Below are 72,089 nucleotides of genomic sequence, written 5' to 3'. Positions count from 1 at the left end.
GGGACGTTTGAGTCGATTCATGTGAAGATACACAATGCTGCACTAGCTTTTAAGAAATGTGTCTTTTTTTCAGATCACTTCACTTCTTCACAGAATATCAGTTCTAACTATAACATTCAGCACATATTCGGCTCCTCTCTTTGACTTGTAGAACGAATCCTAACAGATACATCTTCTTAGGACTTAGGGCGTCTAGCACACAGACAGCCGCGGCGCGAAAGCCGCGCCCACAGGACACAGAACCCGCCGCGCCTCGCCCCGAGCTCCCGCCGAAGCGGCGCCCCACTCGCCACGCCACCAGCTCTGCTTTTCAACGTCCCCCCGACTAACGGGGGCTGCGCCGCTCCCGGAGGGACCGCCGGAGCGGGCACGGGCGCTGCGCCGGAGGGAGACACGGCTCCAGACCGCCAGCCTTCAGCGCACCTGCCCGCAGGGTCACACGCCTCCCGCCAGCTTCGCCAGCTCGGCGGGGGGGAACCGGAGACGAACGCCTCCGCTCCGCTCCGCGCCGCGCCGGCAAATCCCGCCCCCCCCGTTCCACCGGCACGGTCACCCCCGCCGCGGCCGCACTCACCTGCCGCCTCTTTCGCCGCTCCGCTCCCGCCAGGCGCTCGTGCTTTGGGCATGCGCGGTAGCGAGACCGCAGCACCCGCCCCTTGCCGCGTCCCGGTTGGCTGCCTAGGACACGTCAATCACCTCTCTCGCCGCCTAGCAGCGCTCGCGAGTCGGGCATGCGCAGTACGGAGACCTCAACGCCCGCCCCTCTGGCAACCTGATAGGCGGACAGAGTGGCGACTGACGTGCCTAGGCAGCCAACCAGCGCTCCGCCCCTCCAGCCCCAACCAGCCCTCCCGCGCCAGCAGCCGCGTTGCAAAGGGAACAATAAACCGCGCTCCCCTGCTTTCCGCTGAAAAGGGGGGCGGCTGGGTCCCCGCAGCAGAAAAAACCCTTCCGTCCTGCATTGCCCTTCGCCAGTACAACTGCACAGCTGGGAACTCGGCAACGTCAAGCGGCCGTCTGACAGACGCACACTCGGAACTTGACTAGGCTGGCGATTTTGGCTGGCTTACACACACAGACTTGCACTTCTCTGAGGAAACAAATTCTTTTTTAAGCACAGCCTCTCCTTGGGGAAGAAAAAACGCCCCCTCCGCGCTCCCAAACACTAGGCAGCCATGGGGAAACCACCAAAAGCCAAGACCGACAGCAGCAACGTCGAGTGCAATCTGGCTTCAATGATGATCACGCACTTAATGGCCTCTCCCAGGCCTACCAATGACTGCTCCTTTTCTGGAAGGACAAACTGAACGTCCTAAACTGAAGACTGCACGGAACACAGCTCCACTGGCAGCCCATTTGCCTCTTCTCCGGCTTCCACGGGGAATATCTTGTAGCGTCCTCCAACTCGCAAACGTTCTTCCTCAGTCCACGGCCCCAGATGCGGAATCTTCACAGGGGCACGAGGAAAGGCGCTCAGCAGCCGATCTACAAGAGAAACGAAACAGATCATGCCTTAACGCGAAAGAGCAACAGGACGTCACTGCGCAAGCTTCTCCCTGATCTACAGCTGAGAGCGAACACTTGTGTGCTTGTCGGAGAGATTGTGTCTTGCCTGTAAGTGTCTGGGAGTTTGGCGCAGGTCAGTGTGACTGGTTCGATAATCAACGTCTAGGATAGCTGCAGAGCGGTCCCTGTTGATGTGGGGACAGTGTGCCTGTAGGTCAGTCTGTGTTCCTAGCACCTGCTGTATCGATCCATCGTTCCATACGCGTGTGAGTCCATGTCTTTCTCTCCACAAGCATGTGGGCTGATTTCGTGCCACATGTGCATCTGTGCTAGTGTTGAGCTCAGCGGAGTGTGTCTCTGGACACTTGGTGTGCGTTTGCTGTGCCTGTTTGTAACACAGCACAGCCACGACTGCTCCGGTGAAGCGAGACCTGGGAAATCATCTAGGCAGAGTCAACAAAGGAAAACCGAAGAGGGATTGACGTGTGCTCGACAGAGACGGATTCCCTGCGCTGACATTTCTCAGTAACGCCAGAAGAAAGCTGAGCGGTAGATCGACCGGAGAAATGCTTAACTAGACAACATCTAACAAATGAACTGCATTGTGCGCGGCTTTCGGGATTGTGCCTGAAAAGTGCGAAAACCAGCAGAGCCTGTGCTCAAAAGCTGGTGGCTGTGTGACTGCATTGATGCACGTTCCCGTGTCTGGGAGACGGCTGTTTCACGTTGACACAAATGCATCTAGTCGAGTTTTTCTTCTGTGCGTGCACACGCGTTTCCGTTGTCTCTTCGGCACAGACGTAGCTCTCTGCATGCTGAACGACGTGGTAAAACGCATCTGCCTATATTTTGGTTAACAATCGAGGGTGCGTGTTCCGTCAGCGACATTTTAGCAGACGACTCCCAGGAGCCAGTTCTGAAAGCTCCGCACACCAGGACTGATTGTAGAACGAAGCAATTGCACCTATGCACGCAATCACATATTCTGACGGACGTCTTTTATGGCACAGCAGCACGAAGGTATTTGCGTTCAGGCACGTATCAGAAACAATGTGTGCACCGAGGATGTGTTGGTATTTTCTCCGTACGGCACGTTTCGTGGTAGCTTACTTGCCGATCGCAGGCTTAGCGGTTTCTATACACGACTCGGTATAGGAAGAGAAAGAGAGTGCATCGGAAAACTTGCCGTTTCTGCTCTGGAACCTGATTGCTACGCCTTCTGGTTGTCCACGTGAACACACACGATTCTCCACTGAAAACCAAGTAGAAACCTTTCTACAAACTCCCAGGTATGTGCACCCACCACCTCGTGCGCACGAACGCAGCTAGAGAAAAGCACCTACATTTTGACACACTGATGCTTAAGCAAACGCTTGGCCATACACATGCACACATCCGCAAGCGCGCTCACTCCCATCTTTGGACAGAAAGACATACGCGAAACGTGATGACATGCTTGAGAGTAAACAGGTGTGCGTTGATGGTTGGCGTAGTGCATCACGCATACGTGGCTGCACGAGGATATTCTTTTGGAGGGTACGTGCAGATACGTCCCTGTACTTGGACGACCGTGTGCGTGAAAGCGTGTGTCTCTACAAACGATTGTTCTGTCCACATGCGTGTGCCTTGATGCAGGCTCCATTCGTGCTTAAGCTGGAGTGAGTGCACAGTTGCGCCGTCTTTTGGCAAAGCTCTGAGTGTTGCACGACGTTGCCCAGTCCTGCATTTCTCACGCGGACAGATGCACGGGAGCTCTGCTAGTAAAGGAGCAAAGACAGTCGTAGGCAGAACTGAATGCTGCTCCGAGCTACTTCTCACCTATGGCAAATGCTTCACAGTGCGCGAGGAATAGCTTTCCGCAGCCGATGTACAAGAGAAACGAAACAGATCATGCCCTAATGCGAAAGAGCAACAGGGCATCACTGCGCAAGCTTCTCCCTGATCTACAGCTGAGAGCGAACACTTGTGTGCTTGTCGGAGAGATTGTGTCTTGCCTGTAAGTGTCTGGGAGTTTCGCGCAGGTCAGTGTGGCTAGTTCGATAATCAACGTCTAGGATAGCTGCAGAGCGGTCCCTGTTGGTGTGAGAACAGTGTGCCTGGAAGTCAGTCTGTGTTCCTGGCGCCTGCTGTATCGATCCGTCGCTCCACACGTGTGTGAGTCCATGTCTTTCTCTCCACAAGCATGTGTGCTGATTTCGTGCCACATGTGCATCTGTGCTAGTGTTGAGCTCAGCGGAGTGTGTCTCTGGACACTTGGTGTGCGTTTGCTGTGCCTGTTTGTAACACAGCACAGCCACGACTGCTCCGGTGAAGCGAGACCTGGGAAATCATCTAGGCAGAGTCAACAAAGGAAAACCGAAGAGGGATTGACGTGTGCTCGACAGAGACGGATTCCCTGCGCTGACATTTCTCAGTAACGCCAGAAGAAAGCTGAGCGGTAGATCGACCGGAGAAATGCTTCCCTAGACGACATTTAGCGAACGAACTGCATTGTGCGCGGCTTTCGGGATTGTGCCTGAAAAGTGCGAAAACCAGCAGAGCCTGTGCTCAAAAGCTGGTGGCTGTGTGACTGCATTGATGCACGTTCCCGTGTCTGGGAGTGTATAGACGGCTGTTTCACGTTGACACAAATGCATCTAGTCGAGTTTTTCTTCTGTGCGTGCACACGCGTTTCCGTTGTCTCTTCGGCACAGACGTAGCTCTCTGCATGCTGAACGACGTGGTAAAACGCGTCTGCCTATATTTTGGTTAACAATCGAGGGTGCGTGTTTCGTCAGCGACATTTCCGCAGACGACTCCCCAGAGCCAGTTCTGAAAGCTCCGCACACCAGGACTGATTGTAGAACGAAGCAATTGCACCTATGCACGCAATCACATATTCTGACGGACGTCTTTTATGGCACAGCAGCACGAAGGTATTTGCGTTCAGGCACGTATCAGAAACAATGTGTGGACGAGGATGTGTTGGTATTTTCTCCGTACGGCACGCTTCGTGGTAGCTTACTTGCCGATCGCAGTCTTAGCGGTTTCTATACACGACTCGGTATAGGGAGAGAAAGAGAGTGCATCGGAAAACTTGCCTTTTCTGCTCTGGAACCTGATTGCTATGCCTTCTGGTTGTCCACGTGAACACACACGATTCCCCACTGAAAACCAAGCAGAAACCTTTCTACAGGCTCCCAGGTATGTGCACCCACCACCTCGTGCGCACGAACGGAGCTAGAGAAAAGCACCTACATTTTGACACACTGATGCTTAAACAAACGCTTGGCCATACACATGCACACATCCGCAAGCGCGCCCACTCCCATCTATGGACTGAAAGACGTACGCGAAACGTGACGACATGCTTGAGAGTAAACAGGTGTGCGTTGATAGTTGGCGTACTGCATCACGCATACGTGGCTGCATGAGGATATTCTTTTGGAGGGTACGTGCAGATACGTCCCTGTACTTGGATGACCGTGTGCGTGAAAGCGTGTGTCTCTACAAACGATTGTCTGTCCACATGCGTGTGCCTTGATGCAGGCTCCATTCGTGCTTAAGCTGGAGTGAGTGCACAGCTGCGCCGTTTGTTAGCCAGGTTTCACGTGTGGCACGACGTTGCCGAGTCCTGCATTTCTCACGCGGACAGATTCAAGGGAGCTCTGTATAGACGGCTGTTTCATGTTCACACAAAGGCACCTGGTCGGGTGCATCCCAGATACAGCATCCCAGATTCAGCATCCCCGATACAGCTTCCCGGATACAGCATCCCAAATACAGCATCCTAGATACAGTATCCTAGATACGGCATCCTAGATACAGCATTAGAGATACAGTATCCCGGATACAACATCCCAGATACGCCATCCCAGATACAGCATCCCAGGTACAGCATCCCAGATACAGCATCCCAGATATAGCATCCCATATACAGCATCCCAGATACAGCATCCTAGGTACAGCGTAATAGATACAGCATCCCAGATACAACATGTCGAGCTGTGCTCCTCTCCCACACCAAGTGCTGATCGTGGGGCTCAGGGTGAGGGGGGGCAGCGAGGGGGGTCCGTGGACTGGAATAAGTTTTGTTTGGGGTTTTTCAAACGCCTCTGCTGACACGTCGTATAAAAACCGATTGCTGCAGTGCTAAGGAATGAACAAGAGGATGAGCAACAGACTGCAGAAACTGCTTGCGTTTTGGTTTATTGAAAAATTCGTATTGAACTCAAAAAGCAATACGATCTTGCAGTGGTCTTCTAATAGCTAGTGACAGCTTTTAATGTACTGGTTTGGAACTTTGAGATGAGATTGGAGATGAAGGGCTGTTCCATTGTGGAATATTGCAGGAGTAAATTTCAGGCATTTCAGCATGCCTGGCAGATCTGCAGCTTGATAAAGACCTCAGGCTGTTTGGTTTAATCAGACTTTTGTAGATCCCACCTTCACTGGTCAAAGCACCGGCTGCCAATGTGTTTTCTGGTGTTGTCACTTCTTTCTGACCAAAGACGGCAGAGGCAGCAGCTCTCCTGGTGGTGTCTGTTTTATTGAAACATGGGGATCTACAGGAACTTTAACCCGAAAGCTCAGGAAGCTGTGGTCCGTGGTCTATCTTTGTAATGTGTGTAGATTCTTCTGCAACGTTTGTGAGTGTGAACTGCTGTGCAGGTAGAAGGAAGAAAGATGTGTGAGCTAAAGCAGCAGGAAGGCTGCAGCCGTGTAAGCCGGGGGTGCAAGCGGCACGAAACGGGCTGCAGCGGCGGAGCTCTCGGTCCCGGGCCGTCCCGGGCAGGCGGCGGAGCCCTCGGCCCCGGGCCGTCCCGGGCAGGCGCAGCCCGAGCGCTCCCGGCCCCGCTGCCGCTGCCCCGCCGGGGCCGGGGCCGCGCTGCGGGCGGACAGCGCCGCTCTGCGGCCGGCGGCGGCTCCGGGCCGGGAGGGGGGGCGGGGCCCGGTGGCGGGCGCGGACGGGATTGGCTCCTGCGCCGGATGGGCGGGGCCACGCTGCGTAAGTGCGGGGGCGGAGGAGCGCGTGCCGCCGGTGCGGCGGCGGGAGGAGCGCGCGAGGAGCGGCGGGGCCGGCGGTGAGCGAGGGGCGGGCGGACACCGGGGAGACCGGCCGGGGCCGCCCCGGTCCCGGCTGAGGGGGGAGGCTGGAGGGGGAGGGACGGGCTGGTTTGGGCAGGAGCAAGGCGAGGGGCAGGCAGCCGCAACAGCGCGGCCCCGGGCCGGGCCGAGCAAGGGGCGAGGGGGAAACACGCGGGCGGCTGGGAGGGAAGGGAGCCCCGGGCTGAGCGCTGCGCGGGGCTCGGGCGGGGCCGTGGGGCGGAGGGGGGAGCCCGTGGTGCCACAGGACAGAGGGAGGAAGGCGAGCGGGAGGGGGCGGCGCCGGGGCGGTGCCAGGAGGCGCGAGGGGCGGGGGCGGTGCTGCCGCGGGGAGGGGCCGGGAACGGGGGGAGCGGCGGAGGAGCCTGAGGGCGGGACGGCGCGGAAGGAGCTTGGGCGGGAAAGGCTGAGGGACCTCAGGGAGGGGGTGACATCGGGGGGGCTTTGGCGGGAAAGGCTGAGGGACCTCAGGGAGGGGGTGACATCGGGGGGGGCTTTGGCGGGAACAGCTGAGGGACCTCAGGGAGAGGGTGACATCGGGGGAGCTTTGGCGGGAAAGGCTGAGGGACCTCAGGGAGGGGGTGACATCGGGGGGGGCTTTGGTGGGAAAGGCTGAGGGACCTCAGGGAGGGGGTGACATCGACGGGGCTTTGGCGGGAAAGGCTGAGGGACCTCAGGGAGGGGGTGACATCGGGGGGGCTTTGGCGGGAAAGGCTGAGGGACCTCAGGGAGGGGGTGACATCGGGGAGGCTTTGGCGGGAAAGGCTGAGGGACCTCAGGGAGGGGGTGACATCGGGCGGGCTTTGGCGGGAAAGGCTGAGGGAGCTCGGGGAGGAGATGGCGTCGGGGAGGCTGCAGGGGGCAATGCTGAGGTAGCTCAGGACGGGATGGCACTCAGGTCTGGTTTCAAAGGGAAATGCTGAGGTACCTTGAGGAATGGACGCTGGGCTGGGACCTATGAACACATCAGACTGGTTAAGAGAGTGTTCATGACAGAAATTTGTGCAGTGAAGTATTCCAGCAAAGAGCGGGAGAAGAGCCAAACTTAGATCAGGCCTCCTAGGACGCCTGCAGGTTTGGGGACAGGGATGACGAGGTTGTTAATCCGGTCCTAACTGTTTCTTTGTCTGTCCCTCTCTTGCAGCACCTGACTGAATGGAGGAGCAAGTGGACGGGAAGTTCCTGCGCCACACACAGATCACATTTATCGCTCTCGCCCTCAGAGACCCGGAGATCCAAACCGTTCGCATCGTGCCTTGAAGCAGCCTGTGCTCATGCGCTTCTCCCAGGGAGAAGGCGGAATGGCAGTGACTGGCCACGTTAAGCCACAGGGTGCACACCGTGCAGCTGTCAAGCCCAGCTCTGCGTTAGCTCACACCTGCGGTTTTGCGCCGCACACGCACATTTGAGTTGTCGCTGGTTGTTGCAGCGTTTGGCTTTGGTGAGGACAGCGTGTGTTTGTCAGCAGTTGGTGTAGGTGGGATCTGGAGGAGAAAGCGATATTTCCGTGCCAGAACTGGTTGGTGTTTGCATGGTATTGTGGCGGTTGTTCCCGCAGGCGATGAGTGCTGGAGCATTGTTGCAGGATGAGGGGATTTTGGAGGCTTGTCTGTGAGATGCACTAGAGGCAGCAGCTGAAAGCGAAAGGCTGAGATTTGGAGGGTTTGTGGGTGGGTTTTGGGCAGTTGTCAGCTGAAGAGTTGGCTGTTTGCAGGTGAGGTGTAGGGCAGAGGGTGAAGCTGACTTTGCCTGGGCGGCGCAACTGGCTGGGTGTGCAGAGCTGAGGAGAGCGGGCTGCTGCGGGTGACCCTAAAGCTGGAGAACCAGCCGGCAGCTCCAGACGCTCCCGCTGCCGGGCAGGGCCGTGCAGGCCAGTGCCCTGGGGCACAGCGACGTGACCCTCCGCAAGTACCAAAGAGCAGGTGAGGACCGTGGGCATTTGTACTGAGCTGTGACATCTCTAACCCGTGACACTGGGGTCCAGCCTGAGCAGGGCACGTGCGGAAGCTGTGCTGCAGGGAGGGCAGAGCTGAGGGGAAGGGCTGTGCCAGGGGCTGGTGCCAAGGCAAGGTGAGCGCGCTGTGGGGTGTGGGGAGGTGTCAGCCCCGGACTCAGCCCCTGTCTGACTGTAGTGCCCTTGGGCTGGTGTAGCTCAGTCCTCTGTGTGTTTCTCTTCAGGGGGAGCAGCATGCAAAGGAAAAGCAAGGAAGGAGGTGAACCCATGAGGAAGAGTGATGGATAAAGAGGGTTGGAGTGCACCTGCCAGTCAAGAGGGATCAAGAAAGAAGACACCGGTGGTGGAACCGCAGGTCAGGAGAGCTCAAGGAGGGAGAAAGGTGACTGTGGCCGTATGGGTTTTTCTAGCTCACACACCAATGAAAACAGTTTGGATAATAAAAGAAATGTATGCAAAACCAATAATTAAAGGCAGAGAATGTTTATATGCTATGTATGGGGTAGACCTGAAGGTATATTTCTTCCTACAACGAAGGAGAATTCGCAATACATGCTGCTGTCAGCAACGACCAGTAAGCGACAAGACTCTATTTACTGATGCCTCTGGTCGCTCACATAAAGTTGTAATTACATGGCTAAACTCAGATACCCAGTGCTGCAAACACAAGGTAGAAAAAGAGACCAAGAGTCAAACAAGTTCTTGAGCTGACAGCTGTTAGGATCGCTTTGAGGTGTTCTGTAACAAGCCTTTGAATGTTGTAAGTGGCTCATATTATGCGGCTGGCATACTTAACCGCCTGGAAGCTTCTTTTCTTAAGGAAGAGGATAATCCTCTTTTGATGGCTGAATTGAGAATGCTATGGTTTCTAATAAATCATAGACATCATAGGTATTATGCAATGCACACCCGCTCTCGCAGTGGCCCTTCCAGGACCACTTGCGGAAGGCAGTAGGAGGGCCGATGCACGAGCTGTGCCGCTCACTGTGCCTAAAGCCTTGGAGGAAGCTAAATGATCACATAAATTCTTTCACCAGAGTGCAAAGGCGTTAAAACGACAATTTCAAATGACAGTGGATCAGGCCAGGAGCGTTCTTATGTCCTGCCCTGATTGCCAACAGTTGGCACCCGCGCCATCCACAGAGGGTGTTAATCCAGGAGGGGTTACTGCCAATGAAGTACGGCCAGCGGATGTAACGCATTGTTCTGAATTGGGTAAATACGTACGTGTTTCTGTAGACGCTCATTCCAGATTTCTCGTTGCTGCTGCACGCGCTGGTGAAAGAGCACGAGACGTCTGTAACATTGGTTGGCATGTTTTGCTGTTTGAGGAGTTCCACGATCTGTAAAACCAGAGGAAAGCGGAACGCACACTCGATTAGAGGAGCGATCCCCCAGCGCGCTGTAATAGAAGTGCCTGCTTTTTAACACTTTCAAACCAGTGTTAAAGAGTCTGTTTGACGACTTTTCGGTATCATTTTTGGCGACAAGGATGGGATAATCTGCCTGACCTGCCGTGGATCCCAGGATCTCTGGGACCTTGTGCCGGCACCGGGGAATTCCTGGAAGGGACCACAGCTCCTCGGACCAGCTCGGGACGCGGGTAAAACCCCATCAATGAGATAAGGCACTTTCATTGTCTGGTTGCGTTGGCACGCTGCCTGCGCGAGACGTGGGTGACACCAGCGCGTTGGGTCTGCGCATTCGCGTCTGTGCATTTTGGTAAACTGGGTAACTTTAAAAAAGAAAGAAATAAAAAATTAAAGGGGAAAATGAGAAAACAATAAATTAAAGAGAAAAACGAGGGAACAGCAATTTGATAAAGGTACCTTTAATGATTTTGCTGTTTGTGCCTTAGCAATTGTATAATTGTTTCTGGCTTTAGTGGTTTGTTGTTGTTGTTACTTGTGTCTTGGGGGATTTTATAGTCCAGTACTTAGGGTTCACCAATTGTCTGTGATTGTGATTGTGAAGTAGGTAGTGGACAATCGGCAGGAGGATTCGTGAGAAATCCCCCCCAGGCTGTGTTTTCTGACATTGGAAAAGGATCGTTTGCTGTTCAACAGGACGTCAACCAGGGAGAATCTGATTGAGTATTGTAATTAATGGTGGCCACTGTAAATAATATTAATACGCTTCACAGGTCTAGGTGGGTATACTTTGAGATCTGTAGTATAGTAATGTGCTGCATGTAATATGTAGTAAGATATCTATTTTAAATCATATATTGCCTATTACATAAGGCATATTACACAATATATAATGTTACATATGCATTGTCTTTATCCTCTTCAGATCCATTTGTTTTGAAAAAGGATAATCAGGGAAAGAAATGCAAACCAGTAAAAGGTTTGTTGAAGAACAGCTATTGGTGTAGAATACATAGAGAACATGAGATCAAAATTGTCCCTCGGTCAGTCCAGGGTGGGATCCTGATATCCTTATATCGGGGCACAGGCTGCATTGGTATCGCCAGTGCATTTTATACGGGATTAGACACGCTGCGCCTAAAGCTGTAAATATGCCAAAACCTTCTGAGATTAAACAGGATTGTGAGGAGTCTCCCACTGAGTTTTTACACCGTCTTAAACCGACAGCTCAGAAATATATTAATATAGATCCTGACTTGGAGAACAGAGAAATAGAATTCTTAGTTGACTGGGAGCTCATTATTCTGTGTTAAACACTATGCAGGGAATATTAAGTAGCGATTCTGTAACAGTTATGGGTGCCAAAAAAATTGCAAAACACGGCCCTTTAACCCGCTGCTTAGAATGTTTGTATGTGGAGTCTGTACTTATTGATTGTGTACCATGTGTCTTCTCTTGTGCACAACGAATGGTTGAAAAAAGCTTTAATGGTGCAATGGCTGTGCAGTTACACGCTGCTGTGGCTGGAATTGTTAAACAAAGAAGGGGAGATGTGGCAGGGTTGTGACATCAGGCCCGTGAGAAATTGCAAGAGTCACAGTGTGAGAACAAGCGCTGGTGGAACAACACAAGCAGCAAGGACTGTGTGGGACATGAACCATCAGGGACAGAGGGATTGGTACATGAGGGACAGAGGGATTGATACGGGGTTGGTACATGAGGGACAGAGGGATTGATACGCGGTGGGTACATCAGGGACAGAGGGATTGATACAGGATCGGTACATCAAGGACAGAGGTCCGCGATGTTTCAAATGCAAACCTGAGTTTGTATTAAATGTCTCTCTGCATCTTAAAGAGAGTCTGTGCCTCATCTGCTACACCCCTTTATCTGTTTCCCAAATTACGATTTAGACTGTATTTACCGTTGTAAAAACAAAGCTTTCCCCCCCTTAATTTTTGTCACGTGTTGTAGTTAGAATTAATAGAGATATTGGAGCCCATCGTAGCTAAACTGGAAAAAGACAGCAGCCGTGTGTATTTTTAAATAAAGACTAAATCAAGTGTGCTAGCTCATTATCTTTAAGCGTTTTACTGTGATCACCTCTCTCCCAAGTTTTTGTGTCTGTTGTATCAAGGCCTGACACCCACGGCCACAGTGGATGAATCACCATGGGCACAACACCAGGAACCTGCCTGTTCGTGTCCAGGATATCCACTCCAGCAGACACGTTTTAATTGGTACTTGCATTATGGATTAGATGCAACAAAAATCCATACTTTCTTTTGTCCTTTGCTATAGAGGAGGGGATTGAACTTTTCTATAGCAGATTCAATCACTTGTTGTAAAGCAATGAAATAAATAACTTAGGCTTTTTCTATGGATAAACAACGTTTAATTCAATTCCTTAATTGTATTCCTTAAACACTTGTTCGTTAGACCATAAGCAAAACAGCGCTGGGTGTTAGTTCGTTAGTAGGCCCTTATTATGTGGTTGGTTAACCCTGAAAATGTTAGCTCCCTCTATCAATATAAGCTCATAAACAAGTTTCAAAATTTTTATGTAGAACTTACCCACCTTTTCCTTTTTGCAGGTTCAGAGCCCGAGCCTCATTTGGTTGTATCTGTAAACATCAAACGTCTCAGCACAAATCACAACTGCATTTCTCACAGACAGAAGTGCCTGATCTCCACAGCTTGCCTGGCAGTGCAGAGAGCAGGAAGTGCGGTGAGTCCTGGGCCTTTGGGGACATTTCACCCTGTTTTGTGTCCCAGTCCCTCCCTGCTCCCTCCTCTTTCCTGCTGTGCCCTTCTTCCTCTTCATCTCTTCTCCCTCTGGCCCTCTGCTGCTTCCTCACCTATTCCCCCACCCTTCTGAATCTCTGTGCAGGGTTTCTCGTATCTCCCTCTCCGTCTCCACCCCTCTGTGTTCTCATCATCCGCGGTTTCTCTTTGTCGTCATTCTTGTCTGTTGCTCTGTCCCACTCCGTGCCCCATCATTTCTCACTGTATCCCTCTGTCCTGCTCCCTGCGCCTATTCCTGCCCCTCTTCTTTTTTACTCCCTCTTCTTCTTGCTGCCCACCCCAGGATTTTTTCCCAATCTCTATCCTGCCCCAACCCTTATTGTTCTTTCTCTCTCCTGCTTCCTCTCTGTCTTTCTGCCTGTCTGCCCTTTCCCTGCTGCTTCTTTCTCCATCTCTGTCCAGATTACTGCCCCTTTTCCTTCTTGATGTCTTTCTGTCCTGTTTGTCTTTCTGTCTTCCTTGCCTGTTCCCAGCCCCATCCCCTCTCGCTGTATCTTCCCTGTCCAGCTGGCTCTGCCTTTTCTTTGTCTTCTCATCCTCTTTCCTGCTCCTCAGCCCTCTTTTCCTCTTCCTCCAGCTCATTGCTGCATGTTTTCCCTTTCCAGTCTCTTCATTTTGATCTAAACTTTGCTTTGTTTCTCAGTCCCTTTGTTCTCTTCCCTTCCTGTTGCCTCTCAGTGGGCAGTGACGACCTGGTTCAGAGACAGCACGGCGACCACATCCCAGGTCGCTCGGTCCATCAGCGCACAGACGCCACTGTGGTGGAAAGCAAATGGCGTTTCTTAACAAGGAACACAGCGTTATATACCTTAGGTTTGCAACGTCACGTCCATCTGCTTGCCTCACATACTCCTACCTACCTAGGGAGGGGCTACTATCTTTCTGTACAGCGCGAGATCTTCCGGCCTCCAGACCCTAACTACCTACAGGTATGCGTCACAACCCCCCCTGGACACCGTTTGTGTCACAAACGCCCCTGGACAGGGTGTGTCTCACAAACCCCATTGGACAGCATGTGTCACAACCCCCCCTGGAAACTGTGTGTGTCACAAACACCATTGGACAACGTGTATGTCACAAACGCCCCTAGATAGGGTGTGTGTCACAAACCCCATTGGAGAGGGTGTGTGTCACAAACCCCATTGGAGAGTGTATGTGTCACAAACCCCATTGGACAGCATGTGTGTCACAAACCCCATTGGACAGCATGTGTCACAAGCCCCCCTGGAAACTGTGTGTGTCCAAAATATCCCTGGACAGTGTGTGTGTCACGAACCCCCCTGGACAGTGTGTGTGTCACGAACCCCCCTGGACAGTGTGTGTGTCACAAACACCCTTAGACAGGGTGTGTGTCACAAACCCCATTGGAGACTGTGTCTCTCACAATCCCCATTGGACAGCGTGTGTCACAACCCCCCCTGGACAGCGTGTGTGTCACAAACTCCATTGGAAAGGGTGTGTGTCACAAACACCCCTGGACAGTGTGTGTGTCACAAACGCCCCTGGACAGGGTGTTTGTCACATACCCCATTGGACAGTGTACATGTCACAAACCCCATTGAACAATGTGAGAGTCACAAAGCCCATTTCACATGGCGTGTGTCACAAACCCCAGTGGACAGCGTGTGTGTCATAAACACCATTGGACAGGGTGTGTGTCACAAACACCCCTGAACAGAATGCGTGTCACAAACCCCATTGCAAAGTGTGTGTGTCACAAACCTCATTGGACAGCATGTATGTCACAAACCCCCTTGGACAGTGTGTGTGTCAAAAACACCCTTGGACAGCGTGTGTGTCACAAACCCCTTTGGACAGTGTGTGTGTAACAAACGTCCCTGGACAAGGTGTGTGTTACAAACCGCGGTGGAGTTATTGTGTGTCACAAACCCCATTGCACACCGTGTGTGTCACAAACCCCATTGCACACTGTGTGTGTCACAAACCCCATTGGACAGCCTGTGTGTCACAAACCCCATTGGACAGGGTGTGTGTCACAAACACCCCATTGTACAACGTCTGTGTCAGTAACGTCCCTGGACACGGTGTGTGTCACAAGTCCCATTGGACAGTGTGTGTGTCGAAAAACTGGTTGGACATGGTGTGTGTCCCAAACCCCCTTGGACAGTGTGTGTGTCAAAAACCCCATTGGACCTGGTGTGTGTCACAAACCCCCTTGGAAAGTGTGTGTGTCAAAAACCCCGTTGGACCTGGTGTGTGTCACAAACCCCCTTGGACCTGGTGTGTGTCAAAAACCCCCTTGGACAGTGTGTGTGTCAAAAACCCCCTTGGACAGCGTGTGTGTCACAAACCCCTTTGGACAGGGTGTGTGTCACAAACCCCATTGGACACTGTGTGTGTCACAAACACCCCTAGACAGGGTGTGTGTCACAATCCTCATTGGACAGGCTGTGGGTCACAAACCCCATTGGGAAGCGTGTGTGTCACAAATCCCATTGGACAGGGTGTGTGTCACAAACCGCATTGGACAGCGTGTGTCACAAGCACCCGTGGACAGCGTGTGTGTCACAAACCCCATTGGACAGCGTGTGTGTCACAAACCCCATTGAACAGCGGGTGTGTCACAAACCCCATTTGAAAGTGTGTGTGTTACATACCCCATTAAACAGGGTGTGTGTCACAAACCCCATTGGACAGCGTGTGTGTCACAAACCCCATTGGACACTGGGTGTGTCACCAACCCCATTGGACAGGGTGTGTGTCACCAACTCCATTGGACAGTTTGTGTCACAACCCCCCTTGGACATTGTGTGTATCACAAACACCCCTGGACAGTGTGTGTGTCACAAACCGCATTGGACAGCATGTGTGTTCACAAACCCCATTGGACAGCATGTGTGTCACAAACAGCATTGGACTCTGTGTGTGTCACAAACTCTCCTGGACAGTGTGTGTGTCACAAACCCCATTGGACACACAGATGACTACAGTAAAAAACCAACACTGAAGATATGCAGGTCTTTATTTCTTCTGGTTCAGCAAAATGTTTCGCTTAGCTTCAGTTTCTGCAGCACACTGGTTTACATTGTATTTTTTTTCTTCATTTTCTATAAAATTTCGCATTCCGTGGCATATTTGTCTCATCCATTAAATTTTTCTGTATACCAGTAATTACATTTGTTTACTGTATATTGTTTATTATAGTTTGTCTGTTTATTTTTACTTTCAGTTAGACAACATGAGTTCGAAGCTTAACTGTATTTTAAAATCTGCTCTTTTTTTGTCTGCTAAAAAATTTTTATTTCATAATTGTTAAATAAATCAACCAGTTTTTATGAAGTAGGTGGAAACCAGAGGGTTTTCTTCTCTCTCCTTGTCTTCTTTTTTTTTTATGGCTGAGCTTCTAAAACAATTAAGGAGCTTACCTTCAGCCTTTTAGGGCAGTTTGCTGAGAGGGGATCAATAAGAGATTTAGCTGCTTGCGCTGTTTTTGTTACTCACACACTGATGATCTAGTATAGAAGCTACAAACCTCACAAGGAGCAGACCTAGAACCTCATTTAAGGTCAAATTAAGAAGTCATCATTTAGCTGGTTTTCTCAGTGACCCCCCTGCTCTGAGGTTCCTCCTTGCACAGTGACTATCAACGCCAGAAGGAAAATTTACTTTAATCCCGCACGCAGGTGAATTTTGGATTTTTAAGTTTCTTTCCTGAAATGAATGATGTATTTCTCTCTTATATGGTTAAGTAAAGGTTCACAAAAAAACCACATTTCTTTGCTGGACTTTTGTTTCTTTTCAGTGGCAAAATTTGTCACTGTACAAATATTGGATCAGATGGCAACTAAAATATCATGAAGTTAGTTGACGTTCCTCCAATACCCATCTATAGAAACAGATTGTTATCAGTTACTAAAATGGTTAAAAATCAGTCTTACTGCTCGTCAGTTGTTATTAATGAGAAAACTGTTTTACATAACTGACCTGAAATGCAGATGAATCCAGAAGAAAAAAAAGCCTCGTTGTATGAAGACAAGTTATCTGTTTGGGCATAAACTGCATAAATGGACGTATGAGAAGAAGAGCATTCCACATAGTCTGATGTGTCATCAACCACTTTGCAGAACCCGCTATCGGACAGCCAGCTGCAAAACAAAATGTTCACAAAGTTGGAAATCGACTTGTCTAATTCACACGGTAAACAGGCTTGAAAATTGTTGTATCTCTGAAAACACCGGGTTTTCTAAACTACTGCATAAGTTTATCTTCATCTATTGCACATCTTTCACGTGCAGTTTTTAGAATAGCATATTTACATGAAATTAAAACAGCTTTTAAAAAATTATATTATTAAAAAAATATAAGTATGTAGTCATGAACTTTGTTTTTCTGCTAGAAATTTTTTTTGTGGCCATGTTTTAAAACTTACACAAGATTCACAGTCCCATCTGAATTTTTAAATAGTGTGTTGCTTAAACTTGCACAGTGCTTTAGCCCATTCTGAAGAACACTTGCTGTTTGCTGTTTTGAAACTAAAATACATGTTCTCCTTCAGTATTGCTGAACATTTTGGAAAAGGATACTACAGGTGACATCCTAAGCCATTTCTAGTGGAAACCACCTTGTTCTGTGATACAATGTCTAGATAAAAGGAGAGTATGCAGGTAAATTCTGCTGCATCTCCTTCCTGAATAGTTTATATCAGTGACAGACTGATATAATCCAGACCATCTAATGAAATCATATCTAAACTAACTAGTTGTCCGCAGGATATAGAACGTAACGCTCTCTAATTTCATTTATACTGTGTGAACAGGAAAGAAATAGGCAAATCAAATAATAGGGCATTGAAGGGAATACACAGAAAACTAGCACATCGTTTGCAATGGTGTGAGTAGCAATAAGAATGGAAACCAGGATACATCAAGTCAAGCTAGCAGCAGCAATATTAAAAACTACCAGGAGATGGCTTTTCTGTCAAAAAGTAAGAGCCCTACAGAGATCATCGTCAAAAGTTATGCCAAAATTCTGGATATTAGCAAATAAGGAATATTCTGTTTCAGTGACTTGAAGCAATACCAGAGACACGCAGGTTTAATTCTTTGTAAGAATGGACTCAAAATGTTGTCTGATAACAACTGTAAAGAGTGCAAAAGACGCTAATATTAATGAAGCGATGCAATTCTGGAATTTATGGCCTCTCAGCATTGCCCAACACATCATTACATAAACTAAACAGTACTGTAATGAAAAAAAATCAATAGTAGAAGTCTGAGAAATCTCTAAGTTAGAATAACTACACATTTTATTATACAGAATGTTTGACGTGCTGGTACAAAGGCCAGAAAAGTTAAGGGAAAAAGATGGATAAGAAATAGATCAATTTCATACTTGCAGACGATCTGATTGGACTTAATGGGATTTTATACAAATACACATGGTAGAAACTGGAAAACTAAACAGATTAATAAAACAACCTTTCAGCAGCTTGGTTCCAGAGGAGACATAGAGACTTTTGTGGAACAATCCGACTTCCTGTAGCATAAATCCGATAAACAACTACATTGTTATCTTTCAAAGGGTATGAACTCCGACCCTTCAAACTCATAGAAAAAACCTGAAACAATACACACAACATAAACACAAACTTCATATTAAAATTCAACAGTCAGTGCTCATTTTAATCACAAACACACTAAAACACTCACATCATTTTAAAGACATTTAAGATGGTTCGAGTAATATATAAATTAATTTATTGAAAAAATAAATTGCATTATCTTCAAACCCTGTTCTTCAAGGCAAGCTCTTTGTCTCCAGTAAGGAACCACTGCTGACTGCTATATTCTGTGAACTGTACAGATTCACAGCTCTCTTCTTGAAGAGGGGATAACACAACAGAGACCTTTAACAAATGTTCAGGTACTTGAATAAAATCTCCATCTTTTCCATCAAATCTGTGTCCGTTGATTTGCTGAGGAAACCAGTTGTGAGCCATTATTGCAATGTACGGGCAGCTGTCAAGGCTATTTTTACCTCTGTTGAAGAGGAAAAGCAACAGGGCTGGTAAGTGGAACCGAACTTTCACTATTCTTCACATAATTACTCTAAAATGTATGCGTAATTAATATTTTATTCCTTCATCATTTTAGGCTTTATTACATTTAATAAAAAGACAGCTTCCGGTTCTGTGAAAAAAGGAGGGGCGGAATTATTATGTATCTTGGCTTCTCCATTTCTCCTCTGGATTTTGCTCACTATGATCTGTAAGAAAAACCACCCCATGGTAAAACAGGTTATCATAATATTCATCTTTATAACTTGATGTAGAGAAGAGTCAATAACAAGGAGAAGCATTAAAATGGATGATCTAGCTCTTATTCCCAAGAGATGACACAAAAAACTTGCAATAATGAATTTGAACTTTCAAGTTCTGGACACTGTTCCAGATAGCACTGTTACTTATGCCATTTACTGTCTTTTGGCTGAGATGGGCATCTTAACCCCTATAACTTATGCAATGTCACAGAAAGTTACATCTCCAAAAGAAACTGAGAAAGAAATCTAAAGCATGCTGATTTTCACCGGACGGGAAAAAAGAAAAAAGGTTTTTTTTTATTCTAGATTCAATTACCAGTTTTTTAATAGGTTCACAGTGGGAGAAACCCACTGTTGAAAAGTGTTTGTGTCATAAAACTGTCATTTGTTTCTGCAGTCATCTATTTTCCCTGCCCATTAGCCTGGCCATAGGTTATGATGCACTTGCAGAAAAAACTAGGAATTTGAAACTACATGTAAAAACTATGAGTTGCTTTCAGGCAATTCTAAATAATGTTCAAGTGAGCAAAACCATGTACACAGAAATTAGAGAATGCCAGTAGAAATTTTGGGTTACTTACTGTCACCTACATCTTAAAGCATAGCTCTCCATCATATAATTACGTTATTTTCTTAGCAAGATTAATTAATCCTTTTCTAAGCAATATTTAAGCTAATGGTGACTTAATACATCCCAGATCTCCTGACTTCTACTCTCAGAGCTACCCCGCATTTGTGACACCAGCTCTTAGAGCTCTGTAAGATTCCGACAGAGTGCAACATGTTTTCATACAGGTAACAAGTCCCTTTTCTAAAAAATATCATTTACATTTTTACTGTATTAGCTTTCCGGTATTTTCAAAACGTATTTTGAATTCAAGGTTACTTACCTTTCTCCCGGTGACCCACACATTACCCCTGTCAACAGGGAAAAGGCAAATTTCTCGGTCACCGCAGCAAGCAGGCTATATCCTCGTGTGTCCTCGCGCTTCGGGCTAGCCAGGGTGCAGAGTATCTCATAGAATAGGCTTCTACTTTTATCAGTGAGTAACTGTTTCTCACCAACATCTGTCACCTAAAGGGAGGAGAAGAAATCGAACATTTTATGCACACAAGTCTGCTTGTAACATTTCCTCATAAAACGAACATTTATCCCAGTGTTCATTCTGAAAGTTCAGCATATTTTTCATTTCTTGATCACCGCGGCCAAGGCATCAGGTGCAGTCTATGTCAAAACTACACAAAGATATCCTTACTAATATGGATTTACTAAAGAAACCATGTGGGACTTTTCATTCCTTCACAACTCAAAGAGCGTTGCGCCCTGAGGAGTCTTGATATGATTTCTGTGTCAAAATGGCAACAGTCACAAATGAATTATTCTTCATTAATATTTTTATACTGGTTTGTGTCTAGGTATTTAAACATTTTCCAGCTCCACATTTAAACACTTTCCAGATCCATTTTGCATTGCTCCACAAGTCCAGAAGAGCCAGGAAGCCACAAAACTAGTCCCAGGGTTTTCACAGAACTCAGGGCAATGCTGAAGTGCTCAGGTACTTGCCAGCCCGATTGCCAAAGATAATGCAGAGGGAAAAAAAAAGGAAAAGAATATGCAGGCCTGGTTAAGACAACAGCAGAAGACTCCAGCTGGTCCTGCTAGGACTTGCTGGTGTGTTGACTGTATTCAAATGTGAAGATAAGAACAACCTATCAGAGAGCAGTGTAGGGGAAAGGGACCTGGGGGTCCTGGGGACAGCAGCATGACCATGAGCCAGCGCTGGGCCATTGCGGCCAGGAAGGCCAATGGTATCTGGGGTGGGTTAGAAGGGGGTGGTCAGTAGGTCAGAGAGGTTCTCCTGCCCCTCTACTCTGCCCTGGGGAGACCACACCTGGAATCTTGTGTCCAGCTGTGGCCCCTCAGTTCCAGCAGGACAGGGAACTGCTGGAGGGAGTCCAGCACAGCCACCAAGATGCTGAAGGGAGTGGAGCATCTCCCGTGTGAGGAAAGGCTGAGGGAGCTGGGGCTCTGGAGCTGGACAAGAGGACACTGAGGGGTGACTCATTCATGGGGATCAATATGGAAAGGGGGAGCGTCAGGAGGATGGAGCCAGGCTCTTCTCGGTGACAACCAATGGTAGGACAAGGAGTAATGGGTACAAACTGGAACACAGGAGTTTTGGAGGTTCTGCTTAAATTTGAGAAGAAACTTGTTCCCGGTGAGGGTGGCAGAGCCTGGCCCAGGCTGCCCAGGGAGCTTGTGGAGTCTCCTTCTGTGCAGACATTCCAACCCGCCTGGACACCTTCCTGTGTAACCTCATCTGGGTGTTCCTGCTCCATGGGGAGATTGCACTGGATGAGCTTTCCAGGGCCCTCCAACCCCTGACATTCTGTGAATCTGTGATTCTGTGAACCCTGAGCCTCACTGTCTTGTGCCAAGGCTAAAACCAACAAAGATATGCCCTGAGAATCAAGAAATCGTAACAAGCTCTGTGAAAGCGTGGCACCAAAGGGAAAATGTGGCACAGCACAGAACATCGTGCTATAGGTACATACACAAAATCAATACCAGTTGTTCTTTTCAACCTATTTGATTGTTGATTGCCGGCCACCATCCTAACTTGTAGCAGGCAAACGTCTTCCATGACTGGGACTTCACAGCTTCTATTTTTACCTTTGTCTGTGTCCCTGGATCCCTGGGTCCCTGCTGTGGATGCTGTCCTTGATCTTATCACAGGCCTGTGTGTCATTTTACTCTTATTAAAGTCATTGGTCATTCAAGAAAGAGCAGGAAAGGTTTACCTTATCTATTATATGCATCACAGCAGTAAGCTGCTCTTCTGTGGTTTCTGTAGCCACTTTGACATTCAGATTCTGGAGGACTCTGTGTAAGATGGTGTCATCAAGAGGCTGACGGAGTTGATCAATGAGCCCCCAAACTGGCAAGGAGTCCAAATCTGACACAATGGTGACGTTAGCAATGCCATACACGTCATCTACCCTGGCACCGCCTGTGGGATTAGAAAGTACAACCTGGAAACGCTTTGGAAATGGGTTTAAAGATCCTGTCTTTGGAGTCAGGGTCACATCCAGGAACATATTTCTCTGTCCAGGTTCAAAAGTCAATAAACCCTCAGATCTGGCAAAATCTTGTCCTGCCACAGCTGGAGAGATGAAGGTCCGGCCAATAGGTTCAGGTTTCTGTAGCTCCTTAAAACAAATCAAAAGAGTTTTGGGTAACATTATGATAGATACAATCGTTCAAAAACAGCTGCTGTAGAACTCCTGTTGTAAATGGGTAAAATTTAAGTGTGTAAAAAAAGAAACCCTCTTTCAAAATGCAGTTAAGAATTATATAACAATTACCTTAAATGAAATATCTCCCTGAAGTAGCAATCTGTCACCTGTAATCACTGACTACCCAGGGAAAGAATTATATATATATTGTCGATAGTGTACAGGATCCCTCTCGTTCTTTTGCAAAACAAAAATCACAAAGCTTTTTCTGGGTGAACAGATGTTACAGAAATGTTAGCACATCTGTAAGGTGAATTCCAGAGGGCACAATGTAAGTTTAGGTCTGTAGCATGAAATTCCCTCGGTTCAGGGTACAGACAGGCATTACAGATACATAAAAACTAAACAAAAGGAAAAAAATAAACCACTCTGGAAACCTGTGCCCAAATTAATATCAGTTCATGATATTTTTAGTCCCAGTAAAGATACCTAGGAATGCTATAGGGCCTCATTTCTTCTGTGAAGTAGCACTCTTTTCACCTTCCATGAGGTCTGCAGATTCTTCATGACCTTACTGGTTTTGTCAGTTGCCATAACCCTGGTATTATATCTCGTAATATAACCAACTTTCCTTAAGTGGAAACTGACTATTAAGCAAAGATGTTTATTTGTGAAATACTAGACCGCTTTTGAAAACATTTTGCTTTAATTAGTAGAGTTTACTTATGGAATAAATCAGAGGTTTTTTTGAGTTCAGAGAACTTAGTAAATCGATGCAGTGTGTATCTCTTTCAAAATTGCTCTAGAACAAAATCACATAATCTGTGCAAATTTCAGTAAGAAGTTTCCTTTTGTTTACCCCTTCCAATCGAGAACTAGGAAATGGAGTAATAAGTGGTAATAAAAGCACCAGTGGCAAGAGCATTGTTTAAGAAACCTTTGTAGAAATGAGATAAGCATCTGTTTCCTGTCTGCCACGGCTTCTTATTTTTACAGGTACCAAGAGCACCAATAATTTGGTGTGTGCTCATGCACACTCATAACCTAAAAATATCCGGTTGCTATATAAAAATTATAAACAGGTAAAGAAATGCTCCCTATATTTCAGCCTAAATATACACTGGACAGTAGCAATTTCTTCTCCATTTAACATCTAAATTATAATGAACTTTTGGCTGGAAAGAATGTGAAAATTTGTTATCACGCAATTGAACAAAAGCACTGGTCAGCTATAATAAATGGATGGAAATATCACGTAATCCCATGCAGTTGAAATAAATATGCATCCAATACAGCAACAGAATGCAAAGCATTTTATTGTAAAGGTTGATGGAATTACACTCCTCTTGCAGCCTGTTCCTTGACGTTGAAATCAAGGAAGGAATCATGGTTTTGCAGTTGTGTTACTTCTGCTAAAGGAGAATCTTCATAATCTGTCAGTTAATAATGAGGTAGTCATTTAGAGATAAAAGGGTCCCAAGTTAGAAGTGTCTGATGTTACAGCTGTAAACATAACCAAAAAAATGAAAGGGGATGGTAAAATAGACTTAAGCACGTGAGATTTTTTAATCAGATAATTTTAGTTTAGAACTTCAAGAAAATGGAATAAAATCTGATGAAAGCGCTCCTTCTCTTTTCCTAAGTGTGCTCTATGTATTAATACATTTTTCACCTAAAACAGCAAGTGTGTTGGCATCTGAATCTTGACAGGCATACACATAATAAAAACTTAATTTGAGAGAAAAAAGCCTCAAAAATTTGAGTATTTCAAGAACTTAAGGACAAAGGAAGAAATGTATTTAATGCCTGCCTGCCCGTTGTCTTTGAGGTAACTGAAAGGTACTATGAAACAAATCACTCTTGATAATACAAGAGTGAACAAGGCCTTTTTACTAGTGGAAAACAAACAAAATTATAATATATGGGCCCAGCAAATGCTTGACTGCTTCCTGAAAAAAATGCTAATTACAGCCAGATTCACTTTACAGAATGAACGATTTACTAGCAAAAAAATAAGTTAAATTATAAAAACAGCAATAGAAGCTTTACCTTCATGCTGGAGCTGACCACTGTGGTTACCGATGTACTAGAATCTCTATGCACTTGCAGGCTGATTAAAGTTGTCTTCTTGTGAGCCACAGCAAAACGAGATCCCACAGCAAAATACACTAAACCACGAGGAGCGTCGCTTTCAAGGACGGTTATAAAAGCAAATCTGGCACTGCTGTTCAATGCAGCTCCTGTGCTTACAGCATAAAGCACAACAAAAATATATGTCTCAAATTCAGGTAACTGTAAAGGAGGGATGATTTTCATGTCATTATAAGACCCACTAATTAATTGTTTTTAAAAAGTTTGCGTTATTTTGTATGCACAATGGATACTAACACCATAAGCATGCCTCTTGAAATGTGCAGTAAGTGCAAGGAAGTATTAATATATCCTAAAAATAATAATGTTGCAGCAATGCCACGGGCAATAATGACATCGTGAATTTTTGCTTGGGACTCTACCGCAATAAAACAGCTATTTGTATACTACACGTATTGTTACTGTAAATTTGCCATAAGACAAGATGGTAAATGCTTTAAGAGCTCAATTTTCCAGATTATGGAGTTACACAGCTGTACATTTTGTAAGGAATTTGCTCTTTCACTTAATTTTTGCCTTATGAAAAGGCATGTACCCACCTTCTTACCTGTGTAAAAAATCCCATAGAAGAGTGAGTATGCAGTTTTGAATCTTCAGTTAATATTGACTGTATTTTAAGATTGAACTCTGCTAACCACAGTTTTGAATAGTCTGGAAATACAGGCTATTGAATTTCAGCGTTCACATGCCAAAGGATTAGTCTAGGAATTTCTACAAACTGAATGCCTGTTTATTGAAAATAAGGTAGCAATATTAAATTACACTATGACGTGTTGCCCTCCCTTTGATTTTCTATCTACACTACAGATATAACATGTTTAGAAATAGATATCCGATTCCTGAGATTCCATAAATAATTGGAAATATGGCATCTGAACCTATTAGATGCACTGAGGAAGCAGCAAACCAGCAAAAAAAACCTCCATAGTTCTTTACAAGACAACAGCATTATAAAAAAAAGTTGGTAACTGAAGACGATTTCAAGTATAGATTTTTGTTCTGGGTCTGGATTTTTGGAAATTCTACTGTAATTCTAGGAAAGCAGGATCCAGCTCTTAGCAAATGAAGTCAGTGCAACTGACCAAGCAAAAACTTTCTAAAAGCTAGATGTCACACCGTACGCCATAAAAACGTAAAATATTTATTGAATGCATTTATTACTTCATCATTTCATAATGTATTGGTTGCTAATTTATAAGCTATTTTATGGAAGAAGAACTGGAAGAAGAATTAAAGAATATTTGGGGGGGCTAAACAGCATATATTTTTAATCGAGTAGTCATCAAGTAATTATTTACATGGAATGATCTTGACTAATGGATGACAGGCACAAATTCACTGTAGCGCCACAGGGAACTAACCTTCCATTAGCACCTGTTTGAGTGGCACACGCTTGTGCTTCATGTGGTATAAATGCATGTTTCTAACGCTGCCAGTCCGCTGTCATTAAATAATGATAACACTCCTCTGGAATAAACAGGTTCAAAATCCCAGTTTGCTCAGCGAGGCCACCTGTGATCCACTCATGCATATATTTTATTCCTTGGCTCTGTAATTTAAAAATTACATCTGAAGATGCAGAAGGAAAATAGTCCTCTGAGCTAAGGGAATGCACACAGTTCCCTAGTGGGAAATAATTGTTTCCCACATCCTACATCTTGCGTTGTTTTCTAAAGTGTAGTCAGAAAAACTGTAGAAACCTTCTCATCTTGTCTTTTTTTCCATTCCCCAGACCTCAGCTTTGCCACTAGCCTGACGGTTCAGATAGTTTATCGGAAAATTTCAAACTCTTCACTCTGAAAGAATGACAAACATTAATCTTTCCTTTCTTAAGGGACTGTTCTAAGCACCAGGTGTTCAAACAAAATTATTTTTTCCTTTTGTTTCCAGTAAAAATTGTTGCAATAAAAGCGTTTTGTTTCTTTTTTTGTAGAATGAGGTGTTATTAGTTGCAGGATATGCTTTCTATAAAACACCCTAAGAAGTCCTGTAGCTGATTAAAAATTTACTGTGTGGAGGATAAGAATGCAGCAAATGAATACACATCTCACTGGGATAACTCCATTCTTTTTTCTTATGGTTCTATAAAAGATCTGCATTTTACTCTTCAAATTAAATACTCATCTTCCCAAGTTTTTAGCAGTCACCATGGACGCAGCACAAGCCTGTAAATTAACATGTATTTGCAGAGGAGCTGAGCAGATGTCAAGTTACCATCTCCAGACTGTGTCCCACACATCACTTCCTCCAGATCAGAGGGTTTTTTTCAGTCTTGATAAGCTGCAATTCAACACCACAGGGCTATACACAAATGAGTAATAATTACTTACGTTATCAGGCTTTAGTTCAATGGAAATGTTGCACAACGTTTGACCTGCCATGCAGGTAGTGGATCCCACCACGGATACAAGTTCATTCTCCAAGTTCACGCCATCCTTCAGAAGGACAACACCTGTTTTATTAAAGGTCACACGCCAAAAGATCTTCACGTCTTCAAAAGCTCTATAAGCAAATCGAGAGTATATATGTACTGAAGGAGATCACTATTGTTTTAGGAAACATAAACCACGGAGGTAACACACGTTTTCTGTTATGATTCAAAGCTTATCACCAGGGAACAAACTGCTGTAGGATGAAAACTTCTCTTTTTTAATTTAAATTCCTTCACCTGACATGTGTTTAGATCACAAAAACATCACACAGGAAGAAAATAAAGCAATTACACGGAGCTAGATTATTCTCAATTTTTATTTCAGAAAACATGACATTAGCTGCATAAGAGACACTGGTTCTTGGAAGGGAGTTGCCCGTGTACCTTCCTTAATACTACAGTAATCATTCGCCTGGAAAACCAGGTAGGATTTGTCTTTCCTCTAAGTTTAAGGAACGTGAAGTACTTGAGCATATTTGATTAAAAGTACACATAAATGTGCAACATATACATATATATATATATATATGTGCTAATTAGTAAAATATAGTGTCTGTGTGACTGAAAACATTATCATAGTGCTGACACTCAGGTGCCTTCTTAATTGCTCATTTTAGTATTCATACCTACATTGTACTACACGGGGAGTTGAGAACTTGAATTACACCTCGAGCAGGGCAAATATTTTAACTCAAGCAAATCTTTCACACTTGTAGCCTTATAGTGTAAGTTGGAAAATACTTGTTTTTCCTGTCTCTGCTTTATCACAGTAGAGGGACAGACCTAATCACATTCACAACTTAAAGCCAGTTCATCAACTTCTGAGAAGTTACTAAAGCAGCTGAAAGGCAGATTTATTTTAAAACTCTTTGATAAACTCTTCCACTAACAGCAGCTCCTGTGGTTAACAACACAGCATGTTACAACATGTGGGAAGCACATTCGAATCGGCTGTTGCCTGCACCTGTTTGGTTGCCTTGTGACAATCAGCAGCACCTCTCTGTTCTCCGAGTCTTCATCAAGTACGAGACCGCTTTGTACTTCTGGAACAAATCCCAAAATGCCATTCTGGAGATCACTTCCTATATAGGAAACAGTCCATGAAAGTAAGCAAGAAAGTTAAGCTGAGACTAAATTTTAACCTTCATCTGAATAACCACTAAAAAAAGTTTAAAATAGGTATCAAAACAATGCTACAAAGTATCATCTGGGGACACCTTGAGAAAATTTATTATAATATTTCTGGGTTTAATTTACACTACATAGTTATCCAGAACTTTAAATGTTGGCATTTCTAAATTTTATTTTAACCAGTAGAATAAGTATTTTTGAAAGCAGATATAGTAGGGTACGGGATGAAGATGGGCTTCCAAGGACAGCTTTCTTATTCGTCCCACTCATACTCTTGTTGAACCCATTAATTTTTCCAAATCGTCACATCAGCTTTTCTTCTGCATCTTTAATTCAGTGTGTGCAAGTATGGAGCTGCACAATACTTCACTGTTCTCATGGGAATGTAAACATCTTTGGCAAAACAGCAGTGTATGGAAAAAAAATCCAGGTTTAATGAGGGGAAGCTAATGTCTTCACAGTGTCCCGTTAAATCTTGTTACTAAAGGATTTCTCCTTTACAGGTAGCAATGGCTTTACTTACCAGTGCATGCTGAATGTCAATATAGAGACTGATACTTTGCACAAACCCCATTGTATGTAAAAGTGACAAAATGGCAAAAGTAAAAATCTAAAATGCCTGCAATGCTACTGGATCTACATAAAAACTACTCAAGATTAGCCTTTTCCCTTAACGAGTAAAACAGGGCAAGAACAGAGAGAAGCATAATCTCTAAATGTATTTTGAGCTACGTTGCTAAGGGACGCGTAGTAGCTTTGTACATTAGATGCTTCCTCTGCTCTGGAAAACTCAAGATTTCACAATAGAATACCCTGCTTATCGTCAAATAGATTGCCAATCTTTACATGAAAATTGCTATGAAAACATAGTTATTTACTGTTATTAATTTTCCCGGGGAAATAATATTACCTGCAATAATTACTGTTGCAAAAGCAGCAAATCCATATTCATCCTTTCCTTCTACAATCTGAGCTCCATATTCAGGATTTGAGAGGAAAACATAAAACAATTCCTGTCCTTCAGGCTCATCATCGTCAAAAATCTTTATGGACACCCTGCTTTCTCTTTGTCCATCCAGCAAAGTCAAAGAGACTGACTGTTCCTCAAAATCTTCCCCTTCCATTGCCCAAGTGAAGTTGGATCTTCCATAAACGCTTCCAAAAGGATATGAATCTGCTCCACTTTGTGCACTCACTCCCCCAAAGGTTTTAATGGTTACTTCAACATCACCAGTAAAACCCTTGGTCCTTCTGATACGAAGTATCGCTGTGTTGGGGGTACTGTTGTTCACATCTTCTTCAACATAAATAAACTCTGGCCCCAAACTTAGTATTCCATGAAGAATATCATTAGCGAGGATATTAACTGTTGCAACACTGAAAGCTGGATTCAGACGTGGACTCCAGGCAAGATTCACAGGTTGAACATCCAAAATTTCCACACAAGTCAAATTTACAAAAAAAAAATTCCTCAATTTCAGAGACAGAGTCATCAATTATTGATATTTCTATCACAGCGTTTGTCTGAAAATGTAGAAACATAAGCTCTCCATTGTAGATGGGTACAAAGTCCTCTAGTGGTTTGGCACTTCCTGGAATGGTCTGATATGTCAATTTAGTGAGATTACTTTGAAAACCAAACAATCTTTGGACATGTAGTGTGACTGCCCAAACATCATCTTCAACCGAAACAGACCTTGAGTTAAGAGCAAACTGGAAGATCCTCATTGGCTCAATTTCAGCTGTTGTAAAACCCGATCTGAAACAGAAAAGACACCAAAGTTGACAGAGGAAATATGAAGCGTGAAGAAAAGTAAAACAGTAAAGCAGAATAATTGCCAGTGAACAATCAATGATGGCTCTAGGAAAGCGGATTAAACAAATGTCTAATAGCAGAGGGAAGAAATAGCAACCATACCAAAGCAAGATGTAACATGATTGCCTGAAAAATGATTTGGTAATAATAGGATCCAACAGCCCTCCTCAGATGCAATGCACCCAAATCAGCACAGGATACAGAGTAAAGTTTAAATAAAATAAAGTCTTCCTGAGAAAATGGAGAAGCAAAGGAAAGTATGATGTTTTTCTGTTGTGGACACAATGAAAGAAGATATATTACAATACAGCCACCCCGAGTAATACCAGTTGTATCTAGAGAACAAACTTCCCATTTCAAAGGAAAACTGAGGGATAGACAGATCCTAACAGATCTACAGTTAGAGCCAGGAAGCTAGAGAATGAGAGGAAGTTATTTTAAAACTTACAGTGGGGCTTTGAAATACTAACTGCCCCCTCACAGGAATTTTTTTTCCAGATCTGAGCCCTATGATCAATGTAAACTTAAGCTCTACTTCATTCATATTAAATATATCCCTTTCTTATTAGAAAATAAGCATAGAGGCAAAACTCTTCGTTAAATCTTGTGTCTTATACCTGTCTACAGAACTGATCTATTATTCAGTGCTAGAGGCTATCAAATGGCACTAAAATTACAGTGATTTTGGTCAAAAAACTAGACCATTTCCACCACTAAGGGAGCCCAAAGCTCCTCAAAGTCACCTTTACCCTCCATGGGATGTCATCTTCAGTTTTCTAGGAAAGGTCATTCTCACATACTTAATGTATTTGATTCACAGGGTAAATAGGGGCTCTGAGGACACCAGTCCACAGGACAGACAAGCCCAGGAGAAGGGCTCAATCTCAGGATTTATCCATCCATTTCACTCCTGACTTCCTTCAGATTTGCCACTGTAATTGTAACATGGCGAAGCCAAAACCTTTCTCCATACGTGGTGTTACTCCATGTCCATTCTTTTTATACCACTTCTAGCTATCAATGGCTAAGGATGAATGAAAATAAAATAGCTTGAAGAATAGATAACTTATCTGAGATGGAAAACTACATTAAACATAATGGTTTTGTTTTTTTTAAAAAATAAAAAGGAGGTTTTATATAAATTAGGTATTTTCAGAACATTTCTTGTTTTATTTTTCTTATTATAAATAATTTGTTATGTAAGACCTTCTAAATATGGATTTTTAGGGACACGAATGAAAACTGTTAAGAGTTGTTTTCAGTCTTCAGCTTCCCGGCTAAAACTGTTGATCTTCATTTTCTTGACTGTCTCCGTTATTCTAGGCACCTATGAAATAGACTGGAGTTGGATAAAAGCCTCAGTTCTGAACAGGTCAGATCTAGATCACTTTGTTCTCACCTGAGACAAGCTATACAAATTTATCAAAGAATGGACTACAAGTTACTAGCTGCCTAGAATAATAACAACAGGGATTTGTATAAGTTTTGTATCTGTACACAGGTCACAATTCTTATGGCATTGGTGTGACTCAAAAATACAAGTAGGATCCTTACCTCAGGCGAGCCCCACCAGACACATTGCTGTGCGCTGCTGTTAAAGTGATGGCAAATGACTCACATTTATTTCGGCTTGGAGTGGCCTGAAATGAAATCACTTTACTTTGCTCACCAGAGGAAAATGCAACAGTACCTGAAGGAAAGAGAGAGTGAGAGAGAGCAAAAGTCAAAATAATCCAATAGGAATCCTCTTTTTATCTGGGAATGCGCTAAAGTACAGACTTTAATCACAATTCCACTCCATTTAAGAAGAAGAAAACTGGATAAGGGTCTTTCCTATATGAAGCTGTCCTTCATGGCCACAGCATCGTGCCTGCCTCCCAGACATGTAATGTCTATGAAGTTGAAGGGTTTTTTTGCTTATAAAATGAACACATCCCTTATAGCTAAAAATTAGACCATACCATTTCAATCTAATGACTCCTTATTAATAGAGAAAGCATACAGAGGTATATATAACTAAAAGGTGGTATCATCACTTATGCAACTTTCGTAGCTGTTTCCTCAGACTGTTACTCACCAAACAGAGGAGTAATATTGCCTGACTAGGCAAAGTCGGTGATCAGGTCTGCTGGGTATTCTGAGATCCAGCTCAAGATGACAGAGCCATAAGCTCCTTTTCTGGTGATGACAGCCTGGCCTGTCCCTGCTATAATGTCTGTAAGTCGTAAAATCACAGATTCAAAGCCAACCTGTGGAAACACAGTGGCTTTTGTTATAGAAAATGGAATAAAAGTGGACAATAACATATATGAAAGAGTACTATATTTTGTAAGGTAGGCATCTTAACAGTAGTTACACGTGCATATAAATATATGTATGTACATGTCTATATATGTTTGTGTATATATCTATATATATATATAAATGCTTTCTTCACAACTCTTCAACATTTCTAAATCTTAAGACTTCTGAGAATTAGATATCAGGGAAAAAAAGGAACCAGTATGAATGACATTTTGGTACTGAAAACACTGAATATAGCATTTTGTGTCTGTCTTTCAAAAGGAAAACAAACCAACCTGCCCTTAATGCTCACATGCAATGGCTGTGGTACCATACAGATACACACAGGTCTAAAATAAAGTATTATTTGTCTATCCAGTGAAAGTAAGTTGTTGTCACATTACATTGTTCACAAAAACATTCTTGATAGTATGATGTACTTTTCTTTCTTTGACCAAAAAATGGGAATGAAAAGATAATTCACACATTCTAAAATGATAAGTGGATGTATGGTAGTAAACAATGTTTACAGAAAGACCATTGGAATTAAGTTCAATTACAAATTGAAAGACAAAACAGTGTGTCAAGAGAATTAAAATCGTTACATAAAAACTTCAATAAAATTTAAGAGACAAAAACTCAGCATGCTGTTGTCTTTGCTTGCCACATAAAAAGGGAACTGTAGCACATATACCATATTGGAACAGGTATATTATATTTTTTCTGTCTCATACAAAGCAGACAAATGGAAAATTCCCCACTCTGTGATTAGTCAAAGGTACTGTCAACTGCATTAAAACCCAGCATGACCTCCACTTCTTTTTGCACATGATACTGCATGCATGCTCTTATCTACTTTGGGGCTGCTGTACTTAAAGGAATAACATCGTCCAGAACTAGCTATTTTCCTCTAAGTCGCAGAACTTCCACTTCATGTAAACAAAAGTATAAGTAAATCATCATATTTATGCTATTTACATTTTATAGATGAAGAGACCTTTTCAAACTGCATTTACACATCTCTGTATGAATTTGTATCAGAGAAAAGACAATATACAGTACAAGTAGTAACTGGAACAGTCTTGTCGGTCATTAAATTGGTTGCAATGATGAAAACTTTAAGGAGCAAACTGAATTCTTATAGCGGCTGCCTTTTGTAATGAAGCGTACCTTCCTTCTGCGGTAGAAAATTACACTGCAGTCAGTCTACTGACCTGTGAATTGGCAGCTTCCTCAGGAACAAGCAGAATGGCTGACTTCGCCTTTCCTAATATTTTAGGCACATCCTTGGCACTTGTCCCAACCAGGCTTACGTTAGTCAGTTCCAGGGTAAAATTCAAGCCCAGTACAATAAACGCCTTTGAGAGGAAGAATGCAATTAAAATGGTGGCAATGTAATTCCACTGAAAACACGATAACCACCGGTTCAAAGAGTTAAGTGGCAGAAAAATCAGCAGATTTTGTTGTTTGCATGAAAAAGCAGTGTTTTCAAGTCAGGTGTTTTGTTGATTATCTTTCTATAAAGAAACACAGTTAAAACAGCAATATTGTGATTGTAATTTACCAGCAGTTAATTGAAAGATGAGTTTATAGAGCGTGTATTGTCATTTTAATGAATTGTAACTAACATAGTGGGTCTCAGCTTGATTTTAACTCTTAGGGTTAATAAGATGCAAGACAAATGTAAAAGGATGTAAGCGTGGATGGAAGACTGTAATAATGATAATAGTAAACAACCAGGGAACACTGGGAAATGCAGGTAAATTTATCTGCTGCTTCACGAGTCAGCACTAACACATCACTATTTACAATGCAAAAGAGAAATTGAAAGAATATTGGAATACATAAAATAACAAAATATTGAACTGATAGTAACACAAAGCAATGATGGAAGGAAACACTGGATATTTGAACACATGCATAGAGTGATTTTGCAGTTATTACCTGAAAATGTGATATTTGAACCCACTTCTAGTCCATAAATAGGAAATTCATTATACCAAAACTCTCTTTTCTGCTTCTTGACAGTGGACAGTATTGAGAGTTTAGTACCTTATTCCAGCACATTTGTATTGTGATGAACACAAATGGAAACAATAGATACCACATGACTTAAAAGGATAATACAGACCTGGTTGCTTATTGGCACTCTTTGCACTCCAAAGCTGGCACCGTCTTTTATTGTGAGGTATCCCACCTCATTCTCAGGCTCAATTAGTGCTTCTTCACAATGAGATGTGATATGGTACTCAACAATTGCTTCTCCAAATGCCCCAGCATGCCGAGTTACATTGATCTGAACATACCGATCCAGGTTCCTCTCTACGAGTACTGACTGCTGGTCAGAGTACAGGGCGAACACTCCATAGGGGTCATCATTTGCAAACACATTGATTTCCAAAATTCTTTTCTCTTGGTCTAAATCTGCTCCACCTTCTACTGAAATCAGCTGCACCACATAGTTCTCATCCAGTGCTGGAACATCGTCAGGTAACAGGTAGATGATTATCTCAGCTGTGCTCTCCTGGTCAGCAATGACAACAGATCCCTCTGTCCTAAGAAAGTCACCTGTGATGTCAGATTCACGACGTATTTCCCAGTAAACCTGAAATTTATTTAGAAAATTCACAAAATGAAGGCAATATCACCCACAGAGTCTGAAACTTTCACATTCATGGTTCAGTATAGATTGCATACGGAATAGGTTGGGTTTAAATGGGTAAAATACAAATTTGTTTAAGTATGCATAGAAAGAAGCACATAGACTATCTTACAAAGTGGTGTGTTGTTCTTCCAGCAGTACTGTGAATGCAAAGATTACCTTTGTATATCTTCTGGACACCTACGTAAAACTATACGGAATCTCTGAACAATTGCTTGACATTATTTCTATTTTTACACCAAGATATCCTTGCTGTTTTTCCAGTTTCCAGAATTCCTCACAACAGAAAGGTGTGAAGAGTTCTCATTAAACACATTAGATGCTTTTATTAATTTTTTTTTTTTTTTTAATAAATGAGTACTTGTGAAAATGCTGACTTGTAAACAACTTTAGGTAAAGACAATGTAAGTGATGATTCTAAAATGTCTGATTCTTACCTTTACATATGGCTCAAAAAGAGTAAATTGTGAGGATCCCAAAGAAAGCTCACTATGAAAGTCTGGTCTCTCCTGTTCTCCCATCAAAAGCAGAGGAGCAGGGGGAGAGAGAAAGCAAGACAAGCACTCCAGTGCTGGTTTTCTGTTTTTTTCACTGACCAGGGGAGACTGAATCTGACTCTACAAACCACAACTACTAGAGCTGAGCCCTTGCTAAACTCAGTCTAAAAGGCGACATTTCAAAATTTGAGAAATACGCAATTGAAAGGCACAGAATAAGATCTCCCTCCATGCACTGATACAGAGGATTATTTCAGATTATAATGTTGATTAGGAAGAGAGTGAGAATACCGTTATGTTTCCCATGGTGCCCTGGATTCGTCTGACAAACAGTGTAATACCTTGTGGCCCTTCCACTGCAGAGGGTTCTGTGAAGTTTTTCTCAGTTAACGATTCAGGAGCAAACTGTACCATTCCGTTGGGATCACCAAACTTCTGTATCTTTAAGGAAGTAATTGAATAAAAAAAAATTAAACAATCAGAAATGTAAAGTGAATAGTATTCTTGTTTGAAACATTGAGATTTTCATTGCTAGATGCTATAGGGAATGTATCAATTAGTTCTTCCTCTTGAGTTTTCTCCTCTTAAGAAGACTCAAGAGTACATCAGTATTTAGAAGAGAGTCTGAGAGAGTCTGCTCTCTAATAGGTCATTTCCCAACTTATACTGGAACCTGGGGTTGTTCCTGCCCAGACACAAGACTCTACACTTGCCCTTGTTCTATTTCATTAAATTTCTCCCTGCCCAACTCTCCAGCCTGTCCAGGTCTCCCAATGGCAGCACAGTTTCCGGTGTCAGCCACTCCTCTCAGCTTGGTGTCATCAGCAAACTTGCTGACAGTCACTCTGTTCCCTCATCCAAGTCATTGATGAATATATTGAATAATACAGGCCCCAGTACTGACCCTTGAGGGACTGCACTAGATACAGGCCTCAACTGGACTCTGACCCATTGACCACGACCATCAAACCCATGTAGTAGGGGAGGCAAAAAAAAAAGAGGCAAATGACAAGCTGTTCAGTCATTATGATTACCCTTCAAAGCTTTGCAGGATAAATACCAATAACAGAGATCTCAAGAGAAAGAAAAGCAATAGTGACTTACTATTAGTGTAATGCTGTTTGCCTTAGGATCTAGTTCTGCTTCACCTTTCATAAGGCTCAGCCTAATAATGAAGATCTCCTGAACTTCAACTTCTTCACGAGGATGGATTTGTAGATTAATAGTTCTCAGCCCTCCTTCCCCTTCTCCAAAATAGAATGATCCGTTCACAGGGTCACCCATGTCACTATTCAGGGGAGATAAAAGCTCTTCTGAATTGGGTCCCAAGATGTCCCAATTAATCTGTGGAAGATACCAGTTTCAGATTTACAGTAGTGACATATTATAACTGCCTCCCGGGTCGGGGGAAGTGACAGAGTAACACAAGCGACATAAAAATTCTTGCATCTGCTAACAAGCTACATTTAAATATGTGCTCTTTTTACAGAACACAACATATTAATAATTGATTACATGTGGGAAAATATATAATCCTTTGGAGAAAAATAAACATTAAAAATAGAAATTCTGAAGTGCTAGTTAGCCACAATGCCATTTTATTAAATTCTAGATATTAGTTACAGAAAAGAAAATCAACTGAGGTTTCTGTAGCACGTAACAGGAAATGCACAGGCCAGTTTACTTTTCTCTTCCTTTCACAATTTGTTTTGAAAAGCTCACCAAATAAGTATCCTGACCAGAAACATTCCCTGGCAAGTGTGATATCAAGACTGAAAACGACAAATATTTTCTGCAATCGAAGTTTTTAATGCCTCAAATCACGATTCACACTTCCTCAGGCTGATTAAAAGCTAGAATATTTTCAAAATTTCCCACAAATTAGATTGATTTTGAAGGGGTCCTATTCAGCATCTTAAAATTATTATTTTGACACTTAATTGTTTTTCAGTTTTCTTCAATGACTTCTAGGAAAAGTCAAAGAAGACCACGGCAATTTTCACATGAGGAGAGCAGTAGCTCATGGCCTTTAATGCCAATTTTCCAATCATTTGCCCAGACTGTGGAAGCCTTATCTTGGTTCATATTTATACTTTCACTTTGGCAGTGATACGTACAGACTAAAAAAAAGTCTAGAGGCCTCATAGTAAACAATTTACTGAAAATAAAAATAAATTGACCAGCTTCAGGAAGTAATTCAACTGAGTTCAATTAAATTAGCGGTGGTGCATGAAATTAACTATATTTTCAATGGGATTGGGAGATAGTTCAAAATAAAGTACACCAGACCATAATAAAAGCAGAAAAGCAGGAGGACAAAGAGAAGATCCAAAAAGTAACAATATTTTCTGTTCTTCTGCAACTATACAGAATTCACGCTTAATGAAAAGCTGCAACTATCCCATTAGAAATCAGTCACAAGGAAGCCCCTGACGGCAAAAAAAGAAGATTTTTGGCCTTGTCACTGGAAAACATTCCGTTTTTGAGAACCAGGGCCCACCTGTGTCTCCCCAAACAATTTTCCTGTCCTTTCCAGCACCAGCGACACTCTTGTCGGTGTATCGGGGCTGGGAAGAGTAATTCGACTTTGGCTGAGAAATCAGATGATGCCCTGGGGGGAGTCGCTTTTGGCAATGGTGACCTGGCTCAGTAGATGGAGCCCAAGGGCTGCTCCACCAGTGGCCCCCATCAGCTGGATTTCAAATTGCTCTGCAAATTCACTGCATGGAAAAAAAAAAAAAACAGAAAAAAAGACCTTCTGAGACACACAAGAACAAAAAATTAAAATTATGATTTGTCATTCAACCATGCGTCCAGCTGGATCTGTTTAAAGATATACAGAAGTCATCTCTGTAAGCATACAGCAGAAGATTCCCCCCATTTGCAGAGAATGGTGATATCTGAAATAAAAATGTTGTTTTATTTTCCATATGTGCTAAATTTAAAAAAAAAAAAAAAACAATCAGCAAAATATTTTATTATTCACAGCAGTACTATTAACAGCCAAACTTTCTGATAATCTAGGTAAAAAGAATGTAGCTGTTTGCATAAAATTTAACAGGCACTATGAAACTCCAATAATAGCTTCTTTTCCCTCCCTTTAAATATTTCAGGGCTGCAGAAATTTGCTTTTCAATTCAAACTCTGCTGACAGGCATACTGCACGTGCTAAAAAACGGTTTCTCAGAAGTAGATTAGTGAATAAATATCTGAAAAAAATAATTCCCTTTCTTCATCATCTGTGATAGAGATATAGATAAAAGTCTGGTTCTGGCCACGATAAAAAATGACAGAATCATTATGGATGATGTAGTCAACGTTCGGAAGTGCAGAAATACTTCGAGAAAGGAAATCGGCTGTTACATCGCCATACATTCCACGCTTTCTCACAACAGGAATCATGAGTAATCCAGCATCCTCTTGCACTTCAAGAAAAATTGGGAAAAAAAGTTATTTTATTTCAAAATTTGTGAGAGAGCCACAGGCTTATCCTCTAAACCATAGTGAAAACCTCTGGTAAACTTACCCTGTAGAAGGATATACTGTGGATCAAATTCTATGATGCCTTCTGCATTATCACTTTTTGCTATAGTGACTCGTACTGTGGAGATATTTCCTATTACTGGGGGTTGATCTATCTGTAGATCATTTTCCTTTACGGTGAAATCAAATCCACTTGCAAGAACATAAAAAGGAATATTACGTTAAAAAAAATCTTGCAAAAGTATTGTAATGCAAGTATGACAATTTTCAATTACCACAAATACTTTTATTTTCTGACAGTTACCACTGAAGATTTTTGGTCACACTTTTTCAAACTATATCTGCAAAACTGGCAGTTTTTTCACAGAAATGTGGATCTTTCGCTTTTTCTTTCACATTTTATCTTCTTCTTTGAGTTTCATGTGATTTCACAACTTCTATGTAATGGATGGACTTTCAGCTTTAATAAATCTTAATCAGCAAAATCTTAAAATTAATGTTGAAAGAATTTGGATTGCCATACATCCAATTTGTATTATTATTACTATTATAGCTGCCATATGAAATTTTACAGTAAAACACCTGAAATCCAGCGGTGCCTTTATGCAGGTAGATCAGATTCCAAATACAGTTTGATCTCCTGCTTTTAATTAATTTTATCTTATAATTAATTTTATCTTTACCTTCCTTGGAGTTCCACTTTGGTAATCATCACTGAAAAGTCTTCAGGACCTTCAGGAAAGTCATCATCATGAATTTCAACCAAAATCATTCTACTCTCCTCATGTGGCTCAAATAACAGTTCCCTTACTGTGGGGGTGAAATCAACTCCCTCCTCTGCAGCCCCATTTATTCTCTGGAAGCAAAGACACACTTTGCCATAGGATCCCCTTGAACGCAAAACAGTGATGTTAACCTGAGGGAGAGAGGACATTTGCTTTAAAAAATGGCTTGGCTTTTCTGTTACCATTCTGAGACTGTTCTATAGGCACCTTCTCAACGGTTCTGCCAGGTAACGATTTGCTGCAGTAAGTGCAGAATACACATAATTTAACAGACAGGCATCTTTCTCAGAGTATTAAAAACACCAAAAGCCTCAGATGGACTATGCTATGATAAATGCAGAATAAATCTCTGCCTTTTTTTTTTTTTTCCCTAAAGTTAAGTATAAATCTACCGACAATATTGATACCTATCGATATTTTACGTAAGAAGGAATTTTAACCATATACCCATTTTTCTTCTTCTGTTGTCAGCAATATTTCTCGTGAAAATGTAAACTCTCCGTATGGAAAATCACTGTCGGCCATGGTAATATTTGCTGTGCTGCTAGATTCATTTATGAGTCCTCCATCACTGATCCCAGTTAATTCAAATGTGTAGTAATGCTTCTCCTCAGGACGGTTATCATCGACAGCCTAGGGAGAAGAACCAATTAACCATTTCCAGGTAGAGAGGTATAACTAATTTCTAATCAAGATGCTGGCTAGATAAAAGGAAGAACCTGAAATAGCTACTGGTGTAAAATCTCTTGTACCTGTATTAGAACCACTGCTGCACACTGCCTGTCTCGCATTGTCAAGGTCCCCGACGTCTCAATAAATTCTGTGTGATGACGGGGTGTTATATTCCAATATATTATGATTTCACCAAAAATCCCTGGGCCACGTGTCAGGCTGCGGAATGCAAACGCAGATTTAATCTTCTACCTTTAATATTTGATACCAAATCCAGAGATATAAAGCATAGATATTGTTGTGCACGGAAGAAATGTTACCAGCACTGTGAAGCTTGAATTTTAATCTATTAAGTCACTATTAAGATCTTTACCATAACCTCTTCAGAGCAATAACGTGTCTGCAGTTCTGATTTACTTCCCCGTGTTGGGAGGCATCTTGAGCTGTATTTTTACCCAGAGCACTTTATAGTTTCTTTGTGCATACAGCCCAAAGTTGGCAGCTGAAAACTGAGCTGTCTTTCTGCTTTTCAGGAAATAGACATGCAAAACAGAAGGGAAATGGGACTTACGGGTAGCACCCAGAGGTAATTTGGTTTTGAAGGCAGAAAGATACGAGAATAGTACTATGAGATCACTTGAGAAATGTTCTGTGTGCTGCTTGTCTAAAAACCTAGAGGCTAATCCTACTCATGACATTCTCGGTGAACTGAAGCATGGCAAGAAATTGTCTATACCATGATCTAGTACATGTTCTAAACTGGTGCTGCACAAAGCATCCCTTTGTCTGTTGGGATTCTCAGGGCAGCATGAGAATCTGTTTTCTTGCTTATATTTGCTGTTTCACTAAGGGAAAGTGTTGTAATACTTTTTCTCCAATTCTGTTAGAAGGTATGGTAACATTGTGATTTCTTCATCTTGTTTTCAGCTGACTGAATGCAGTGAAAGAATTGCATCTTGTTTCAACTAAGACCCAGTGCTGCTTTGGTTATGCTGATCATCGTAACAATGTACCGAATTTCAGTTCAAGCACCAATCCTGAACTGAATCCTGAAAAGCACAAAGCATCTTCAAATATAATTGACTGCCTTCCCCTATTCCTTTGATTAGAATCCTCTTTCCTTTAATGAATCTATGTTGTAAATAATTGGAAGACATATCTAAAGCTCCTCAGCAATACTGAAAAGACACCTACGTAGTATGTTCTGCCCTTCTTAAAAAACAAGCATCTAATTTTAAAAATACTTATGATTTTAGAAGTGATAATGAAATGCAGCATTCAATTAATTCTTGCCAAATGTGGAGCCTCATAGCTTTTGAAACAGAGCTGTTTTGGATAAATGAGTGATGTACTCGCCTAATAAGAGCAGTCCCATTATAATTTCCTGAAGGTTCTCCAATCAGAACATGCTGGGATGAATGTGCTATCCCAACCACCCCAGAAGCTCCTTCATCACCCACAATAATGATGGGTGCAACACCTATGAAGAGAACAAAAGCTTCTCATGGTAAAACAAAGCTAACTAGTGAGGTATTTTTTTAGCATGTTTGGTGACACAAATGGTTAAGCACCAGCTTCCCGGGGAGCCCATGGAATCCCCAACCTTGGAGATATTCAGAATTTCAGTAGACAAGGAATTCAGTGACCTGATCTCATTGTGAAGGCAATTCAACAAGATGACCCCCCTAGATGGTCTCTTACAAACAAAATTATTCTATGCTTCTTACAGGGCTGAACCTGGTTTTGGTTTCTGCTTGTTTTTGTTAAACAATTCTTTACAGACAATGTTGATTATCTGAACACAAAAGTCTACGCCAACACTTGATTTAGACGGAAAAAATACGATCTAAAATTCTCTTTGATTTCTTCAGATAAGGAAAAAACTGAGGGAAAAATACTGACCTCCTTTTGTCACAGGAGCTCTGCTAGCTCATTTCTTCTATGTTGTTTCTGGGGGGAGTTGGGTTTTATTTACGGGGGGGACGTTTGAGTCGATTCATGTGAAGATACACAATGCTGCACTAGCTTTTAAGAAATGTGTCTTTTTTTCAGATCACTTCACTTCTTCACAGAATATCAGTTCTAACTATAACATTCAGCACATATTCGGCTCCTCTCTTTGACTTGTAGAACGAATCCTAGACACCTGTAGGTCAGTCTGTGTTCCTAGCACCTGCTGTATCGATCCATCGTTCCATACGCGTGTGAGTCCATGTCTTTCTCTCCACAAGCATGTGGGCTGATTTCGTGCCACATGTGCATCTGTGCTAGTGTTGAGCTCAGCGGAGTGTGTTTCTGGACACTTGGTGTGCGTTTGCTGTGCCTATTTGTAACACAGCACAGCCACGACTGCTCCGGTGAAGCGAGACCTGGGAAATCATCTAGGCAGAGTCAACAAAGGAAAACCGAAGAGGGATTGACGTGTGCTCGACAGAGACGGATTCCCTGCGCTGACATTTCTCAGTAACGCCAGAAGAAAGCTGAGCGGTAGATCGACCGGAGAAATGTTTAACTAGACAACATCTAACAAATGAACTGCATTGTGCGCGGCTTTCGGGATTGTGCCTGAAAAGTGTGAAAACCAGCAGAGCCTGTGCTCAAAAGCTGGTGGCTGTGTGACTGCACTGATGCACGTTCCCGTGTCTGCGAGTGTATAGACGGCTGTTTCACGTTCACACAAATGCATCTAGTCGAGTTTTTCTTCTGTGCGTGCACACGCGTTTCCGTTGTCTCTTCGGAACAGACGTAGCTCTCTGCCTGCTGAACGATGTGGTAAAACGCGTCTGCCTATATTTTGGTTAACAATCGAGGGTGCGTGTTCCGTCAGCGGCATTTCCGCAGACGACTCCCCAGAGCCAGTTCTGAAAGCTCCGCACACCAGGATTGATTGTAGAACGAAGCAATTGCACCTATGCACTCAATCACATATTCTGACGGACGTCTTTTATGGCACAGCAGCACGAAGGTATTTGCGTTCAGGTACGTATCAGAAACAATGTGTGGACGAGGATGTGTTGGTATTTTCTCCGTACGGCACGTTTCGTGGTAGCTTACTTGCCGATCGCAGGCTTAGCGGTTTCTATACACGACTCGGTATAGGGAGAGAAAGAGAGCGCATCGGAAAACTTCCGTTTTCTGCGCTGGAACCTAGTTGCTACGCTTTCTGGTTGTCCACGTGAACACACACGATTCTCCACTGAAAACCAAGCAGAAACCATTCCACAAGCTCCCAGCTAGGTGCACCCATCACCTCGTGCGCACGAACGCAGCTAGAGAAAAGCACCTACATTTTGACACACCGATGCTTAAGCAAACGCTTGGCCATACACATGCACACATCCGCAAGCGCGCCCACTCCCATCTTTGGACTGAAAGACGTACGCGAACCGTGATCACATGCTTGAGAGTAAACAGGTGTGCGTTGATGGTTGGCGTAGTGCATCACGCATACGTGGCTGCACGAGGATATTCTTTTGGAGGGTACGTGCAGATACGTCCCTGTACTTGGACGACCGTGTGCGTGAAAACATTTGTGTCTACAAACGATCGTCTGTCCACATGCATGTGCCTTTTTGCAGGCTCCATTCGTGCTTAAGCTGGAGTGAGTGCACAGTTGCGCCGTCTTTTGGCAAAGCTTCGCGTGTTGCACGACGTTGCCCAGTCCTGCATTTCTCATGCGTACAGATGCACGGGAGCTCTGCTAGTAAAGGAGCAAAGACAGTCGTAGGCAGAACTGAATGCTGCTCCGAGCTACTTCTCACCTATGGCAAATGCTTCACAGTGCGCGAGGAATAGCTTTCCGCAGCCGATGTACAAGAGAAACGAAACAGATCATGCCTTAATGCGAAAGAGCAACAGGGCATCACTGCGCAAGCTTCTCCCTGATCTACAGCTGAGAGCGAACACTTGTGTGCTTGTCGGAGAGATTGTGTCTTGCCTGTAAGTGTCTGGGAGTTTCGCGCAGGTCAGTGTGGCTAGTTCGATAATCAACGTCTAGGATAGCTGCAGAGCGGTCCCTGTTGGTGTGAGGACAGTGTGTCTGGAAGTCAGTCTGTGTTCCTGGCGCCTGCTGTATCGATCCGTCGCTCCACACGCGTGTGAGTCCATGTCTTTCTCTCCACAAGCATGTGTGCTGATTTCGTGCCACATGTGCATCTGTGCTAGTGTTGAGCTCAGCGGAGTGTGTCTCTGGACACTTGGTGTGCGTTTGCTGTGCCTGTTTGTAACACAGCACAGCCACGACTGCTCCGGTGAAGCGAGACCTGGGAAATCATCTAGGCAGAGTCAACAAAGGAAAACCGAAGAGGGATTGACGTGTGCTCGACAGAGACGGATTCCCTGCGCTGACATTTCTCAGTAACGCCAGAAGAAAGCTGAGCGGTAGATCGACCGGAGAAATGCTTCCCTAGACGACATTTAGCGAACGAACTGCATTGTGCGCGGCTTTCGGGATTGTGCCTGAAAAGTGCGAAAACCAGCAGAGCCTGTGCTCAAAAGCTGGTGGCTGTGTGACTGCATTGATGCACGTTCTCGTGTCTGCGAGTGTATAGACGGCTGTTTCACGTTCACACAAATGCATCTAGTCGAGTTTTTCTTCTGTGCGTGCACACGCGTTTCCGTTGTCTCTTCGGCACAGACGTAGCTCTCTGCCTGCTGAACGACGTGGTAAAACGCGTCTGCCTATATTTTGGTTAACAATCGAGGGTGCGTGTTCCTTCAGCGACATTTTAGCAGACGACTCCCAGGAGCCAGTTCTGAAAGCTCCGCACACCAGGACTGATTGTAGAACGAAGCAATTGCACCTATGCACGCAATCACATATTCTGACGGACGTCTTTTATGGCACAGCAGCACGAAGGTATTTGCGTTCAGGCACGTATCAGAAACAATGTGTGCACCGAGGATGTGTTGGTATTTTCTCCGTACGGCACGCTTCGTGGTAGATTACTTGCCGATCGCAGTCTTAACGGTTTCTATACACGACTCGGTATAGGGAGAGAAAGAGAGCGCATCGGAAAACTTACGTTTTCTGCTCTGGAACCTAGTTGCTACGCCTTCTGGTTGTCCACGTGAACACAAACGATTCCCCACTGAAAACCAAGCAGAAACCATTCCACAAGCTCCCAGCTAGGTGCACCCACCACCTCGTGCCTTCGAACGCAGCTATAGAAAAGCACCTACCTTTTCACACACTGATGCCTAAGCAAACGCTTGGCCACACACATGCACACATCCGCAAGCGCGCTCACTCCCATCTTTGGACTGAAAGACGTAAGCGAAACGTGATGACATGCTTGAGAGTAAACAGGTGTGCATTGACGGTTGGCGTAGTGCATCACGCATACGTGGCTGCACGAGGATATTCTTTTGGAGAGTACGTGCAGATACGTCCCTGTACTTGGACGATCGTGTGCGTGAAAGCTTGTGTGTCTACAAACGATTGTCTGTCCACATGCGTGTGCCTTGATGCAGGCTCCATTCGTGCTTAAGCGCGAGTGAGTGCACAGCTGCGCCGTTTGTTGGCAAGGTTCCGCGTGTTGCACGACGTTGCCCAGTCCTGCATTTCTCACGCGGACAGATGCACGGGAGCTCTGCTAGTAAAGGAGCAAAGACAGTCGTAGGCAGAACTGAATGCTGTTCCGAGCTACTTCTCACCTATGGCAAATGCTTCACAGTGGCCCGAGGAAAGGCGCTCAGCAGCTGATGTACAAGAGAAATGAAACAAATCATGTCTTAATGCGAAAGAGCAACAGGGCGTCACTGCGCAAGCTTCTCCCTGATCTACAGCTGAGAGCGAACACTTGTGTGCTTGTCGGAGAGATTGTGTCTTGCCTGTAAGTGTCTGGGAGTTTCGCGCAGGTCAGTGTGACTGGTTCGATAATCAACGTCTAGGATAGCTGCAGAGCGGTCCCTGTTGGTGTGGGGACAGTGTGCCTGTAGGTCAGTCTGTGTTCCTATCGCATGCTGTATCGATCCGTCGCTCTACACGCGTGTGAGTCCATGTCTTTCTCTCCACAAGCATGTGTGCTGATTTCGTCGCACATGTGCATCTGCGCTAGTGTTGAGCTCAGCGGAGTGTGTCTCTGGACACTTGGTGTGCGTTTGCTGTGCCTGTTTGTAACACAGCACAGCCACGACTGCTCCGGTGAAGCGAGACCTGGGAAATCATCTAGGCAGAGTCAACAAAGGAAAACCGAAGAGGGATTGACGTGTGCTCGACAGAGACGGATTCCCTGCGCTGACATTTCTCAGTAACGCCAGAAGAAAGCTGAGCGGTAGATCGACCGGAGAAATGCTTCCCTAGACAACATTTAGCCAATGAACTGCATTGTGCGCGGCTTTCGGGATTGTGCCTGAAAAGTGCGAAAACTAGCAGAGCCTGTGCTCAAAAGCTGGTGGCTGTGTGACTGCATTGATGCACGTTCCCATATCTGGGAGTGTATAGACGGCTGTTTCACGTTGACACAAATGCATCTAGTCGAGTTTTTCTTCTGTGCGTGCACACGCGTTTCCGTTGTCTCTTCGGCACAGACGTAGCTCTCTGCATGCTGAACGACGTGGTAAAACGCGTCTGCCTATATTTTGGTTAACAATCGAGGGTGCGTGTTCCGTCAGCGGCATTTCCGCAGACGACTCCCCAGAGCCAGTTCTGAAAGCTCCGCACACCAGGACTGATTGTAGAACGAAGCAATTGCACCTATGCACGCAATCACATATTCTGACGGACGTCTTTTATGGCACAGCAGCACGAAGGTATTTGCGTTCAGGCACGTATCAGAAACAATGTGTGGACGAGGATGTGTTGGTATTTTCTCCGTACGGCACGCTTCGTGGTAGCTTACTTGCCGATCGCAGTCTTAGCGGTTTCTATACACGACTCGGTATAGGGAGAGAAAGAGAGTGCATCGGAAAACTTGCCTTTTCTGCTCTGGAACCTGATTGCTATGCCTTCTGGTTGTCCACGTGAACACACACGATTCCCCACTGAAAACCAAGCAGAAACCTTTCTACAGGCTCCCAGGTATGTGCACCCACCACCTCGTGCGCACGAACGGAGCTAGAGAAAAGCACCTACATTTTGACACACTGATGCTTAAACAAACGCTTGGCCATACACATGCACACATCCGCAAGCGCGCCCACTCCCATCTATGGACTGAAAGACGTACGCGAAACGTGACGACATGCTTGAGAGTAAACAGGTGTGCGTTGATAGTTGGCGTAGTGCATCACGCATACGTGGCTGCATGAGGATATTCTTTTGGAGGGTACGTGCAGATACGTCCCTGTACTTGGACGACCGTGTGCGTGAAAGCGTGTGTCTCTACAAACGATTGTCTGTCCACATGCGTGTGCCTTGATGCAGGCTCCATTCGTGCTTAAGCTGGAGTGAGTGCACAGCTGCGCCGTTTGTTAGCCAGGTTTCACGTGTGGCACGACGTTGCCGAGTCCTGCATTTCTCACGCGGACAGATTCAAGGGAGCTCTGTATAGACGGCTGTTTCATGTTCACACAAAGGCACCTGGTCGGGTGCATCCCAGATACAGCATCCCAGATTCAGCATCCCCGATACAGCTTCCCGGATACAGCATCCCAAATACAGCATCCTAGATACAGTATCCTAGATACGGCATCCTAGATACAGCATTAGAGATACAGTATCCCGGATACAACATCCCAGATACGCCATCCCAGATACAGCATCCCAGGTACAGCATCCCAGATACAGCATTCCAGATATAGCATCCCATATACAGCATCCCAGATACAGCATCCTAGGTACAGCGTAATAGATACAGCATCCCAGATACAACATGTCGAGCTGTGCTCCTCTCCCACACCAAGTGCTGATCGTGGGGCTCAGGGTGAGGGGGGGCAGCGAGGGGGGTCCGTGGACTGGAATAAGTTTTGTTTGGGGTTTTTCAAACGCCTCTGCTGACACGTCGTATAAAAACCGATTGCTGCAGTGCTAAGGAATGAACAAGAGGATGAGCAACAGACTGCAGAAACTGCTTGCGTTTTGGTTTATTGAAAAATTCGTATTGAACTCAAAAAGCAATACGATCTTGCAGTGGTCTTCTAATAGCTAGTGACAGCTTTTAATGTACTGGTTTGGAACTTTGAGATGAGATTGGAGATGAAGGGCTGTTCCATTGTGGAATATTGCAGGAGTAAATTTCAGGCATTTCAGCATGCCTGGCAGATCTGCAGCTTGATAAAGACCTCAGGCTGTTTGGTTTAATCAGACTTTTGTAGATCCCACCTTCACTGGTCAAAGCACCGGCTGCCAATGTGTTTTCTGGTGTTGTCACTTCTTTCTGACCAAAGACGGCAGAGGCAGCAGCTCTCCTGGTGGTGTCTGTTTTATTGAAACATGGGGATCTACAGGAACTTTAACCCGAAAGCTCAGGAAGCTGTGGTCCGTGGTCTATCTTTGTAATGTGTGTAGATTCTTCTGCAACGTTTGTGAGTGTGAACTGCTGTGCAGGTAGAAGGAAGAAAGATGTGTGAGCTAAAGCAGCAGGAAGGCTGCAGCCGTGTAAGCCGGGGGTGCAAGCGGCACGAAACGGGCTGCAGCGGCGGAGCTCTCGGTCCCGGGCCGTCCCGGGCAGGCGGCGGAGCCCTCGGCCCCGGGCCGTCCCGGGCAGGCGCAGCCCGAGCGCTCCCGGCCCCGCTGCCGCTGCCCCGCCGGGGCCGGGGCCGCGCTGCGGGCGGACAGCGCCGCTCTGCGGCCGGCGGCGGCTCCGGGCCGGGAGGGGGGGCGGGGCCCGGTGGCGGGCGCGGACGGGATTGGCTCCTGCGCCGGATGGGCGGGGCCACGCTGCGTAAGTGCGGGGGCGGAGGAGCGCGTGCCGCCGGTGCGGCGGCGGGAGGAGCGCGCGAGGAGCGGCGGGGCCGGCGGTGAGCGAGGGGCGGGCGGACACCGGGGAGACCGGCCGGGGCCGCCCCGGTCCCGGCTGAGGGGGGAGGCTGGAGGGGGAGGGACGGGCTGGTTTGGGCAGGAGCAAGGCGAGGGGCAGGCAGCCGCAACAGCGCGGCCCCGGGCCGGGCCGAGCAAGGGGCGAGGGGGAAACACGCGGGCGGCTGGGAGGGAAGGGAGCCCCGGGCTGAGCGCTGCGCGGGGCTCGGGCGGGGCCGTGGGGCGGAGGGGGGAGCCCGTGGTGCCACAGGACAGAGGGAGGAAGGCGAGCGGGAGGGGGCGGCGCCGGGGCGGTGCCAGGAGGCGCGAGGGGCGGGGGCGGTGCTGCCGCGGGGAGGGGCCGGGAACGGGGGGAGCGGCGGAGGAGCCTGAGGGCGGGACGGCGCGGAAGGAGCTTGGGCGGGAAAGGCTGAGGGACCTCAGGGAGGGGGTGACATCGGGGGGGCTTTGGCGGGAAAGGCTGAGGGACCTCAGGGAGGGGGTGACATCGGGGGGGGCTTTGGCGGGAACAGCTGAGGGACCTCAGGGAGAGGGTGACATCGGGGGAGCTTTGGCGGGAAAGGCTGAGGGACCTCAGGGAGGGGGTGACATCGGGGGGGGCTTTGGTGGGAAAGGCTGAGGGACCTCAGGGAGGGGGTGACATCGACGGGGCTTTGGCGGGAAAGGCTGAGGGACCTCAGGGAGGGGGTGACATCGGGGGGGCTTTGGCGGGAAAGGCTGAGGGACCTCAGGGAGGGGGTGACATCGGGGAGGCTTTGGCGGGAAAGGCTGAGGGACCTCAGGGAGGGGGTGACATCGGGCGGGCTTTGGCGGGAAAGGCTGAGGGAGCTCGGGGAGGAGATGGCGTCGGGGAGGCTGCAGGGGGCAATGCTGAGGTAGCTCAGGACGGGATGGCACTCAGGTCTGGTTTCAAAGGGAAATGCTGAGGTACCTTGAGGAATGGACGCTGGGCTGGGACCTATGAACACATCAGACTGGTTAAGAGAGTGTTCATGACAGAAATTTGTGCAGTGAAGTATTCCAGCAAAGAGCGGGAGAAGAGCCAAACTTAGATCAGGCCTCCTAGGACGCCTGCAGGTTTGGGGACAGGGATGACGAGGTTGTTAATCCGGTCCTAACTGTTTCTTTGTCTGTCCCTCTCTTGCAGCACCTGACTGAATGGAGGAGCAAGTGGACGGGAAGTTCCTGCGCCACACACAGATCACATTTATCGCTCTCGCCCTCAGAGACCCGGAGATCCAAACCGTTCGCATCGTGCCTTGAAGCAGCCTGTGCTCATGCGCTTCTCCCAGGGAGAAGGCGGAATGGCAGTGACTGGCCACGTTAAGCCACAGGGTGCACACCGTGCAGCTGTCAAGCCCAGCTCTGCGTTAGCTCACACCTGCGGTTTTGCGCCGCACACGCACATTTGAGTTGTCGCTGGTTGTTGCAGCGTTTGGCTTTGGTGAGGACAGCGTGTGTTTGTCAGCAGTTGGTGTAGGTGGGATCTGGAGGAGAAAGCGATATTTCCGTGCCAGAACTGGTTGGTGTTTGCATGGTATTGTGGCGGTTGTTCCCGCAGGCGATGAGTGCTGGAGCATTGTTGCAGGATGAGGGGATTTTGGAGGCTTGTCTGTGAGATGCACTAGAGGCAGCAGCTGAAAGCGAAAGGCTGAGATTTGGAGGGTTTGTGGGTGGGTTTTGGGCAGTTGTCAGCTGAAGAGTTGGCTGTTTGCAGGTGAGGTGTAGGGCAGAGGGTGAAGCTGACTTTGCCTGGGCGGCGCAACTGGCTGGGTGTGCAGAGCTGAGGAGAGCGGGCTGCTGCGGGTGACCCTAAAGCTGGAGAACCAGCCGGCAGCTCCAGACGCTCCCGCTGCCGGGCAGGGCCGTGCAGGCCAGTGCCCTGGGGCACAGCGACGTGACCCTCCGCAAGTACCAAAGAGCAGGTGAGGACCGTGGGCATTTGTACTGAGCTGTGACATCTCTAACCCGTGACACTGGGGTCCAGCCTGAGCAGGGCACGTGCGGAAGCTGTGCTGCAGGGAGGGCAGAGCTGAGGGGAAGGGCTGTGCCAGGGGCTGGTGCCAAGGCAAGGTGAGCGCGCTGTGGGGTGTGGGGAGGTGTCAGCCCCGGACTCAGCCCCTGTCTGACTGTAGTGCCCTTGGGCTGGTGTAGCTCAGTCCTCTGTGTGTTTCTCTTCAGGGGGAGCAGCATGCAAAGGAAAAGCAAGGAAGGAGGTGAACCCATGAGGAAGAGTGATGGATAAAGAGGGTTGGAGTGCACCTGCCAGTCAAGAGGGATCAAGAAAGAAGACACCGGTGGTGGAACCGCAGGTCAGGAGAGCTCAAGGAGGGAGAAAGGTGACTGTGGCCGTATGGGTTTTTCTAGCTCACACACCAATGAAAACAGTTTGGATAATAAAAGAAATGTATGCAAAACCAATAATTAAAGGCAGAGAATGTTTATATGCTATGTATGGGGTAGACCTGAAGGTATATTTCTTCCTACAACGAAGGAGAATTCGCAATACATGCTGCTGTCAGCAACGACCAGTAAGCGACAAGACTCTATTTACTGATGCCTCTGGTCGCTCACATAAAGTTGTAATTACATGGCTAAACTCAGATACCCAGTGCTGCAAACACAAGGTAGAAAAAGAGACCAAGAGTCAAACAAGTTCTTGAGCTGACAGCTGTTAGGATCGCTTTGAGGTGTTCTGTAACAAGCCTTTGAATGTTGTAAGTGGCTCATATTATGCGGCTGGCATACTTAACCGCCTGGAAGCTTCTTTTCTTAAGGAAGAGGATAATCCTCTTTTGATGGCTGAATTGAGAATGCTATGGTTTCTAATAAATCATAGACATCATAGGTATTATGCAATGCACACCCGCTCTCGCAGTGGCCCTTCCAGGACCACTTGCGGAAGGCAGTAGGAGGGCCGATGCACGAGCTGTGCCGCTCACTGTGCCTAAAGCCTTGGAGCAAGCTAAATGATCACATAAATTCTTTCACCAGAGTGCAAAGGCGTTAAAACGACAACTTCAAATGACAGTGGATCAGGCCAGGAGCGTTCTTATGTCCTGCCCTGATTGCCAACAGTTGGCACCCGCGCCATCCACAGAGGGTGTTAATCCAGGAGGGGTTACTGCCAATGAAGTACGGCCAGCGGATGTAACGCATTGTTCTGAATTGGGTAAATACGTACGTGTTTCTGTAGACGCTCATTCCAGATTTCTCGTTGCTGCTGCACGCGCTGGTGAAAGAGCACGAGACGTCTGTAACATTGGTTGGCATGTTTTGCTGTTTGAGGAGTTCCACGATCTGTAAAACCAGAGGAAAGCGGAACGCACACTCGATTAGAGGAGCGATCCCCCAGCGCGCTGTAATAGAAGTGCCTGCTTTTTAACACTTTCAAACCAGTGTTAAAGAGTCTGTTTGACGACTTTTCGGTATCATTTCTGGCGACAAGGATGGGATAATCTGCCTGACCTGCCGTGGATCCCAGGATCTCTGGGACCTTGTGCCGGCACCGGGGAATTCCTGGAAGGGACCACAGCTCCTCGGACCAGCTCGGGACGCGGGTAAAACCCCATCAATGAGATAAGGCACTTTCATTGTCTGGTTGCGTTGGCACGCTGCCTGCGCGAGACGTGGGTGACACCAGCGCGTTGGGTCTGCGCATTCGCGTCTGTGCATTTTGGTAAACTGGGTAACTTTAAAAAAGAAAGAAATAAAAAATTAAAGGGGAAAATGAGAAAACAATAAATTAAAGAGAAAAACGAGGGAACAGCAATTTGATAAAGGTACCTTTAATGATTTTGCTGTTTGTGCCTTAGCAATTGTATAATTGTTTCTGGCTTTAGTGGTTTGTTGTTGTTGTTACTTGTGTCTTGGGGGATTTTATAGTCCAGTACTTAGGGTTCACCAATTGTCTGTGATTGTGATTGTGAAGTAGGTAGTGGACAATCGGCAGGAGGATTCGTGAGAAATCCCCCCCAGGCTGTGTTTTCTGACATTGGAAAAGGATCGTTTGCTGTTCAACAGGACGTCAACCAGGGAGAATCTGATTGAGTATTGTAATTAATGGTGGCCACTGTAAATAATATTAATACGCTTCACAGGTCTAGGTGGGTATACTTTGAGATCTGTAGTATAGTAATGTGCTGCATGTAATATGTAGTAAGATATCTATTTTAAATCATATATTGCCTATTACATAAGGCATATTACACAATATATAATGTTACATATGCATTGTCTTTATCCTCTTCAGATCCATTTGTTTTGAAAAAGGATAATCAGGGAAAGAAATGCAAACCAGTAAAAGGTTTGTTGAAGAACAGCTATTGGTGTAGAATACATAGAGAACATGAGATCAAAATTGTCCCTCGGTCAGTCCAGGGTGGGATCCTGATATCCTTATATCGGGGCACAGGCTGCATTGGTATCGCCAGTGCATTTTATACGGGATTAGACACGCTGCGCCTAAAGCTGTAAATATGCCAAAACCTTCTGAGATTAAACAGGATTGTGAGGAGTCTCCCACTGAGTTTTTACACCGTCTTAAACCGACAGCTCAGAAATATATTAATATAGATCCTGACTTGGAGAACAGAGAAATAGAATTCTTAGTTGACTGGGAGCTCATTATTCTGTGTTAAACACTATGCAGGGAATATTAAGTAGCGATTCTGTAACAGTTATGGGTGCCAAAAAAATTGCAAAACACGGCCCTTTAACCCGCTGCTTAGAATGTTTGTATGTGGAGTCTGTACTTATTGATTGTGTACCATGTGTCTTCTCTTGTGCACAACGAATGGTTGAAAAAAGCTTTAATGGTGCAATGGCTGTGCAGTTACACGCTGCTGTGGCTGGAATTGTTAAACAAAGAAGGGGAGATGTGGCAGGGTTGTGACATCAGGCCCGTGAGAAATTGCAAGAGTCACAGTGTGAGAACAAGCGCTGGTGGAACAACACAAGCAGCAAGGACTGTGTGGGACATGAACCATCAGGGACAGAGGGATTGGTACATGAGGGACAGAGGGATTGATACGGGGTTGGTACATGAGGGACAGAGGGATTGATACGCGGTGGGTACATCAGGGACAGAGGGATTGATACAGGATCGGTACATCAAGGACAGAGGTCCGCGATGTTTCAAATGCAAACCTGAGTTTGTATTAAATGTCTCTCTGCATCTTAAAGAGAGTCTGTGCCTCATCTGCTACACCCCTTTATCTGTTTCCCAAATTACGATTTAGACTGTATTTACCGTTGTAAAAACAAAGCTTTCCCCCCCTTAATTTTTGTCACGTGTTGTAGTTAGAATTAATAGAGATATTGGAGCCCATCGTAGCTAAACTGGAAAAAGACAGCAGCCGTGTGTATTTTTAAATAAAGACTAAATCAAGTGTGCTAGCTCATTATCTTTAAGCGTTTTACTGTGATCACCTCTCTCCCAAGTTTTTGTGTCTGTTGTATCAAGGCCTGACACCCACGGCCACAGTGGATGAATCACCATGGGCACAACACCAGGAACCTGCCTGTTCGTGTCCAGGATATCCACTCCAGCAGACACGTTTTAATTGGTACTTGCATTATGGATTAGATGCAACAAAAATCCATACTTTCTTTTGTCCTTTGCTATAGAGGAGGGGATTGAACTTTTCTATAGCAGATTCAATCACTTGTTGTAAAGCAATGAAATAAATAACTTAGGCTTTTTCTATGGATAAACAACGTTTAATTCAATTCCTTAATTGTATTCCTTAAACACTTGTTCGTTAGACCATAAGCAAAACAGCGCTGGGTGTTAGTTCGTTAGTAGGCCCTTATTATGTGGTTGGTTAACCCTGAAAATGTTAGCTCCCTCTATCAATATAAGCTCATAAACAAGTTTCAAAATTTTTATGTAGAACTTACCCACCTTTTCCTTTTTGCAGGTTCAGAGCCCGAGCCTCATTTGGTTGTATCTGTAAACATCAAACGTCTCAGCACAAATCACAACTGCATTTCTCACAGACAGAAGTGCCTGATCTCCACAGCTTGCCTGGCAGTGCAGAGAGCAGGAAGTGCGGTGAGTCCTGGGCCTTTGGGGACATTTCACCCTGTTTTGTGTCCCAGTCCCTCCCTGCTCCCTCCTCTTTCCTGCTGTGCCCTTCTTCCTCTTCATCTCTTCTCCCTCTGGCCCTCTGCTGCTTCCTCACCTATTCCCCCACCCTTCTGAATCTCTGTGCAGGGTTTCTCGTATCTCCCTCTCCGTCTCCACCCCTCTGTGTTCTCATCATCCGCGGTTTCTCTTTGTCGTCATTCTTGTCTGTTGCTCTGTCCCACTCCGTGCCCCATCATTTCTCACTGTATCCCTCTGTCCTGCTCCCTGCGCCTATTCCTGCCCCTCTTCTTTTTTACTCCCTCTTCTTCTTGCTGCCCACCCCAGGATTTTTTCCCAATCTCTATCCTGCCCCAACCCTTATTGTTCTTTCTCTCTCCTGCTTCCTCTCTGTCTTTCTGCCTGTCTGCCCTTTCCCTGCTGCTTCTTTCTCCATCTCTGTCCAGATTACTGCCCCTTTTCCTTCTTGATGTCTTTCTGTCCTGTTTGTCTTTCTGTCTTCCTTGCCTGTTCCCAGCCCCATCCCCTCTCGCTGTATCTTCCCTGTCCAGCTGGCTCTGCCTTTTCTTTGTCTTCTCATCCTCTTTCCTGCTCCTCAGCCCTCTTTTCCTCTTCCTCCAGCTCATTGCTGCATGTTTTCCCTTTCCAGTCTCTTCATTTTGATCTAAACTTTGCTTTGTTTCTCAGTCCCTTTGTTCTCTTCCCTTCCTGTTGCCTCTCAGTGGGCAGTGACGACCTGGTTCAGAGACAGCACGGCGACCACATCCCAGGTCGCTCGGTCCATCAGCGCACAGACGCCACTGTGGTGGAAAGCAAATGGCGTTTCTTAACAAGGAACACAGCGTTATATACCTTAGGTTTGCAACGTCACGTCCATCTGCTTGCCTCACATACTCCTACCTACCTAGGGAGGGGCTACTATCTTTCTGTACAGCGCGAGATCTTCCGGCCTCCAGACCCTAACTACCTACAGGTATGCGTCACAACCCCCCCTGGACACCGTTTGTGTCACAAACGCCCCTGGACAGGGTGTGTCTCACAAACCCCATTGGACAGCATGTGTCACAACCCCCCCTGGAAACTGTGTGTGTCACAAACACCATTGGACAACGTGTATGTCACAAACGCCCCTAGATAGGGTGTGTGTCACAAACCCCATTGGAGAGGGTGTGTGTCACAAACCCCATTGGAGAGTGTATGTGTCACAAACCCCATTGGACAGCATGTGTGTCACAAACCCCATTGGACAGCATGTGTCACAAGCCCCCCTGGAAACTGTGTGTGTCCAAAATATCCCTGGACAGTGTGTGTGTCACGAACCCCCCTGGACAGTGTGTGTGTCACGAACCCCCCTGGACAGTGTGTGTGTCACAAACACCCTTAGACAGGGTGTGTGTCACAAACCCCATTGGAGACTGTGTCTCTCACAATCCCCATTGGACAGCGTGTGTCACAACCCCCCCTGGACAGCGTGTGTGTCACAAACTCCATTGGAAAGGGTGTGTGTCACAAACACCCCTGGACAGTGTGTGTGTCACAAACGCCCCTGGACAGGGTGTTTGTCACATACCCCATTGGACAGTGTACATGTCACAAACCCCATTGAACAATGTGAGAGTCACAAAGCCCATTTCACATGGCGTGTGTCACAAACCCCAGTGGACAGCGTGTGTGTCATAAACACCATTGGACAGGGTGTGTGTCACAAACACCCCTGAACAGAATGCGTGTCACAAACCCCATTGCAAAGTGTGTGTGTCACAAACCTCATTGGACAGCATGTATGTCACAAACCCCCTTGGACAGTGTGTGTGTCAAAAACACCCTTGGACAGCGTGTGTGTCACAAACCCCTTTGGACAGTGTGTGTGTAACAAACGTCCCTGGACAAGGTGTGTGTTACAAACCGCGGTGGAGTTATTGTGTGTCACAAACCCCATTGCACACCGTGTGTGTCACAAACCCCATTGCACACTGTGTGTGTCACAAACCCCATTGGACAGCCTGTGTGTCACAAACCCCATTGGACAGGGTGTGTGTCACAAACACCCCATTGTACAACGTCTGTGTCAGTAACGTCCCTGGACACGGTGTGTGTCACAAGTCCCATTGGACAGTGTGTGTGTCGAAAAACTGGTTGGACATGGTGTGTGTCCCAAACCCCCTTGGACAGTGTGTGTGTCAAAAACCCCATTGGACCTGGTGTGTGTCACAAACCCCCTTGGAAAGTGTGTGTGTCAAAAACCCCGTTGGACCTGGTGTGTGTCACAAACCCCCTTGGACCTGGTGTGTGTCAAAAACCCCCTTGGACAGTGTGTGTGTCAAAAACCCCCTTGGACAGCGTGTGTGTCACAAACCCCTTTGGACAGGGTGTGTGTCACAAACCCCATTGGACACTGTGTGTGTCACAAACACCCCTAGACAGGGTGTGTGTCACAATCCTCATTGGACAGGCTGTGGGTCACAAACCCCATTGGGAAGCGTGTGTGTCACAAATCCCATTGGACAGGGTATGTGTCACAAACCGCATTGGACAGCGTGTGTCACAAGCACCCGTGGACAGGGTGTGTGTCACAAACCCCATTGGACAGCGTGTGTGTCACAAACCCCATTGAACAGCGGGTGTGTCACAAACCCCATTTGAAAGTGTGTGTGTTACATACCCCATTAAACAGGGTGTGTGTCACAAACCCCATTGGACAGCGTGTGTGTCACAAACCCCATTGGACACTGGGTGTGTCACCAACCCCATTGGACAGGGTGTGTGTCACCAACTCCATTGGACAGTTTGTGTCACAACCCCCCTTGGACATTGTGTGTATCACAAACACCCCTGGACAGTGTGTGTGTCACAAACCGCATTGGACAGCATGTGTGTTCACAAACCCCATTGGACAGCATGTGTGTCACAAACAGCATTGGACTCTGTGTGTGTCACAAACTCTCCTGGACAGTGTGTGTGTCACAAACCCCATTGGACACACAGATGACTACAGTAAAAAACCAACACTGAAGATATGCAGGTCTTTATTTCTTCTGGTTCAGCAAAATGTTTCGCTTAGCTTCAGTTTCTGCAGCACACTGGTTTACATTGTATTTTTTTTCTTCATTTTCTATAAAATTTCGCATTCCGTGGCATATTTGTCTCATCCATTAAATTTTTCTGTATACCAGTAATTACATTTGTTTACTGTATATTGTTTATTATAGTTTGTCTGTTTATTTTTACTTTCAGTTAGACAACATGAGTTCGAAGCTTAACTGTATTTTAAAATCTGTTCTTTTTTTGTCTGCTAAAAAATTTTTATTTCATAATTGTTAAATAAATCAACCAGTTTTTATGAAGTAGGTGGAAACCAGAGGGTTTTCTTCTCTCTCCTTGTCTTCTTTTTTTTTTATGGCTGAGCTTCTAAAACAATTAAGGAGCTTACCTTCAGCCTTTTAGGGCAGTTTGCTGAGAGGGGATCAATAAGAGATTTAGCTGCTTGCGCTGTTTTTGTTACTCACACACTGATGATCTAGTATAGAAGCTACAAACCTCTGATGTGTCTGATGTGTCATCAACCACTTTGCAGAACCCGCTATCGGACAGCCAGCTGCAAAACAAAATGTTCACAAAGTTGGAAATCGACTTGTCTAATTCACACGGTAAACAGGCTTGAAAATTGTTGTATCTCTGAAAACACCGGGTTTTCTAAACTACTGCATAAGTTTATCTTCATCTATTGCACATCTTTCACGTGCAGTTTTTAGAATAGCATATTTACATGAAATTAAAACAGCTTTTAAAAAATTATATTATTAAAAAAATATAAGTATGTAGTCATGAACTTTGTTTTTCTGCTAGAAATTTTTTTTGTGGCCATGTTTTAAAACTTACACAAGATTCACAGTCCCATCTGAATTTTTAAATAGTGTGTTGCTTAAACTTGCACAGTGCTTTAGCCCATTCTGAAGAACACTTGCTGTTTGCTGTTTTGAAACTAAAATACATGTTCTCCTTCAGTATTGCTGAACATTTTGGAAAAGGATACTACAGGTGACATCCTAAGCCATTTCTAGTGGAAACCACCTTGTTCTGTGATACAATGTCTAGATAAAAGGAGAGTATGCAGGTAAATTCTGCTGCATCTCCTTCCTGAATAGTTTATATCAGTGACAGACTGATATAATCCAGACCATCTAATGAAATCATATCTAAACTAACTAGTTGTCCGCAGGATATAGAACGTAACGCTCTCTAATTTCATTTATACTGTGTGAACAGGAAAGAAATAGGCAAATCAAATAATAGGGCATTGAAGGGAATACACAGAAAACTAGCACATCGTTTGCAATGGTGTGAGTAGCAATAAGAATGGAAACCAGGATACATCAAGTCAAGCTAGCAGCAGCAATATTAAAAACTACCAGGAGATGGCTTTTCTGTCAAAAAGTAAGAGCCCTACAGAGATCATCGTCAAAAGTTATGCCAAAATTCTGGATATTAGCAAATAAGGAATATTCTGTTTCAGTGACTTGAAGCAATACCAGAGACACGCAGGTTTAATTCTTTGTAAGAATGGACTCAAAATGTTGTCTGATAACAACTGTAAAGAGTGCAAAAGACGCTAATATTAATGAAGCGATGCAATTCTGGAATTTATGGCCTCTCAGCATTGCCCAACACATCATTACATAAACTAAACAGTACTGTAATGAAAAAAAATCAATAGTAGAAGTCTGAGAAATCTCTAAGTTAGAGTAACTACACATTTTATTATACAGAATGTTTGACGTGCTGGTACAAAGGCCAGAAAAGTTAAGGGAAAAAGATGGATAAGAAATAGATCAATTTCATACTTGCAGACGATCTGATTGGACTTAATGGGATTTTATACAAATACACATGGTAGAAACTGGAAAACTAAACAGATTAATAAAACAACCTTTCAGCAGCTTGGTTCCAGAGGAGACATAGAGACTTTTGTGGAACAATCCGACTTCCTGTAGCATAAATCCGATAAACAACTACATTGTTATCTTTCAAAGGGTATGAACTCCGACCCTTCAAACTCATAGAAAAAACCTGAAACAATACACACAACATAAACACAAACTTCATATTAAAATTCAACAGTCAGTGCTCATTTTAATCACAAACACACTAAAACGCTCACATCATTTTAAAGACATTTAAGATGGTTCGAGTAATATATAAATTAATTTATTGAAAAAATAAATTGCATTATCTTCAAACCCTGTTCTTCAAGGCAAGCTCTTTGTCTCCAGTAAGGAACCACTGCTGACTGCTATATTCTGTGAACTGTACAGATTCACAGCTCTCTTCTTGAAGAGGGGATAACACAACAGAGACCTTTAACAAATGTTCAGGTACTTGAATAAAATCTCCATCTTTTCCATCAAATCTGTGTCCGTTGATTTGCTGAGGAAACCAGTTGTGAGCCATTATTGCAATGTACGGGCAGCTGTCAAGGCTATTTTTACCTCTGTTGAAGAGGAAAAGCAACAGGGCTGGTAAGTGGAACCGAACTTTCACTATTCTTCACATAATTACTCTAAAATGTATGCGTAATTAATATTTTATTCCTTCATCATTTTAGGCTTTATTACATTTAATAAAAAGACAGCTTCCGGTTCTGTGAAAAAAGGAGGGGCGGAATTATTATGTATCTTGGCTTCTCCATTTCTCCTCTGGATTTTGCTCACTATGATCTGTAAGAAAAACCACCCCATGGTAAAACAGGTTATCATAATATTCATCTTTATAACTTGATGTAGAGAAGAGTCAATAACAAGGAGAAGCATTAAAATGGATGATCTAGCTCTTATTCCCAAGAGATGACACAAAAAACTTGCAATAATGAATTTGAACTTTCAAGTTCTGGACACTGTTCCAGATAGCACTGTTACTTATGCCATTTACTGTCTTTTGGCTGAGATGGGCATCTTAACCCCTATAACTTATGCAATGTCACAGAAAGTTACATCTCCAAAAGAAACTGAGAAAGAAATCTAAAGCATGCTGATTTTCACCGGACGGGAAAAAAGAAAAAAGGTTTTTTTTTATTCTAGATTCAATTACCAGTTTTTTAATAGGTTCACAGTGGGAGAAACCCACTGTTGAAAAGTGTTTGTGTCATAAAACTGTCATTTGTTTCTGCAGTCATCTATTTTCCCTGCCCATTAGCCTGGCCATAGGTTATGATGCACTTGCAGAAAAAACTAGGAATTTGAAACTACATGTAAAAACTATGAGTTGCTTTCAGGCAATTCTAAATAATGTTCAAGTGAGCAAAACCATGTACACAGAAATTAGAGAATGCCAGTAGAAATTTTGGGTTACTTACTGTCACCTACATCTTAAAGCATAGCTCTCCATCATATAATTACGTTATTTTCTTAGCAAGATTAATTAATCCTTTTCTAAGCAATATTTAAGCTAATGGTGACTTAATACATCCCAGATCTCCTGACTTCTACTCTCAGAGCTACCCCGCATTTGTGACACCAGCTCTTAGAGCTCTGTAAGATTCCGACAGAGTGCAACACGTTTTCATACAGGTAACAAGTCCCTTTTCTAAAAAATATCATTTACATTTTTACTGTATTAGCTTTCCGGTATTTTCAAAACGTATTTTGAATTCAAGGTTACTTACCTTTCTCCCGGTGACCCACACATTACCCCTGTCAACAGGGAAAAGGCAAATTTCTCGGTCACCGCAGCAAGCAGGCTATATCCTCGTGTGTCCTCGCGCTTCGGGCTAGCCAGGGTGCAGAGTATCTCATAGAATAGGCTTCTACTTTTATCAGTGAGTAACTGTTTCTCACCAACATCTGTCACCTAAAGGGAGGAGAAGAAATCGAACATTTTATGCACACAAGTCTGCTTGTAACATTTCCTCATAAAACGAACATTTATCCCAGTGTTCATTCTGAAAGTTCAGCATATTCTTCATTTCTTGATCACCGCGGCCAAGGCATCAGGTGCAGTCTATGTCAAAACTACACAAAGATATCCTTACTAATATGGATTTACTAAAGAAACCATGTGGGACTTTTCATTCCTTCACAACTCAAAGAGCGTTGCGCCCTGAGGAGTCTTGATATGATTTCTGTGTCAAAATGGCAACAGTCACAAATGAATTATTCTTCATTAATATTTTTATACTGGTTTGTGTCTAGGTATTTAAACATTTTCCAGCTCCACATTTAAACACTTTCCAGATCCATTTTGCATTGCTCCACAAGTCCAGAAGAGCCAGGAAGCCACAAAACTAGTCCCAGGGTTTTCACAGAACTCAGGGCAATGCTGAAGTGCTCAGGTACTTGCCAGCCCGATTGCCAAAGATAATGCAGAGGGAAAAAAAAAGGAAAAGAATATGCAGGCCTGGTTAAGACAACAGCAGAAGACTCCAGCTGGTCCTGCTAGGACTTGCTGGTGTGTTGACTGTATTCAAATGTGAAGATAAGAACAACCTATCAGAGAGCAGTGTAGGGGAAAGGGACCTGGGGGTCCTGGGGACAGCAGCATGACCATGAGCCAGCGCTGGGCCATTGCGGCCAGGAAGGCCAATGGTATCTGGGGTGGGTTAGAAGGGGGTGGTCAGTAGGTCAGAGAGGTTCTCCTGCCCCTCTACTCTGCCCTGGGGAGACCACACCTGGAATCTTGTGTCCAGCTGTGGCCCCTCAGTTCCAGCAGGACAGGGAACTGCTGGAGGGAGTCCAGCACAGCCACCAAGATGCTGAAGGGAGTGGAGCATCTCCCGTGTGAGGAAAGGCTGAGGGAGCTGGGGCTCTGGAGCTGGACAAGAGGACACTGAGGGGTGACTCATTCATGGGGATCAATATGGAAAGGGGGAGCGTCAGGAGGATGGAGCCAGGCTCTTCTCGGTGACAACCAATGGTAGGACAAGGAGTAATGGGTACAAACTGGAACACAGGAGTTTTGGAGGTTCTGCTTAAATTTGAGAAGAAACTTGTTCCCGGTGAGGGTGGCAGAGCCTGGCCCAGGCTGCCCAGGGAGCTTGTGGAGTCTCCTTCTGTGCAGACATTCCAACCCGCCTGGACACCTTCCTGTGTAACCTCATCTGGGTGTTCCTGCTCCATGGGGAGATTGCACTGGATGAGCTTTCCAGGGCCCTCCAACCCCTGACATTCTGTGAATCTGTGATTCTGTGAACCCTGAGCCTCACTGTCTTGTGCCAAGGCTAAAACCAACAAAGATATGCCCTGAGAATCAAGAAATCGTAACAAGCTCTGTGAAAGCGTGGCACCAAAGGGAAAATGTGGCACAGCACAGAACATCGTGCTATAGGTACATACACAAAATCAATACCAGTTGTTCTTTTCAACCTATTTGATTGTTGATTGCCGGCCACCATCCTAACTTGTAGCAGGCAAACGTCTTCCATGACTGGGACTTCACAGCTTCTATTTTTACCTTTGTCTGTGTCCCTGGATCCCTGGGTCCCTGCTGTGGATGCTGTCCTTGATCTTATCACAGGCCTGTGTGTCATTTTACTCTTATTAAAGTCATTGGTCATTCAAGAAAGAGCAGGAAAGGTTTACCTTATCTATTATATGCATCACAGCAGTAAGCTGCTCTTCTGTGGTTTCTGTAGCCACTTTGACATTCAGATTCTGGAGGACTCTGTGTAAGATGGTGTCATCAAGAGGCTGACGGAGTTGATCAATGAGCCCCCAAACTGGCAAGGAGTCCAAATCTGACACAATGGTGACGTTAGCAATGCCATACACGTCATCTACCCTGGCACCGCCTGTGGGATTAGAAAGTACAACCTGGAAACGCTTTGGAAATGGGTTTAAAGATCCTGTCTTTGGAGTCAGGGTCACATCCAGGAACATATTTCTCTGTCCAGGTTCAAAAGTCAATAAACCCTCAGATCTGGCAAAATCTTGTCCTGCCACAGCTGGAGAGATGAAGGTCCGGCCAATAGGTTCAGGTTTCTGTAGCTCCTTAAAACAAATCAAAAGAGTTTTGGGTAACATTATGATAGATACAATCGTTCAAAAACAGCTGCTGTAGAACTCCTGTTGTAAATGGGTAAAATTTAAGTGTGTAAAAAAAGAAACCCTCTTTCAAAATGCAGTTAAGAATTATATAACAATTACCTTAAATGAAATATCTCCCTGAAGTAGCAATCTGTCACCTGTAATCACTGACTACCCAGGGAAAGAATTATATATATATTGTCGATAGTGTACAGGATCCCTCTCGTTCTTTTGCAAAACAAAAATCACAAAGCTTTTTCTGGGTGAACAGATGTTACAGAAATGTTAGCACATCTGTAAGGTGAATTCCAGAGGGCACAATGTAAGTTTAGGTCTGTAGCATGAAATTCCCTCGGTTCAGGGTACAGACAGGCATTACAGATACATAAAAACTAAACAAAAGGAAAAAAATAAACCACTCTGGAAACCTGTGCCCAAATTAATATCAGTTCATGATATTTTTAGTCCCAGTAAAGATACCTAGGAATGCTATAGGGCCTCATTTCTTCTGTGAAGTAGCACTCTTTTCACCTTCCATGAGGTCTGCAGATTCTTCATGACCTTACTGGTTTTGTCAGTTGCCATAACCCTGGTATTATATCTCGTAATATAACCAACTTTCCTTAAGTGGAAACTGACTATTAAGCAAAGATGTTTATTTGTGAAATACTAGACCGCTTTTGAAAACATTTTGCTTTAATTAGTAGAGTTTACTTATGGAATAAATCAGAGGTTTTTTTGAGTTCAGAGAACTTAGTAAATCGATGCAGTGTGTATCTCTTTCAAAATTGCTCTAGAACAAAATCACATAATCTGTGCAAATTTCAGTAAGAAGTTTCCTTTTGTTTACCCCTTCCAATCGAGAACTAGGAAATGGAGCAATAAGTGGTAATAAAAGCACCAGTGGCAAGAGCATTGTTTAAGAAACCTTTGTAGAAATGAGATAAACATCTGTTTCCTGTCTGCCACGGCTTCTTATTTTTACAGGTACCAAGAGCACCAATAATTTGGTGTGTGCTCATGCACACTCATAACCTAAAAATATCCGGTTGCTATATAAAAATTATAAACAGGTAAAGAAATGCTCCCTATATTTCAGCCTAAATATACACTGGACAGTAGCAATTTCTTCTCCATTTAACATCTAAATTATAATGAACTTTTGGCTGGAAAGAATGTGAAAATTTGTTATCACGCAATTGAACAAAAGCACTGGTCAGCTATAATAAATGGATGGAAATATCACGTAATCCCATGCAGTTGAAATAAATATGCATCCAATACAGCAACAGAATGCAAAGCATTTTATTGTAAAGGTTGATGGAATTACACTCCTCTTGCAGCCTGTTCCTTGACGTTGAAATCAAGGAAGGAATCATGGTTTTGCAGTTGTGTTACTTCTGCTAAAGGAGAATCTTCATAATCTGTCAGTTAATAATGAGGTAGTCATTTAGAGATAAAAGGGTCCCAAGTTAGAAGTGTCTGATGTTACAGCTGTAAACATAACCAAAAAAATGAAAGGGGATGGTAAAATAGACTTAAGCACGTGAGATTTTTTAATCAGATAATTTTAGTTTAGAACTTCAAGAAAATGGAATAAAATCTGATGAAAGCGCTCCTTCTCTTTTCCTAAGTGTGCTCTATGTATTAATACATTTTTCACCTAAAACAGCAAGTGTGTTGGCATCTGAATCTTGACAGGCATACACATAATAAAAACTTAATTTGAGAGAAAAAAGCCTCAAAAATTTGAGTATTTCAAGAACTTAAGGACAAAGGAAGAAATGTATTTAATGCCTGCCTGCCCGTTGTCTTTGAGGTAACTGAAAGGTACTATGAAACAAATCACTCTTGATAATACAAGAGTGAACAAGGCCTTTTTACTAGTGGAAAACAAACAAAATTATAATATATGGGCCCAGCAAATGCTTGACTGCTTCCTGAAAAAAATGCTAATTACAGCCAGATTCACTTTACAGAATGAACGATTTACTAGCAAAAAAATAAGTTAAATTATAAAAACAGCAATAGAAGCTTTACCTTCATGCTGGAGCTGACCACTGTGGTTACCGATGTACTAGAATCTCTATGCACTTGCAGGCTGATTAAAGTTGTCTTCTTGTGAGCCACAGCAAAACGAGATCCCACAGCAAAATACACTAAACCACGAGGAGCGTCGCTTTCAAGGACGGTTATAAAAGCAAATCTGGCACTGCTGTTCAATGCAGCTCCTGTGCTTACAGCATAAAGCACAACAAAAAAATATGTCTCAAATTCAGGTAATTGTAAAGGAGGGATGATTTTCATGTCATTATAAGACCCACTAATTAATTGTTTTTAAAAAGTTTGCGTTATTTTGTATGCACAATGGATACTAACACCATAAGCATGCCTCTTGAAATGTGCAGTAAGTGCAAGGAAGTATTAATATATCCTAAAAATAATAATGTTGCAGCAATGCCACGGGCAATAATGACATCGTGAATTTTTGCTTGGGACTCTACCGCAATAAAACAGCTATTTGTATACTACACGTATTGTTACTGTAAATTTGCCATAAGACAAGATGGTAAATGCTTTAAGAGCTCAATTTTCCAGATTATGGAGTTACACAGCTGTACATTTTGTAAGGAATTTGCTCTTTCACTTAATTTTTGCCTTATGAAAAGGCATGTACCCACCTTCTTACCTGTGTAAAAAATTCCATAGAAGAGTGAGTATGCAGTTTTGAATCTTCAGTTAATATTGACTGTATTTTAAGATTGAACTCTGCTAACCACAGTTTTGAATAGTCTGGAAATACAGGCTATTGAATTTCAGCGTTCACATGCCAAAGGATTAGTCTAGGAATTTCTACAAACTGAATGCCTGTTTATTGAAAATAAGGTAGCAATATTAAATTACACTATGACGTGTTGCCCTCCCTTTGATTTTCTATCTACACTACAGATATAACATGTTTAGAAATAGATATCCGATTCCTGAGATTCCATAAATAATTGGAAATATGGCATCTGAACCTATTAGATGCACTGAGGAAGCAGCAAACCAGCAAAAAAAACCTCCATAGTTCTTTACAAGACAACAGCATTATAAAAAAAAGTTGGTAACTGAAGACGATTTCAAGTATAGATTTTTGTTCTGGGTCTGGATTTTTGGAAATTCTACTGTAATTCTAGGAAAGCAGGATCCAGCTCTTAGCAAATGAAGTCAGTGCAACTGACCAAGCAAAAACTTTCTAAAAGCTAGATGTCACACCGTACGCCATAAAAACGTAAAATATTTATTGAATGCATTTATTACTTCATCATTTCATAATGTATTGGTTGCTAATTTATAAGCTATTTTATGGAAGAAGAACTGGAAGAAGAATTAAAGAATATTTGGGGGGGCTAAACAGCATATATTTTTAATCGAGTAGTCATCAAGTAATTATTTACATGGAATGATCTTGACTAATGGATGACAGGCACAAATTCACTGTAGCGCCACAGGGAACTAACCTTCCATTAGCACCTGTTTGAGTGGCACACGCTTGTGCTTCATGTGGTATAAACGCATGTTTCTAACGCTGCCAGTCCGCTGTCATTAAATAATGATAACACTCCTCCGGAATAAACAGGTTCAAAATCCCAGTTTGCTCAGCGAGGCCACCTGTGATCCACTCATGCATATATTTTATTCCTTGGCTCTGTAATTTAAAAATTACATCTGAAGATGCAGAAGGAAAATAGTCCTCTGAGCTAAGGGAATGCACACAGTTCCCTAGTGGGAAATAATTGTTTCCCACATCCTACATCTTGCGTTGTTTTCTAAAGTGTAGTCAGAAAAACTGTAGAAACCTTCTCATATTGTCTTTTTTTCCATTCCCCAGACCTCAGCTTTGCCACTAGCCTGACGGTTCAGATAGTTTATCGGAAAATTTCAAACTCTTCACTCTGAAAGAATGACAAACATTAATCTTTCCTTTCTTAAGGGACTGTTCTAAGCACCAGGTGTTCAAACAAAATTATTTTTTCCTTTTGTTTCCAGTAAAAATTGTTGCAATAAAAGCGTTTTGTTTCTTTTTTTGTAGAATGAGGTGTTATTAGTTGCAGGATATGCTTTCTATAAAACACCCTAAGAAGTCCTTTAGCTGATTAAAAATTTACTGTGTGGAGGATAAGAATGCAGCAAATGAATACACATCTCACTGGGATAACTCCATTCTTTTTTCTTATGGTTCTATAAAAGATCTGCATTTTACTCTTCAAATTAAATACTCATCTTCCCAAGTTTTTAGCAGTCACCATGGACGCAGCACAAGCCTGTAAATTAACATGTATTTGCAGAGGAGCTGAGCAGATGTCAAGTTACCATCTCCAGACTGTGTCCCACACATCACTTCCTCCAGATCAGAGGGTTTTTTTCAGTCTTGATAAGCTGCAATTCAACACCACAGGGCTATACACAAATGAGTAATAATTACTTACGTTATCAGGCTTTAGTTCAATGGAAATGTTGCACAACGTTTGACCTGCCATGCAGGTAGTGGATCCCACCACGGATACAAGTTCATTCTCCAAGTTCACGCCATCCTTCAGAAGGACAACACCTGTTTTATTAAAGGTCACACGCCAAAAGATCTTCACGTCTTCAAAAGCCCTATAAGCAAATCGAGAGTATATATGTACTGAAGGAGATCACTATTGTTTTAGGAAACATAAACCACGGAGGTAACACACGTTTTCTGTTATGATTCAAAGCTTATCACCAGGGAACAAACTGCTGTAGGATGAAAACTTCTCTTTTTTAATTTAAATTCCTTCACCTGACATGTGTTTAGATCACAAAAACATCACACAGGAAGAAAATAAAGCAATTACACGGAGCTAGATTATTCTCAATTTTTATTTCAGAAAACATGACATTAGCTGCATAAGAGACACTGGTTCTTGGAAGGGAGTTGCCCGTGTACCTTCCTTAATACTACAGTAATCATTCGCCTGGAAAACCAGGTAGGATTTGTCTTTCCTCTAAGTTTAAGGAACGTGAAGTACTTGAGCATATTTGATTAAAAGTACACATAAATGTGCAACATATACATATATATATATATATGTGCTAATTAGTAAAATATAGTGTCTGTGTGACTGAAAACATTATCATAGTGCTGACACTCAGGTGCCTTCTTAATTGCTCATTTTAGTATTCATACCTACATTGTACTACACGGGGAGTTGAGAACTTGAATTACACCTCGAGCAGGGCAAATATTTTAACTCAAGCAAATCTTTCACACTTGTAGCCTTATAGTGTAAGTTGGAAAATACTTGTTTTTCCTGTCTCTGCTTTATCACAGTAGAGGGACAGACCTAATCACATTCACAACTTAAAGCCAGTTCATCAACTTCTGAGAAGTTACTAAAGCAGCTGAAAGGCAGATTTATTTTAAAACTCTTTGATAAACTCTTCCACTAACAGCAGCTCCTGTGGTTAACAACACAGCATGTTACAACATGTGGGAAGCACATTCGAATCGGCTGTTGCCTGCACCTGTTTGGTTGCCTTGTGACAATCAGCAGCACCTCTCTGTTCTCCGAGTCTTCATCAAGTACGAGACCGCTTTGTACTTCTGGAACAAATCCCAAAATGCCATTCTGGAGATCACTTCCTATATAGGAAACAGTCCATGAAAGTAAGCAAGAAAGTTAAGCTGAGACTAAATTTTAACCTTCATCTGAATAACCACTAAAAAAAGTTTAAAATAGGTATCAAAACAATGCTACAAAGTATCATCTGGGGACACCTTGAGAAAATTTATTATAATATTTCTGGGTTTAATTTACACTACATAGTTATCCAGAACTTTAAATGTTGGCATTTCTAAATTTTATTTTAACCAGTAGAATAAGTATTTTTGAAAGCAGATATAGTAGGGTACGGGATGAAGATGGGCTTCCAAGGACAGCTTTCTTATTCGTCCCACTCATACTCTTGTTGAACCCATTAATTTTTCCAAATCGTCACATCAGCTTTTCTTCTGCATCTTTAATTCAGTGTGTGCAAGTATGGAGCTGCACAATACTTCACTGTTCTCATGGGAATGTAAACATCTTTGGCAAAACAGCAGTGTATGGAAAAAAAATCCAGGTTTAATGAGGGGAAGCTAATGTCTTCACAGTGTCCCGTTAAATCTTGTTACTAAAGGATTTCTCCTTTACAGGTAGCAATGGCTTTACTTACCAGTGCATGCTGAATGTCAATATAGAGACTGATACTTTGCACAAACCCCATTGTATGTAAAAGTGACAAAATGGCAAAAGTAAAAATCTAAAATGCCTGCAATGCTACTGGATCTACATAAAAACTACTCAAGATTAGCCTTTTCCCTTAACGAGTAAAACAGGGCAAGAACAGAGATAAGCATAATCTCTAAATGTATTTTGAGCTACGTTGCTAAGGGACGCGTAGTAGCTTTGTACATTAGATGCTTCCTCTGCTCTGGAAAACTCAAGATTTCACAATAGAATACCCTGCTTATCGTCAAATAGATTGCCAATCTTTACATGAAAATTGCTATGAAAACATAGTTATTTACTGTTATTAATTGTCCCGGGGAAATAATATTACCTGCAATAATTACTGTTGCAAAAGCAGCAAATCCATATTCATCCTTTCCTTCTACAATCTGAGCTCCATATTCAGGATTTGAGAGGAAAACATAAAACAATTCCTGTCCTTCAGGCTCATCATCGTCAAAAATCTTTATGGACACCCTGCTTTCTCTTTGTCCATCCAGCAAAGTCAAAGAGACTGACTGTTCCTCAAAATCTTCCCCTTCCATTGCCCAAGTGAAGTTGGATCTTCCATAAACGCTTCCAAAAGGATATGAATCTGCTCCACTTTGTGCACTCACTCCCCCAAAGGTTTTAATGGTTACTTCAACATCACCAGTAAAACCCTTGGTCCTTCTGATACGAAGTATCGCTGTGTTGGGGGTACTGTTGTTCACATCTTCTTCAACATAAATAAACTCTGGCCCCAAACTTAGTATTCCATGAAGAATATCATTAGCGAGGATATTAACTGTTGCAACACTGAAAGCTGGATTCAGACGTGGACTCCAGGCAAGATTCACAGGTTGAACATCCAAAATTTCCACACAAGTCAAATTTACAAAAAAAAAATTCCTCAATTTCAGAGACAGAGTCATCAATTATTGATATTTCTATCACAGCGTTTGTCTGAAAATGTAGAAACATAAGCTCTCCATTGTAGATGGGTACAAAGTCCTCTAGTGGTTTGGCACTTCCTGGAATGGTCTGATATGTCAATTTAGTGAGATTACTTTGAAAACCAAACAATCTTTGGACATGTAGTGTGACTGCCCAAACATCATCTTCAACCGAAACAGACCTTGAGTTAAGAGCAAACTGGAAGATCCTCATTGGCTCAATTTCAGCTGTTGTAAAACCCGATCTGAAACAGAAAAGACACCAAAGTTGACAGAGGAAATATGAAGCGTGAAGAAAAGTAAAACAGTAAAGCAGAATAATTGCCAGTGAACAATCAATGATGGCTCTAGGAAAGCGGATTAAACAAATGTCTAATAGCAGAGAGAAGAAATAGCAACCATACCAAAGCAAGATGTAACATGATTGCCTGAAAAATGATTTGGTAATAATAGGATCCAACAGCCCTCCTCAGATGCAATGCACCCAAATCAGCACAGGATACAGAGTAAAGTTTAAATAAAATAAAGTCTTCCTGAGAAAATGGAGAAGCAAAGGAAAGTATGATGTTTTTCTGTTGTGGACACAATGAAAGAAGATATATTACAATACAGCCACCCCGAGTAATACCAGTTGTATCTAGAGAACAAACTTCCCATTTCAAAGGAAAACTGAGGGATAGACAGATCCTAACAGATCTACAGTT

At 44.1% G+C, this 72,089-nt stretch overlaps 1 protein-coding gene across 1 annotated transcript; it reads right to left on the bottom strand.

The window, feature by feature from the left end:
* Window positions 1–16,615: 16,615 nt before the first annotated feature.
* On the bottom strand, window positions 16,616–45,483 carry LOC308052536 (adhesion G-protein coupled receptor V1-like; the record flags this gene model as incomplete). The annotated part of the gene is given in 26 exon segments (XM_080364611.1): window positions 16,616–16,826; window positions 18,159–18,298; window positions 18,470–18,719; window positions 19,890–20,074; window positions 21,802–22,209; window positions 24,286–24,528; window positions 26,718–26,889; window positions 27,783–27,900; window positions 28,860–29,415; window positions 29,417–29,708; window positions 31,320–31,455; window positions 31,843–31,867; window positions 31,871–32,014; window positions 33,263–33,406; window positions 34,180–34,653; window positions 35,499–35,648; window positions 36,312–36,551; window positions 37,708–37,806; window positions 37,810–37,927; window positions 38,434–38,632; window positions 38,734–38,882; window positions 39,374–39,606; window positions 39,923–40,108; window positions 40,228–40,366; window positions 41,504–41,627; window positions 45,468–45,483. Coding segments are annotated over 26 exon segments (5,151 nt in total).
* Between the last annotated feature and the right edge of the window lie 26,606 nt (window positions 45,484–72,089).

Source organism: Nesoenas mayeri, assembly GCF_963082525.1.
Source record: "Nesoenas mayeri genome assembly, contig: SCAFFOLD_36, whole genome shotgun sequence".
Lineage (NCBI taxonomy): Eukaryota > Metazoa > Chordata > Aves > Columbiformes > Columbidae > Nesoenas > Nesoenas mayeri.
This window is presented reverse-complemented; position numbering and strand designations above follow the sequence as displayed.